This window comes from Gallinula chloropus, assembly GCF_964237585.1.
Source record: "Gallinula chloropus genome assembly, chromosome: 5".
NCBI lineage: Eukaryota > Metazoa > Chordata > Aves > Gruiformes > Rallidae > Gallinula > Gallinula chloropus.
Window position 1 is genome coordinate 63238340 of NC_140090.1, and position 72089 is coordinate 63310428.

A 72089-nucleotide genomic window follows, 5' to 3' on the forward strand; every position below is an offset into this window, starting at 1 on the left:
TCTCAAGTCTATGACTAACCGAAGCTGTAAATTTCAAACACTTATTATAGAGTCACAGCTTAGTAAAACAACACTGGATGTGTTACATATCAAAGGGTAACCTTTAAAGAAGGACTTAGGCTCTGGGGAAAATTCTTAAACAGAACAGAATGAAGTTTATGTGCCTTTTTTCATGTGGTTCTTATAATTAACCAAACTGTCACAGAAAATCATCCTAGAGGTTTGGATTCAATCCAGTCTTCTCTATCACATCCAATCATATTCTCCACTACTGAAGTATCCATACCCTGTTAGTTCAATAGTTAGAACAAGTGAACAATTTTTCAAGTTTTTTCCCCAGCACCTCTGTTTACAAATTTCTGCTAGGTACCTTTGGGGAGTTATCCCTCTTTTCATTTAGAGCCCAACAACCCATTTCCCAAGGGACCAGAGCACCAAGCGATTCCTAAACTACTCTTAACACTTGTCTATCCAGTGTAATTTACCACTTAGGTTTTATGCCTGGTCATTTGGGGCACATGGCATGATTTTTTTGATCACTGACTGCACGATCTCAACTTCAATACATTACCTTTGTCTCTAAATTAAATAGCAAACCAAAATTATTTCTCAGCTAAATGCATGTTGGCCACAGGCTCAAAAATCACGCTTCATCAAAAATTTAAATCTTCCCATGTGCAAGAACTTATAAAACAGCAAAAAGGGAAAGCTGCACAAAGGGACCAGATGGTAACTTAGCTTCTGATTCAACAGTTTGCAAACAGGTTTCAGCTTTGCAACTACTCCTCCATACAATCGTAAAGGGCAGTCACAAAGGCCCTGGAGTTGTATTTTTATCCAAGATAGTTGGGCCTTCAGACCTGGATCTTAGCTTGTTCCAATTTGAAAATACACATAAAGGGAACTTGCACAGTGGAGGAAGGCTGAGGACGATCCTTAGTCTGAGAAAGTTTAACTCTGCAAATTTGGCATTTGTTCACTGAAGGTTGCAGTTCATTGCATCCAAAATGCTCTCAAACATAATCTCTTTCATAAGAGCAGCTGCAATGAAAACATACATCAAGAGAAATATGTTGCACACATTTTCTTCCTATCTCTTCAATAGTCTTCTCAGATTGAATTGGTGAGAAAATCCGTAGACAAATATGTTTAGCCATACAAATATACAGAGAAGGTATTTTCCAGATCAGAAAAAAGAGTTAATGAAGCAAAGACAGACAGTGGTTGTATAATTTACAACAAGAGAACAAACCAAATTAACAATTCTTTGCCTTCCATATATATATCATCTTAAATTAAAAGAGATCTACTGGAGCAGCAAGATATTTATGAGCCAATGATGTACCTGAGTTGTATGAATAACAAATTAAAATAACAGACTGAGGTTGGGCTATAAAATAGTCCCTGCTCAGCACGTTCAGTTTGTTGCAAAAGGTAACTGTGTCTCCAGCTCTAGTTGTAGCAATAGTGGAACCACAAGAGTGCAAAGGTTCGCCTTGCTCATCAGAGAGATTGTTGCCTTTCTGTACACCAACAGAGCTATTTATTTTGATTATACAGAGCAGTTTACATCCATGCTCTCATTCTTAGTTTTGTTTTTGATTCACATGGGCAGTTATAGATGCACAGGCTGTTCTCCAGGTATTGACATGGAAGTGACCGAGACATGCCAGATTTACCAGCAGCTTCTCATTAGTGGCTCTTCCTTGATTATGACATCTGGTGAGCCTGATGACAATAACAGAAGAAAAATGTGAGGTTCAGTTATTTGGAAATTACTTAAGTGGAGACTGTTTTGCACAGTATGATGTTGAAATTTTAGGAATGATTGAGGCCATATTTATAACTTAAGCAGTCTTGCATCTGTATTTCATTTGGGAACAACAACTATAAAAACACCTTTAAAAAAACCCCTATAATTTCCCAACTAACCAAGAGCTCTGAATATTCTGTCAGTGATATATTCTAGACCACAAAATGCTGTTCTTGTTGAAAGGACTTCTCAGAGCATTGTAGTATGGCTAGCCCAGCAAACCTGTACTCGTCAAGGCTGTCAGTATCCCACTTATTGCTCTAGAAAATTGATCTTCAGCTGCTGGTCAGTAGGAGAGATTTTTGTAATGCTCATGGGGAAGGCAAGAACATTCACAAACTTTTAGCTGTGAAGAAAGGACACAGCACTTGGAATCAGTTCATCTCTACTCTTCTTCAATAACTAATGATCACTGCACAGACAGGCCTGCTGAAGTAGTTTCTCCCCCAGTGCAATCTACAGCTCAGCATGACAGAAGCGTGTAGAGATAGGGAAAAAACAGAGAATCTGGTGTCTAGGCTATTACCAAATTAACTGCCTTTCAGAGTTATGCAAAACTCCTTTCATTTTCAATGATGTTTTCTGAGTGTTGCATAATTGACAAACACATTTGATCAGTTTGTGGCATACAGTGAACATAAACTGAGATTAAATTGTACTTACTGCTAACCAAATGTTCTCTTTACATAGCACAGAGCAGAAAGCTCCATCAAACTAAATTCAAAACTTAATTATGTTCTATATAGCACACTTGATTAACGCTGCCAGCTACAAACACCAATGGTCAAAGGAGTCCAGGTTGATAAAATAAGCAAAGCCATCTTATCAACCCAGCCACTGTACAACACATACACATGCTGTTTTTCAGTGGAAGTTAAGCTCCTAATGAAGTGCTTAATCACTTAGGTGCTCAGCCACAAGACAGAAAGATGCACTTAATTTTTCCTCATGTCCTTAGAAGGACAAGAATACTAGTTCTTTCCTGAGGATTCAGCTCTTCTGCTTGCACACCATGTAAGGAAAGGTGATAAGACAAAAGTCTTATCCAAGATACAGTAGATAAGTATGCTGAATGGAGACATTTCTAAAGCAGTTGAGGAATTACTGCCAGCAAAGGGAGGTTTTTATGATTTTTACATGCATTTAAAGTCATAGTTGGGTCATAAATCAAGATGCTCTGATTAGCTTCAAAATTCCTATTTGCCTGTATTACACCCTGTGCACTAGTAACCGTCTTTGTTACCTGTCTGCCAGACCCTCCTACAGGCTGGCAGGGAAACTTGATGAATTTTGGTGGAAAACTTCTGACAGGATTTTCTAATGGGTTGCTGTACTCCCAGAACTATTCTCCCCCCACCGACAAGATCAAGATCCAACACCATATCTGCAAGAAGCAGTCAGAGAAGAGTAATTCCATCAATCTCCCCTTCTCACTGTCTTTTTCCTCTCCTATAGGCAGGAAGGTGGAGTGCATTGTCTGCAGTGATGGAAATTCAACAGACAGGGAAAGGGGAGGTCTTTGAACAGATGCCTATTGTTTTTAAAGTAAATGGTTTGCACTCTGGCAAAGAATGAAGTGCATACAGTAATGCTCTATAGCAGCATTGTATCTGCATGCAATGCATTGCATGCACTATTGCATGCATGCAGTTACAATACATGCATTATTATATGCATTTGTAGGCTCTAGAGAAAAAGCCCTGCCTGGGAACAACCTTATTTGCTCTGGAGAGTGCCTGAGAACAAGGAAGCCTGTACTAGCTTACCAGCTACCTTTTCCAGCATACACAACACGAGCCCTGAAGCTCTTTTCTTGATGTTGCTTGAGAACATCATGGCTTGCCTGCACCTTCCTTTGCTGTGGTTATCTCTATATGCCAGGCAACTGTGGACACCAGAAGGGAGAACGAGCACTACACAGCACTCCCAAAACAAGATATAAAGATGTAACATCCTAAACTTGGACGTGAAAAGGGATATTACCTCACACAATATGAGTGATGTTGAATTCATCTCTTAAGATGCACTTAATGTGGACGCATTACTTAGCAGAGATGTGATCTCTGAATTTTTCACATTGTCTAGGTAAGTTTTAGTCAAATAAAAAACCAAAACAATAATCATTCATTGCCAATAGGCTGTTCTGTTCTGAAGCATGCAGAGAGGAACAAGTCTGCGAAAACAAGCTCCCTATACCTTAAATATCTTGTGAGCTAGTAATGTTTGTAAGGCATTTTGAAAGGCATTTTGAGGGTAGGTGGCACTTCTATAACAAACATGCCTGTTTGAATCACATGTTGTGATGGCACATGTTGAACACTGTTGAGCTGAACAGCAAACAGAATAGCTACTGGGTTTTACCAGACTGACTGTTCACTACAATTAATGCCTCCCTGTTCACCTCATTAACCTTTCTGGAACAGGCTCCAAGTCTAAAGAGAAGTTCTCACATCTATACCTGCAACAGACTGCCCGACCAGTGAACACTTGTACACAGAGCTGACCCTGCAGTGAGCTGAACAGCTATGGGCACCAGTATTACTGAGCTGCAGCCCCAGAGATCTAACTGGGATGATTCATGCTTCTTTTTTGATCTCCAAATAACGTATTTACTCAGGACTGCTTGTATTGGTGATCACTTTATGATCAGGCCATGAACCAGTAAACCACACTGACCTTCTCAAAGTTAATGTCTAAGGCTGGACCCTGGATGCAACAGCTGGTTTTATATGCTCAAAGTTAGAATATAAGTACTTTGCTGAACCAGTGGTGTTTACAGAGAAAGAAACCCCCTGTTTGGCAACTGCCAAGGTAAAAGCTCCAGAAAGACACTAATTGTTAGTAAACAACTAACAAAGGCAACTATTAGCAAACATGAGAAACAATAACGTCAAGAAACATAAAGTAATTATCTGTACACAAAACTGCAATATGATCCCTGTCTAGCTATGAATAAAAGGCTTTGTTTGTGAAGCTGGCCATTTCTCAATGCTTAGATGCATGTGAACAAGTTGAAACGTAAGTCAAAGATATAAGCCAGGAGTCCTCAACCGTGGTGCTAATAGTCTTTGAGAGTCTGGACTGGACAACACCTTTCAAATAAAAGATATTTCCATTACAGATGCTGTTTATTTTCTTTTACTTCCCTGTTGGCAAAGACACTGACTGACCAATTTATTTTTCACTGGTTTCAAATTTTCTGGCTGCCCCTTCTGATTGTAAACATTGGTGGAAAAACATTTATTTGTTTAGAAATACTCTCTTGGGAAGACTGATAAAAGTTATTCCTCAAAAACCCAAAGCATAAGCCAAATTTGAGAAGAAATTACCTTGGCGTTGCCAAGTCTTGTGATTTTCATCCTACCTCTTGAACATGCAGGAGTTTTCATCCAGAGCAAGTGCTAAAAAAAAAGGAAATGGGAACCTTTGATTTTGTTTTTAGCCTTTCTTCCTTATTGAAAGAAAACATGAGAGCACTTGAGCAGCTCCTATTCCACCTCCTCGTTTGCTGCCTCCCCCTAGGCATCAGCAGCACTGGGGCACCCAACCAGCAAGGACACATCAGTGGGGAAAGATGACATGGGTTTGCATCAGTGCCGACAGGAACCATGGTGCTGCTGTGGACATGGTTGCAGCACAAACACCAGCCTGGGCAATAGCTGCATTAGAGAACCAAGTTTTGTTCCATGTTTCCAGCTGTTTTGGTGAATAAAAAAAGCCAGAAAACTTGTTCCAAACAAATTTGCTCAAAATTCCTAAGGGCAATAAAGAGAAGGTACCTGTGGCATTTTTCAGTTTTTGAAAATAAAAATCTACATAACTTACACATTAGCAAAGGTGCATTTATTCCTTATCTTCCAAATAAATTTATAGTCTAGAATAGAAACTATCTTTGCAACTAAGTAAGTTTCTTTTCATGGAACAGGAGCTGAATTGAGCCAATCTGTCAGTGACTCACTCGCAATGTTTCCAACAAAGGAAAAGTTGCCTGGGTGCATACCCAAACAAGTGATAAAGATTTTTTAATATGTGATGCTTTCCTGCTCCTATGGTCTTCAACATCACCTGAGTGTCCTGGAAAGACAGCAGTCTGAGTGGTGTCAGACACCCTAAACGTTGCCCTAAACATTGGTCAGACTTTGCTGCCTCTGCCCAATGCAGTGAACAAGGCAGAGGGGATTATTCCTTCCTGTCAGTAATGTCATGGAGTGGTTGCACTGGAAGAGCAGTTGCTATCCTGTTACAATTTTAACTCTGTTTCCCATCAGAAATCCTGTTTTGAGACCTCTTCCTCCAAGTGGATCAATTCTGCCTGAAGTTTGTCCTGTGTGGTCTCCTGCCAAATTCTTCTATAGTGGAAGTTTGTGGCTACTCAGACAAGGCATTGAAAACCACTCACATTTGGAAAAGCCATCCTGGCTTTTCTTGGGAAATCACAGCTTACAAATATCTTGTCTTAGAAAGTTCATGGGTTTTTTATTCACTTGGCCTCACAGGGAACTCCTGGGCAAAGTGGTGTGTAAGTTTGAGTGATTCTGCAGTTCTTTGCTACAGGCTTTTCTTTCCTGAGAACTCTGAATTACCTTTTCTTCTCTGTAGAGACAGAGAAGTTAATCCTCTAGATGGAAAAGCTTTACCTGGACCTTTCAAACTACATGCAAGAATTCAGTACCAGCCTGGTATGGGAGCAGAGTGCTGCATTCCCCAAGCTCCTTGACAATCCCAAATATAAATGGTCCCCAGCTGGGAACTGGGGAGAAACCAACCCCTACTTGTTTCACGTGGTGGGTGTACACAGACTGCTCTTCATAGACAAGGGGGTGGACACAATACTGCTGAAATCTCAAGTGCCCCACACAGTAATGTTGTCCATGCTGTATTTCACACTGCAAGCCCAGACAGCAGCAGCAGCTGCCTTAATTCTCTGATTAGCAAATCAGGAGCCCACAGTCTTCCTGCTGAGCTGAGAAACCAGTTGTTAATGGTCAGGCTTTGGCTGTTTCCAGATGGCATGACATGAGCTGAGGGAAGCTGATTACCAAGTAAATGCAAATAGTTTATCAAAGAAGCTGTTTCCATCAACAGACAAAAGAGCAGTTTGCCACCAGACTCCACAAGTTCACTGGAGAGAGATAACATCCATCATCCTGGGCTTGCCATTTCTTGGGAAGTGATTTGTCCCTACATTCACCTAGTTAGCTTGACCAGCACAGGGAAGATGTCTGAAGAGGGAAGATGCCTGGAGCAGTCAGTATGCAGAGCATCAGCTGTGTCTCACATCACCCAGCATCCTCCTCATACACTCCATCACACCGAATTTATACACTCAGCCCTGCTTGAGCTATGATGAACAAAAAAACCCAAAACAACCATTATAACAGCAGAGAAAAACTTCCAGTGTAGCCAGTGTTAAAATAAGGGTCATGGACTATTGCTCCACAGACATAAGCACACAGGAAGGACAAGACTCATTTAACAGCTTCTTCCTATTTTCTTCTACCTCCATTGCTCAGCATGGGCTGCTAAACCTCACTGTCTGCATGCTATTACTTTCACCTCCCTTAACTGATCCTTCTGACTATCCCACAAACACTAAATTTAACAAACTCCTGTGAATGTAGGGCAGCATTACCAGCATTTACAGATAAAACAGCTAAAGGCCAAAAGTAGTCATGCTGAGAAATCAAGGCCCTGGTTCTTCTACATGGTTTTAGACACCCACTTGAAGTGGAATCATAATAGCTCCCTCACATTCCCCCCAGATGAATACCAATGACAGGTATCTACTTATGCCTGTCAGTCCTATGCCATCTTGAATGCATGCACAAGTTTTAGGACATGATTTTCACAAAGTCTTTACACTGTGTTCCTAGGATTAGCCATTTCGTTATGCTGATCTTGTAACAGCATCTTCCCAACTGCTCTGCAACACTGGACATCCCCAAGCTACCACACAACCCTCCTTTTGTACACTCACACAAGTTGATGACAGTGATTAAGCAGCCTCATATGCAACCAATTACCCAACTTTTCAGGCAAGTCCCCAAGACTCCACACTTCACTTTGTCTCCATAAGGCATCTTTATCATGATGGATAACCCATCTTCAGCCCTGGAAAATTCCTCCTGGGACAGGTAACTTTCCTAGACGTACAGACTGTGCGGCTCCCATAGACATATATAAAGCAAAGAGGAGGAATATATTGGAGAAAGAAGAGCCAGAACAGGTACAACTGTATGAATCTGATCAAAAGAAAGTGAACAGACACTGATAGGAAGAAATGGCTTGTAGACCAAGAAAGTGACAGATTTCTCATTACTTAAAATTGTTAAAGGTAGTTTGGAAAGAGTTCAAGAAGGAATAATTGCCCTTAGTTTTCACATGCATCATGTGCCAAATACCTGTTATTTCAGCACTGTACTGCAGACCTGGCTTGTTTCTGTAACATTTGTTTTCTGTTTCAGTGGTTTGCAGATATCATTTCAGTTGCACAGAGAAGGTATTTTTATACTCATCTTAGTGTTGTTAGGTGGTGGAAAGCAGTTTCTACTCACACCTGATCTTCAAAATCAGCCAAGCCTCTTCCCCTCCTCACTAACAGGGTCTGCAGCCAGTGTTACAAAACCCTTCTGCACCCCTCATCCTAGGCAGAACATTAAGGTATGAGTGAAAATGCAAGCAAGCCTCTGTATAAATATTACTATATTCCTTGGCACAAAGTTCACGTGGCCTTTTGGTCTAAGCTGTATTTTCTTTCAATCAGCAAACCATCAGAACTACAGGAAACAAAAGTAAACATGTTAAACCAAGCAGCACATTTATGTCCTCATTTTCCTGGTATTATAATTTCCCAGACCAGGAACTTAGCCAAACATATAACAGTCTTCTGTCCTTCAGGATGATTTTGCAGGAGAGAGGGCAGTGGAGCTGATGCAGTCCAGTGTTTTTCCTGTTATGGGGCTAAAACACAGAGATGCCAGTTCTGAAGCCAGCACCAGCGTGCCCCAGCACAACCCATCCACACTACTCTACAGACCTGTGCTAATGCAACAGCAGACTTGGAATCCATGATTTCCACAGACACTGTGAGAGAGAGGATTTTTTTTTTTTAAGTTGACCTTGGGGTTTTGCTTCTGCTTCCCAGGAATGTGTTGGATGGTCAGCTAAAGGGAGGCACCAACTCCCAGGGCCACAACCTCAGTGACCTCTTTAAACCCCAGGTGTACACCTCCCTCCATAGCAGCTCTAGCCATACTGTCCTGGAGGAGCCACCACCACCACCAGAGATAAGAGGCAGTTGTTCCTCAAAGTCTGCTCTGTATCACTTGAGAACAGATTGTTCCAATATGTTGTGCTGGTTTTATGAGACAGACAAGTGTCCACTGGGACATAAGGTGTAATTACAGTGCAATTTCAATTAAGAGTCAAACTGTGGTCCAATGAGGTAAAAAGGTCAGTGCTATATCTAGCAATGCAGCTGGACGGTGGTTTTACACTTGGCTACAAAACGAAGGGAAATCCTAACTGGGGCCAAAAAATATTCCTGTCTTCATCCATGATTTCCTGCCAAGCATCAATCCCAGAGCAAATTCTGAAAGGATATTTGCCTGGATTTACAGTTTAAACAATGGATTATATACTCCTTTGTTTTAGTAGGTTCAGGCTGCAACTTCCACTCTGTCCAGAAAGCTTTTTTTTTTTTACCTTCTTCCCATGCTTTGATTAAAAGAATAACTAGCTAGAGGGAGTCTCCTTCCTAGTGAGAGTTTCTCAGCTGTCAAGTTTTAGATTATAGCAAAAACGAAAACTAGCACACCACTCTGATGTAGTTTAAACAAGCACTGAAGGAGCAAATGCAGAATTTGCCAGTCTATTAACAGTGGGAAATTATCTCAGAGCACCTCCTAGGGGACAAAGGCTGAGTAAACGTCTGGAAAGGAATTTGATAAAACACTAACTAGAACAAATAGTTAGCTTAACATTCAAAAGGGAATGTCAAGGCAGCATAACTTGTTTGAGCTCTAAAATTCCCTAGAAAATTAGTATGCTTAAAGGTGCTGGACAGTGCTTAGCATCCAAAGTCAAAAGCTTTGCTAAAGTGACATGGAAGAGTATACAAAGCCAGAGACTGGATACAAGACCAGCTGCAAAACCAGAAGGAAAGCAAAATTCAGGTAAATTCAGATGGTGGCTAGCACTGAGACCGTAGGTGAGTCAACTCCAGCACTTCAATTGTTCATTAGGGTTTGTACAAATGGGTTTAGGTCATTTATAAAGCAGACTACCTTTACCAGAATTCAAGGAAATATTAGACAACAGGAAAATTCTTTTTTTTCAAATACATCTCATCCTGTAAGAAATCTCTTCCAAGAATTTGGAATAACTGAAAGTCCCATGTGGCTGGTTTTGCCTAGTCATAGATATGTGGGCAAATGACAATGGATTACAGATTTAATGAAATCCTCGGTCTGGCATTTCACTTGGGGTCTGCAGAGGTCCATGCCTGCCCATGAATGCTGCAGATCACAAAGACTGGAGACAGCAACAAGCTCTTCATCCCAGCCCCCATTTGAAAATGACTCTGCCATCAGCTGGAATGCTATCTATCCTATTAAGTTTTTGGCAGCTACAAATGGGAATCTGGTTTTAAAACTGTGCCAACTACAAGGTCAAACACATGCTCATGTCAGCCAACTGTGAATATGTCACCCAATTTGAAGTGCAAATACCCTTTCAGCTTTATAGCCATATAAGAGGGCATCTAGGGGAGCAGCATCTGTGTAGTTTACTCCAGAAATAGAGGATGCAGTTTGTGGAAGGAAAGGCTGAGTCAGTTATGAGAGCAATGGACTAGAATACATTGGACTAGAATATCACTGCCTTCCCAAATAAGGCAGATTTCACAGAAATAAATGCTGTTCATTTGATGGCCAGTAATAAAAAAAAAAAAAAAAAGATTGGCTTGGGCCAGGTGAAAACCAAAAGTGGGCACAGAGAACTATGCCAAGGAGATCTGGGCAGGGATTAGGTCGATCTGGAAGGTAACAACACCAAAAGCAGAATGCAAGGGTCTGAACTCTCTGCCCCTAAATATTATGGCAAAGGAATGAACCCTGAAAAATGAAACAGGTAATAAAACACCAGTTTTCTTAAGTGACAGTATCTGTGAAATTGCAATGGGCATAGGGTCACACTAACTATCCACATCCCCAGTGGACCTGAGAGCAAGTTATGAGTAGAATTGAATTGATCTATTCCTCCTGGTACAGGAAACATTTTCATCCTGTTCAACAATGACAATCAAAATTTGAACAGCTCAGAGTTTTGCCTTGTCCAGAGGTAACATGCTTCCAAGAAACCGTTGGCAAAGTAGGCCTCCACAGCAGATTTTAGATTTCTTATTTATCCAGGCTTCCCAAGAAGTTGCCAAAGATTTAATCTCTGAGCAGAAATTATTTTATTTGATCTTGCTCACACCTGTTGTCTGAATTGCCATCTACTTCATAAAGACAGATTTGTACCATGGAAAAAGGAAATCACAGGGAGAACTGCCTGATGGTTTTGAACACACTAACAATCTATTTCCCGAATATACTTGTGCAATTGGTAAGGCAAATGCAGCAGTCAATCCATCATTTTGTGGATAATGGTTTTAAGAGACATTAAATCCATGTCTGATCCCATCATAGCAGTGAAAGGCATCTTAAAACTGCTCATGAGTTCAGTTTTGTGGGAAACACCTTTTATTAGCATGGGAAATACAGTATATTTTTCGAGGCAAAGGCAAGTGCTGATCTCTGGAGTCTCAGGCCAACATGGAACCTTAACTTTACTACAGTGTCAGCACCAAGACAGAAATCTCTAGCAGCAACACAGGAACAAATTTCTGTCCAGCTCTCAGTTATGATGCATGAGCCAGAAATATGGGACAAATAAAGAATGAAAAAACTGGGGAGTGTGCATGGCTGCCCATAGCTGCACAAATCGTGGAGGAGACAGGCACCTTGTTTCAAAGCTACTGTACAAAAATGCTCATCACTTGAGCTCTGCTCCAGTGCTTCCCAAGCCAAAAGGAGGAGAAGTTGATCCTTACAGGCGGCCCAGAGCAAAAATGGAGACTGCAGCTTTACACACCAACTTCTTGAAATCCAAGGAACAGCCCAGGAAAGTATTAGCTGGCGATTCTCAGCCTACTGCACCTGACAGTGCGAGAAGCCAATTGGTTACGATGGATATTGCCATTCCCAGTTTCATGGGACATGGGAAACAAAACTTTTTCTTGTCCTGACTGCTATTTGAACCCAGTATTTATATCCCAAAGGAAGAGGCTTCATTAAAGATGCTGGTTTCCTGACACTACTAGACATACCAAACAATACCTAGAGCTTTAGTTAATTAACCTTTTTTCTCTTAAGCTCTCTGCCCTCCTTCTGGAATTGCACCATGAAAACACTACTCTTGCTCCAGCACCTGGTTTTCCATCATTCCCTGTGATCCCAGTACCTTTGGCTGAGAGTCTGAATTCCCATCTTCTCCAGGTCAGCCCCTTGCATCCTTGCATTCATCTTTGCTGCATCCTGACAGCCAGATGTGGAGCTCAGGGCCACTTTGCTTTCCTTTTCACTCAGACTGAAGAGCTGCATCAGCAACTGACAGCTATTTGGTTATATCTTCTTTTATCATTTGACTTGCATACTTGTGATCAATTGAAAAATGCTCACAGCTGCTGGAAAAAGCAGACAACAAAGTCTCCAGCATGTCCCATGAATGCAACAGAGCCAGGACTCAATTTCTCAATAGGAATGCCTCCAGATGACACTGGACACAAGAATCAGTCCAGGAAGCCAAGCTGCTATACACAAACCATAAACTATCTGTCAACACTCAGAACTGATCCTGCCCAACTTTCTAAATAACCCAGACCCACAATGTTGTTCTGCTGAATCTCTAGAGCTCTGCCAACATTTCTTGGACTGCTCATCTCCAGCTGTCAATGCATTGAGACCCATATCACTCCATACGTTCCCATTTTGAAAGCAGAAGTTGGGAATGAAAGTGTCACCCACTTCTAAAGCCTTCCCTACACAGAGGTACCCACAACGTGTCAGAACAAGCCAAAACTCACCATCATTCATTCCCATCACACAGGTAAACTGCTTGAACAGATAGAGAGTTTGCTGCTTTCAGCAACTTCCTAAAGAGCTTGGTGCAGCCTTGGTGCACACATCAGGTAGGCTGGTACCTCGCAGGACACCAGCAGCCTGAGAATACAATGTAGGAAATACTCTAATACTCACAGCAAGGAATACAAGGAGATGAATACATTTTATGTGATGTAAATCAAAGGGTCCCTATAACTCCTGTCTGAAACAGTTCAGAAAACTATAAAGAAATGGAGCAACCATGGGAATCTATTTCTGCTTCCGGGCAGAGAGAGGTTGGTTAAGTACCACCCTGGGCACAGTTACATGCAGTTACACAGGCTCGGCTCAGAATCTGTTTACACAGAAATAAGAGTGTATGCCATGGATTTGGGTTGTAGCTTTTATTTGTACAGACCTCATCTGGGCTTCAGAACTCTTCAATATTACTCATAACAAAAACAAATTAGATGAAAGATAGCAGAGCAGAAGCCCCAAGAGCAGGAAAAAGACAGCAATAATACCCAGTGCTTCCAGTCTGCTTACAAACTGTGGTGGATAGCAAAGTTCCCAAACTTTTGAAATATTGGAGTGCTGCAGGGATAACATGATGGATTTAGACTCAAGACACTGAAGAACTATCCAAGAAAACAAAACCTTTGATTTACACTCAAGTAAATCTTCCCCTGGATTAATCTGCCCAGCTCGAGATAACATGTAGATTTTTTTACACAGCCTAATGTAAACAAATCCTCCAAGTGCAGTGAACGGTGGGGGAGCGCAGAGGAAAGCAGTTTGGGAGCATGTACTTTCTGAGGAGCGGAAAAACACTTTGTCATTCACTCCAGGCTTGGCTTTCAGAAGTGCTGCCAGGGCACCGAGCATTTGATATAATCGGTCTGCTACCAAGAGCTTAATTTAAGCACAGAGAGCTGCTTGTATCCCTGGGTGATTCCCAGAACAACAGAGGTCTGGGTTACATCACCTCACCTTCTGCTCTCCCTCAGTTAAATGTACCAGAGCCATTGTGCTAAGGGCTTGAGCGTGAAGCAGCTAGTTGGGACTCCATGGACTGCATAAACTGGCTTTACTGGTCCCCTGGGGATACAAGGCTATGAAGGCAGCCTGGCAACTCTTCAGCCTTAAGTGAAATGAGACTTCACAACCAGACATCACGTACTTTCCATCTTCTGCCATTCAGTAGCATCAGTCTGATATTTCACTTCCAGCTACAGGAACACTGCAAGATGGACCAAGGTGGGATGGGTTCTTCTGTAACAGAGACATCTTGATTTCTGTTCTCTAATTTTATGAAATGTAAGCCTAACCCCAGCAGTAATGCATTCCCTGCCAGTACCAGCTGGACTCAGTTCTTCTCTGCCCCCACACTCTAGTCTCTCTGCAGGCAGATTCTTAGGGGGATTCTTAGGGGCTGACTCCCCGGCCAGCCCCTCTCTCCCCCAGCAGGCTTTCTCCAAGGAAGGAGGCAGGTCCCCGGGGCAGGTTTGGAGCACAGCCTCTGCAGCAGAGTCCATTGCTGACAGGCTGTGAGCACACAGGTGCTGAGCTCTGCTGAGGGAAAAGATCGCAGCTCTACAACTGTCTGCTTCAAAATCCCTGCTGTGTCTGTTTGGTTTTTTAACCAGCAATGTTTAGGAACAGCTGAGCACTCTATTCCCCTTTCCCTGGAACTGAAAACCAAGCAAACCCAGCTAGCACACACAGCTGCTCCCCCATCCAGAGAGAATAGCATTTTGCATCTGGCTAGGTCCCTCCTCAAAAGCATGGTGAGAAAACACACTTGGATAACAGACAATTAACACAACAAAAGACACTTGGAATTAGAACCAGCACACTCTGCATGCATGCTAAATGCTGTCCCTGCAACCAGGGTCTTCTGAATTGCTGCTCCACATTTTCTGCGCTCCACACATTTTCTGCATGCAAGGAAAATCTACTTTCTCATAGATCTTCTTGGCACATCACAGGCAACATACCACTTTCTAAAGGCACATACCACTTTTGGGGATAGCCAAATAAAGCCTGAATTAGCAGTAGGGGTTCTTCAAGCAGTTTCTGTTCAGTGGTGTGTCCAGCAGGTTCATAACATCAGCAAGCCCTTGCCAAGTGACTGCAGGTGTATTGCAGTGTACAACAGCTAATGGAGATCACAGCTGATGAATGACAACGTAACAGTTCTTATCCCTTAGCCTGACGCACTCCATCTTTTCTCATGTGCCTGCACTGAATCACCTCACAGCAGTTTCATGGGGTCACAGTCTGGATCGAGTTGGAAGGGACCTTAAATATTTACCTAGTTCCACCCCCTGTGCCATAGCAGGGACACCCTTCACTAGCCCAGGTTGCCCATCCAACCTGGCCTTGAACCCTGCCAGGGAGAGGGCAGACAACTTCTCTGGGAGATCTGTTCCAGTCTCTTATCACCTTCATTGTAGAAAATGTCTTCCTCACATCTAATCTAAATCTATTCTCTTCTAATTTGGAGAAATAGCTCTTATACTCCTGTGTGGAAACTGAGGCGGAGATCTATACCTGCTTAAGGGCAGAATTAGAAAGCAAACCTAGATCTGCCAGCTCTCAAGATACTGGCTTCACCAACAAGCCACCTAATCACAAGCAAAAACACTAGGATAGGAAGAGGCCCAGGTCCTGTAGCTCTCTGGTCCATTCAAGCTGAGATAGACCTCATCTGAAGATGAGATGCAGCACTGCTAAAGAAGCAGAGACACAGACTGTTGTTCAGTGCCTGAAAGGCTCCGTTTTACACCCCTGTCCAACAACAGCAGAAGAAACAGCCAGGAGGTTACAGGCATCAGCACCTTACATGGAAAACTAAAGGAATCAAGTGAAGTTACACATGCCAGTGATTTCACAGTGCCACTGCCCTCACCTGCCACACCAGGAACAGACTGGTGCAGAGGGACTGCAGGAAGCAGACACCATCTCCAACTCAGCAGCTCTGCTTACAACCAGCTGACTGACTCCTTAATAGGGAGATCCTGGATTTGAGGAGCTCTCAGTCAAGTACAGCATTAGGTTAACATGCCTAAATTTACAGCTGTCCCAGAGGGCCACGTTTCCTGTACTACAGGCCCCACAAGAAGGGGAAATTAGGTTTTTTCCTTCATCAATGTCTGGCACTCTTCCAGAGTCTTTGGCTTTTTGTCCCTGTGGGAGCTTCCCTAGAGAAGCAGTTTCCTCAAGGTCTACTTTTTCCTCATGCTCAGCCTTTGCCTGAGCAAGGGTTACAGGGGGGCCCTCTTCCAGAATGTCTCCATGCCTGAAGCTGGCCAGGATGCTCACAGAGACCAGCCTCACTTTGCATCAGACAAACATGCTCAAAGAAAAGGTAGTTGCACAGCAGCTGATCTGCAGCTGCCCACTCTGCTCCCTCCAGAGAAGGACACCAGGACAGGAGCTGGCCCAAACACATCTTCATGATGCAGTGAGCACAAATACCCCAGAACCCAGAGTCCCCATGATGCTGAGACTCCTTATTTACATACCACATTCCAAAGCTACAGCACAGGCTCCCCACGAGCTTGCAGCTGAAGGAAGTTGATGTCCTTCTCTCCCAGATACCGTGGCTGACACCCCCCCCCCCCATGCCAAAATATTAAATTTAGCCAACAGGCTCATGGGGGAAGAGCTGGAGTCATCTCTCACTCTACCCTCCTTCATATACATCGTTTCAGGCTGAAAACTGTTGTGAGCAGCAAAACAAGCTCTTGAGAAAAATCTCATGACTCTGTGTGAGCCTACCCCTGCAGCACATTGTCAACACATGAATTCACTTCAAGATAAAGTTTTAATATGTTTTGACCTTCATCATCAGAAATACGTGCCTCATGGCCTGGTACTGTGCTCCTTTGTTCACATAACACTTGTGTGAACTTCACAACAGAACCAATGGCAATAGTACACATCCGTTTAAAACCATTAATTCTTTCTGTAGACACTTCTGTTGCCCTTAACCTTCCATCTATTTGCCATCTATAGACAAATCATTTGGGAATACATCCATGACCAGCCTTTATTGAGAAAAATATACTTAAACCTATGCAGATCAACCTTCAGCTTGAAAGCTAGTATAATTGCAAGCATCAGTCAAGACTACTTGGCTACTGGCTGATCTTCTCTGACCAATAGCTAGACAAAGTTTGTTTTGTTGCCTACTTAAGCATACAGTCCAGCATACACATTCAACAGCAAGGAAATGACAGGAGCATAGTTGTGCAAAGGTTCAGACTGGTGAAGTTCAGGCTGCAGAATAGCCACAGCTATTTATCCCTGTGTGATCTTGGGAAACTCAACTTTTACATATACTTTAACTGGACTCAAAAATAAAATGTATATGCAACACAAAAATTTTACATAGAACAGGAGTAAAGTCCTTCCTCATACACAGGCTTTAAAACTATTTTGTACTCTTCAATACCAATGTAGCAATATTTTCCATTGATTTCAACATAATCAGGTTCATTTAAGCTGTACTGAAGCTTTGTGGAAGTCAGCACAACGATTCTGGAATGACACCATGGACAACTGCAAAAGCAAAATGATCTGCAAGGCCTGGGGGAGTGGGAAACTCCCTCAGTCACATGGTAGCAGCGTCCTTACTTTCATGGTTCACATGACATTTTTAATAAGTGTAATACAATTCATATATAAAAGTTTTGCTAAAGTTAAGTTTGAGGTATGACACGCAGGACTTGGCTGGGCTGTGGAAGCAATACTTGGTGGAGATCCAACTCACTACACAGAACAGCTGGGGCAGCAGCAGAGTCCTTTGTGAAAGGCACATATAGTGTCTGTACATGCCAAGAGGAGGCACAAGAGAACCACGAGGTTCCAGAAGACTTTAGGGAAGAGAAAATACTGCACATGCAAGTCAGACAAGTCTTTTCCCCAGCAACACCAAATGGCATGAAAGCTTTGTGACTCTGTGCTGGCCTAAAAAGCAGCAACCAATATCATCCCATTGCACAGGGCACAAGTCTCAGTCCAAGTAGCCCAGTCTGTAGATATAAGCAGGCAGTGGCTCGACCCAGGGCAGATCAGATAGCAAATGTTTCAGAAGCGCTGCACCTTACACAGCCGTTTAGGAAAGCGTAAGAGATGAGCCAAGTAGACAAGCTTGGGCAGCACAGGGAGAAGACATACCCTGTAACCCTGGCTGCTTGCTGGGCTGGCGATGCCAAGTAAGGACTCAGTCATCAGTTGCAAGCAGAGCCTGAGACAGAGCAGGCACAGGAAGGACGCAGGGGGCTGGAGATGTGCAGAAGAACAGCCTGTAGGAGACGTTGCAGTTCCTCTGTACAGAAAGGCTGGGTTACATACTGCTCCTGGGATCCAAGCAACAAAGTTAAAAGCTGCTGGTCTGGCAGCAGTGAGGCTTCTGGCACAGGGCTTTCGGAGAGAGACATTGCTATGAGATGGCTCACATACACAATAAACTTAACTGCTGCAACCACTATTGAGAAAGCAACTGAGCAGAACAGCATTTCTGCAGATCTAATTAACTTCACTCAATTTAGAGGATCACTACACAATACAGCTGATGAATAAACTGCAAACAACGTATTTCAGAAAGACAGTCTCAAACTACAGGTTTGCTTCCAAGCACTAACAGAAAAAGGACCCTCTTTCCTGAGCCACCCATCTGTACTCACCCTCTACCCCAACAGCTGTAGTGCTTCAGTTTTGCCTAATACCTCTCCAGATTTATTGAATGCCCAGCTAAAAGGCTCTGATTGCTCCCTGTTGCAGTTCTTTACCATGGGTGAGGAACGTGGGAGGGATCCATAATATTTTTATGACTGTTATATAACCTTCTGTTAACTTGATGGGATGACTCAGAGGGCGCTCCCTGAGAACAGGGCACACATCCCTTGAAATGGATGCTCATGGAGAAACACAGAGGTCAGACCAACAGTGGAGTCTGAACACGGGTAGGAGTTTTAATTATGAATTATGAATCTAGCTACTTTAGGTTGCTATTTTGGGAGCTGTTAAATTAACAGGCAAGAAACAGGAGGATCATCTCAAAAGATAGGGCACATCCGCCTCCTGCCCATTAAGGGATGCGAAATTTTTAAGTTCTGGATCTGAAACAGCAGTGATTTGTGGTGCCTGACTTATCAAGGTCACAGAGCACCAAAGCAAATTTTTGCCTCCTCATGCCTCCTCATGCCTCTCTCTCCTCATGCCAAGAGGAAAGCTAATCTCCCAGAATCCCTCTCACCAGCACAGGTTACACTGCTTAAAAAGTGGTATCATCTTTCCTCAATTCACTTTATATGGTCTGGAGAGTAAAATTAAGTAAATTCTGAATAGAGCAGGATAATGTGACCTTCTCTCATAAGAAAACGTTGCCTTGTTAAAGCCAAAAGTTCTGCAAGCAGACATGAATCTAAAACAATAATAACTTTAATTAAAAGTAGAAATATAAAATTAAGAGAATTTGGATTCAATTAAGAGAATTTTACCTTTTCTAAGACCACCCTTTCCACCCAACTTTCTGAAAAGGTTAAAATTTCCTTTTAACTTTATGCCAGACTTGAAATAAGTTTTACCACATGTTACAAGAGATTCACAACCCTACAGTTTCCACCATAGGAAATATCATCCCTGTTAACTGAAAATGCTGGCATGGCTACCCCCTCAATGTGTCAAGCCACTGAACTCACAGTGAGTGAAACTTGTACCTGCTGACACTCCTGAGGCAGAACTAGCATCAAACAGGCAAGCTAAACCCCAACTCCTTTTAGAGCAAGGAGCTCCCAGGAGAACAGCGTGACTGTGAGGTACTGGGGGTCACAGCAGGAACACTTGCAGAGAGGGAGGGTTTTGATGCCTTTTCTCATCTGGGAGCATTAAGAGCCTGGACACATCAACAAGTAGCTCCCTGGAAGCACTGCTGTTTGCAGAGACTGCAGGAGAGCTGGCAGTAGGATGCATGGGCTGTTTGAATCTCAAACCCCCTCTCATTCCACTGCTTCTCATGGAATCACAGAATGTTAGGGGTTGGAAGGGACTATGAAAAATCATTTAGTCCAACCCCCCTGCCAGAGCAAAAGCACAAACCAGGCCAGGGAGTCTTGCACTGTCAACAAGTTTTCAGGGGGTGAAAAAGCACTTTTGCGTTCTCTTCAAAACTAAAGCTCTTCTCAGAGGGCATCACAGCAATTTACCTCCTCAAGGGGAGGGGGTTGCTGGCATTCAGCTAATGGAAACAGGCTGCTGGCTAACGGGTGGTCTGCAAGCCCCATTTGTTTGTGCAGGGAGCAGTCCCAGCCATGGCAGGTAAGCAGCACGCTGCCCTTGCTGCTCTGAGTAACTGCTCTCTCAAACTGCCTCAGTCAGCAGCCGCACAAAGCTTACTGAGGACAAGACTGCTGAGCAGGAATTCAGCACTGTTCACTCCACCAGCTTGGGTGAGCAGCACCATCTCCCCTCAAGAACCCCAGCAGCAGCTGCAGGGAACAGCCTGGGACTTAAAGGAGGGTTATGTACTTCAGACTCGTAGAAGTTTCATTTACTCTGCTTTAGCTACTGAAGAAAAGAATGAGCTACACTAAATGCATTTCTACCAAATATGTTTATGATTGGGGAAAAAAGTTTTTCAGCTGGGGCCAAAGCTATTTGAGGACACCAACCAGCTCCAGCAGGCCTTTCATGAGAAATGTCACTAGAGTCACAGCAGGTTGCATGCCAGATGAGGGCATCATCTCACTGCAGACCCTGCCAGTATCACTTGCTCATTGCAGCCTGCCCAGCTACCAAGCCCCCCAGTTTCCAGCAGTGCACTTCTCCGGATGAGACAGTCATCTTCAGAGCTGGCCTTTCACCCACGTGTCTCCAACTCCTACAGCCAGGCAGGTCCTACTTGCAAGGTCCTATTTTTGGAATTAAAAAAAACCAAACCAAAAACCCCACAAGATAGTTAGTTTGGTTGGACTATTCAAGAGAGAAAGAGACACACCAGAGCAAGCATAGCTGCTCTGAACACACACACATTCCTGCAAAACCAGACATCAAGCAACAGAGTGGCAGGGCTCACCCCCAAAACCTCAGAGCCCACTTTTCAAACAATAGTGGCTAGGCCCAACTTAGAGTCACTTTCTTTACAGGAATAAACATCTCCCAACAAGCCCTACTGAGCTACCTTTGATATTTAAGTATCCTGCTGTGCTCCCATAGGCCACCACAATCAGCTGAGCCCACCCTTCACCTGAGCAGTGACCTCCTCCTAGGCTCTCCCTGGTAAAACCAATCTTGGGTCCTAAAACCTTAACCACAGTTCCCCCAGGTGCAGCCTCCAAAGCAGGAAAAAGGCTGGGGAAGAAGCAGAGACATGGGTCCCAGCCAGTAGATGAGTGACAATATCTGTTTGTAGCCCCAGATCACAGCTTTTAAGTGTTGAGATAATCCTGTAACAACAAGCTGAGAACGTTTCTGGAGGGCGTGATGGCAAGCTGTGCTTGGGAAGCTGTGGCAGTGCACAATATAAAGTGAAGTTCACAACCAGGTACAAACATGTTGTGCTCTGGCACATGGTTTGTTTGCATAACAGTGTGCCTGAAACATTACTTTTGTGTTAATAGGAACAATTTGTCAAAGGGTTTGTACTTCAAAGCCAATTATAACTTTGTGCTTTAAATTAATAAGAATACTTCTTCTTACACAGTTGTCCTCCAGAAACAAGGCAACACAAGTTGGTGGAGTCAGCAGCAGAGAGGCAGCAATCCAAGCAAAGAGCTTGTGAATGATCTGTGGGCTGAAAGTCATTTATCTGATTTTTTTTGAAAAAGCTGTATATAATTAGAAAATCATGGGATAGAAAGGGAGAAAGAGGGAAGAAAAAATTGTGCAACTTGGATATTTTATTCTATTTTTTTGCTGTAATTTTGACTTGAAAATATACCATGAACTGTAGCACAAGCTCAGCGGGACCAGATTCACAGATCCTTTGCTGAAGTCTGTCCACCTACCCCCTGGCTGTAACTGACAGTTTCTGAATGATACATACTATTTTTGATTTGTCCAACATTACACACACATTGCCTGTGAAGAAGGCAGAGGCAAATCTGAGAGAAGCTACTGCCTGTTTGGCACCGAAACCTGGTCTGAAGCTGTTTCTCAAACTGAACTCTGTTGTCAGTGAGCACAGCAGATCTTTGCCCAGCCAACCCTCCACAGTCATCTTGGTGCTGGCAAGGGGGAGAGGGTAACCCAGCAGCTGCACGGTGCCCACGATAATGGAGCAACAGTCCCGTCCAAAGTTTCCTTTTTAATAAGTATTCCTAACTGGAAAGGAAATGCTGCCCCACAGTGCATTTCTGGTAAACAAAAGACAAATGCATACCAGAGACCAAGGGTGTGGGAGAAAGAGGAATGCACAATCAGCTCCCAACTGTCATGGCATGGTTTCTCTTTCTAGGGGGGGTTGCACTGAGGGAACGGCAGCAAATCTCAGGGGGCTCCCATGTGGGAGGCCTGACATAAAGCACTGTGTCCAGAAACCTCAGGCTTGACTCCAGTTGGACTTGCATGGTAATGAAAAATTACAAAATCGGTGTAAGACTGTTGCTGTCCTACAGATATATCAAGAGAGACATCTAAAGATATACAGAGAGAGATGTCATAAGACTGGGTGGATGTGTCAGGTTTTTTTTGAATTTCTGGTCAGGGCAAAGCCAAATCATATTCAAGTGCAGCTTCCCCTGAGAGAATGTTTAGAGAAGGACCTGAATCTGAGTTTATGTCCAAAAATGACCTCAACTTCTGATGCTTTTTCTACAGCAGGAGACACCAGCATTCATGTCCACCAGCCTCCTCAGTTTTCTCTCATACTCCCCCTCCCTAACCATCATGTATCCTCTTCCAGCCTTTTTTTTTTAGCTTATTAAGCCTGTGGTGGCCTCTCAGACTTACTAAATATAAATGTGTGGCCCCAGCTATGTAAATAAAACGGCCCATGTGGTGAACATTCGAGGGCAGGGGGGCTTTCCCATGTGTGGGAAGGCTGATTGCCAAGCAAGTCCCAAGTCCCACACTTCTTCACAGAGAAAGGGAGCCTAAGATGTAGGAGCAGCCACAACTTTGCTTAAAACACCTGATCATTTTCTCTGCCAAGGGGTGGGAAATGCCAGTTACTGTCGGTTCTGAGGCCTGTGTCTTGGGGACCTGGAATAAAGAGGGCCAGGGGACAGGAGGCTGTGTAGAGAGGAATTTGTATGAACAAGTGGTGTGTAACTAGACAGGGAAGGATTTTTCTAGTCTTACTGTCACTGGTATATGTATACATCAGTGTTGACCAGGGTGCATGCCATATGATGGCAGCTCTGAGCATGTTGGGAATAATGTGTGTGAGTTACTCCCTTGTTGTTCCTTTTGGAAAAAGGAACAGCTCAGACTGGAAAAATAGGTCAGGGGGGCAGTTCAGGAGAAGACTGCCAGACAGCTACCCCTCCATCTCCTGTGGAATGTCCCGTGGCAGTGGGGGATCTGACCCTCTGTCAGGCAAGCCAGAGGTGCTGGGGGGGCTGCATGTACTCTGGTGGGATTGCGTGTGTGAACTGAGAGCTCTCACTGGTCCACACACCCTCTCTGCTAGGTTAGAGGGTGACTCCTGTATCCACCCACCCCACCATCTTGTCTGACTGAAAAGGTCCTCATCAAGCTGCTGGCTCTGATACAGTCCCCTGTGCCTCTGCATGGGTGCAAAGGGGCAGGAGGAAAGTGGTCCAGGATATGTGACCACCTAAGAAGGTGAGCTTGCAGGGTGGGATGGCAGTGAGAGCACATCCAAGCTCTGGCCCACTGTCACACTAACACAGCACTAAGCCTGCTCCTACCAGTCAGCAGGCACAGAAGAGCCCATGACAGGTTCAGGAACTGGACCTCAATGCAAAATGACATACAACACAGCCAGTGGTACCCAGAATTGCAGGGATGCCCAAGAGAAAAATATAATAAATGGCCAGAAACTTCTGCCCAGACCCACAGACTCAACACCTAGATATCTGGTGTGATGGACAAATCCAAGTTTATACTCCAGTTTTCCAGCTGAGGGCAGGACAGCTTAGTCCTTCCAAATCACACTAGCCAAGGCAGGATCACAGGGTTTGCAGAGGAAGCCTCCTCTTTTCTGATCCACTGCCCGGAGCTTAGGCTGGGAGACAGAGTTGGCATTTGGGGTCTCTCCAGGAACTCCTTTAACCTCATCCAAACCCTATTTCCAGGAGGTCTGTCTCTTGCTGCTACCTCTCCTTACTCTCAGCCTCTTTCCATTCCCAGCCCCAGATAGGGGTGATGTGACAAACTTCCTGGTTTTAAACCTATACACTCGAAACCCTTCTAGACAAAATAGTAAAGGAGGTGATGGATCCTGCTGAGCATGTTTGCTTTGAGGCCTTTTGCAGGCAACGCCAAGTAAAATGAAGCCCCAGAATAAATCCTACTGAACAAGAACATTTTCATAAATAACCACTGCTACACAGCTTGCAAGTACTTGAGCATTCCTACATCTCTGCAGCCAAAAACATGTGTTTTGTGTCGCCTCACATAAATCTCTCTGGTTATTTATCTGCATAAACCCTTCCATAAATTGCTCACTGGGCCTTGAAATGCAGCAAGCAGGCTCTTTGATGTATGTCTCAATTGCCAGGTGAATCAATCACTGCTCTGAACACCTTGTTTGCTCCTACACAGGGAGAAGTTACTAGTCCCCTTTGCCAGAAAAGAGGGCAAAAAGTCAAATTGTTTTGATGGATGGATAACTGTCTGTGGGCTGAACCTCAGGCACAGAGCTTGTTTACACTGTGAGTTACTAGCACTCCCTCCTCCCCCTGGCTGATAAAATACTCCTCCTCCATCCATCCATCCTTATGAAATATACTCCAGACCCAGATCCTGCACAGGAATATTTGATCCCTTTGTGAGCTCCTTTTACACTACTGCATTTCCTCTTGTGGCAGCAATCCCTCTCTATATAGGAATAAGTAAAACATCAACTTTTTTCTATGGTTTTAAGGTGGTATCTCAGTCTTGTTACAGACCCACTCTGCAAAGAGGTGGGTCTTACTCTTCATCATCACAGAACAACTTTTAGCAGTTTCTCTGAGTCCTGTGAATGAACTGTGTTATACTTCAGCTGAAGTAGCTTTTTTGATTGAGAGCTACTACTGGATTTCACAGGGGATGTGCAGACTCATTGATGGGCGAGATTCATCATTCTTGACTGTGCTGCTGACATGCTGTGTGATACTGTCTGGATCAAGGCATCACCCTGCCTTAGTTTCCCCATTCCAAATGAAAAGGAGTTAGTGCAATAGAAAAAAACTAAGAGCATTTACTTTATGTTGACATAGCCCTCCTGCTGGCCATGTTGTCGAGTCTCTATGATGAGAGTCAGCCTGTACATACTGTACACTATAACATCATACTTCCCCATGGAAAGAAAGCCCTTGTGAATGCCCTCTCACCCCTGCACATGGCTCCTGCACTGCTGCTACTAGTTGCTGTCTCGGGGTGACAGCTCATATTAGGAATGTTTTCACAGGCAGGGGCTGAAGGGGTAGAGAGGAAAAGGGGAGATGAGGCCTTACACAGTTTGGCCAGCAGTTCAAACACCTCATACTGTCACAGCCCAGAGCTCGTATCCACTAGCAGCTACTGAGGAAGGAATTGGCTGGCCTTGGGAACAGGCTACAATCTTTATTCAGGCGTCCCAACAGCAGCTGACCTGCTGATTCAGAGAGAATATGTATGATTGATTTTATCCCCTCTTCAGCTGCATACAAATAGGCTGAGACTGCTCTGGAGTATCTCATGGGTAGTTTTTCTACCTCTGTACTGCTCCTGTGTAGTTGCATTTGGTGCTCCCTTGGCTCTGTGCTTTCGTTTGACCTGTGGTGTGGGGATGGACTTCTTTTACTACAGACCACTGTTAGAAACAAAACGTTATTGTTACAGGCAGAGATGGGTTTTTTGATCCCCTTATTCACCTCCCTGTTTGATCACTCCAGTCTCATGGGACTTCTTGTGGACTGAGGAATTTTTCAGTGCCAGTGGGAAAAGTGGTTGTGTGCCCATGGGGCTGAAATCCAAGGCCTTCACATTCAGATCACAAACTACGTCTATATTGCAGTAAGTGATCCTGAGCATCAACTTCTCCATCTGCTGTGCCTGCCTGTGTCTGCCTTGCCTATCACTTCTTTCTGCCTCTTAGAGTACCCACCAGCCTGGATGGCTTTGTCACATCAAACTCAATGTACTCTGAGAGTGTTTTAGACTTCAGCCTAGACATGCAGACTGCAGAAAAAGGAACTGGATCTATTTTTAATGTGGCAGTCCATCCAGAGTCCCTGAAGCTGACCTTCAGCATGGTGATTCTCTTCAAGTCATGCAGCAGGCTGACTGCTTCATGGTGGGGGGTTCCTGCATGTGTGGGCAGCGTGATGTATAGGACATGTCAGCTCATTTTTGAAAGTCTGGAGTCCCTGCAGCCATCATGGGAGCAGCTCACAGCAGGGCAGTCTGAGCAAGCCCACACTCCTGCAAGAAAGGACAGAAACTGGTGGGCAGCAGGCCTATAAAGCACATGCAGAGACTTGTGCAGGGCGTATCCATGCCTCAAGATCACACATGCAGCTCCTTTTGTGTCTCCCATCTTTACATGCCAAGTCAAGATCTCCTGTCATCCACCTGAAGGCCAACATCAGGTTCATGAAGACCAGAGATTCTCAAAAAAGAGAGACAAGGGCCCTGAGACCCCACAACCAAGCCCAGCACTGAGCTCTGCTCCCTGTACTCCAGCATGCCACAGAAACCCCATCACATTACAACCCCATCACGCTGAGGCTTCCCCTTCACCTCACTCCCTATCAACACAGGCAAGGACTGAGCAGACCTGGGAAACCGGCTCCTTTGCTGTGTTGCCCCTCAGCGTAGCAGAGACAGTCCCACTGGAGAGGGCTCATGCCTGCAACATGGTGCAGCCCCCTGCTTGGTGCAGCCAGCTCCCTGGCAGCTTCCTGGGCAAAAAGATCTTGCATCCTGCTGACTGGCACCCCCCCACACACCTCATTAATGTGAGGGAGCACCTCTGTCCCTGTCAGGGCTTTGTCACCTCCACAAGCGCTTTGCAGCTCCCATCCACACTCCTTCCTCAGCTCTCCTAACCACTCACACTCCTGTCAGCAAAGATACTTCACAGGCAGCTGAGAAGAGGCGAGATAGGAGGCGTTCATTTCCTTGGGGCTTAGCCTTGAACTTACTCTCAGCTCTCTTGATGTCTCCTCTCCCTCATTCCACTGTGGCATTCCTGATTTAGATTTAATGTCATTCCCCCAAACATCATGAGTTTAAATCACACACTTAGAAGCAATACTACTAATAATAGTGAATGAAGATTTTTGCACTTGGGAATTTTCTTTTCTTTGGGTTTTGAGTCTCTTTTTGCAGCTTTTCTCTGCGAGTTTGTGAAATAGAAATGTGTTTTCATGAAGAGCCTTGCATGATCACATGGTTCCAGGAGCTAGGCACCAACTTCTGGGAGCCCTGCTATTAAACTGGAGATCATATGAATAGTAAATAAATCTGCTTTTGATAGTTTTTGTTACTTCAGCTTGGTTTGACACACACATGGGATTTCATGCATACACACACACGTGTACATGAACATCCTGATCACACACCTCTCTGGCGAGCACTATGCAAAATGCTTGGAAGCTCAGTGCCCAGTGCCCAGCAGGCTGGGTGAGCAGCCCAGTTTGAGCAGGGTGAGGGAGACTGATCCCAGCATCCTGACCAAGAGCAGACCTCTGGGGGATGGACAGCCAGGACCCATACAACCCCCTTCCCCATGCTGCTGCAGGGGGTCTAGTGTTATTCCACGTCTTGGAAAGCCTCTAAGGTTGGTGTCAAACAGGTAACCAACTAGAAGGGATGCTTTTGCTGACAGTGCTTGGAGGTCCCACTCCAAGCAAGGGGAATTAGCCTGGGGTCAGGAGGAGGCTTGTGGGTTTCACAGGGAAAGCCAACAGCAAGCCAGAGACACAGTCTGTTTGGACCCTGGCCCTAATCCACCACACATCAGGTGCCACAGAGGTCTGTGTGAACCCCATAAGTACACCAAATGTCTTCTTATGTCCACTTTCCATCTATGTTTACCTTTGCCACAGAGGCACCAGCGTCTGTCCCCTTCCCCTGGCAGCACACCCATGCCATCCTGCACCACACCACAGCACGATAAGCTTATGAATGCCAGACACCTGGATGAGAGCTCACCCCCATACATTTCTAAGCATAAGCAGTGCCTCTTCCTCCATGCCAGCAGTGAGAAGGTCCTCTGGAGAGGAAGTGAGCACAAAGGCTCTTCACCAGCCCCTCCAGCTCACAGTCTCTGCTGGCTCAGCCTCTGGGACTGGCTGTCCCATGGGGGGACAATCTGGGCAGTATACTGCTAAACCTTGACCCCTTCCCTAGTAGGGTGGGAGATCCCCAGAGGAGCAGGCAAATGTTCAGCAGCATGTCAGACACTCTTTGATCACAGAGCATAACGCAAAACAGGCCAGTTACTGATTTGCGTTCACTGTGGCCCTGGGCTCTCCCCAGCACCCTCCAGATCCAAGTGGTGTCTATCATCTTGTTCTTGTTCAGACACTAAAACTTTATGGTCCCCTTTCATCACTGCCTTGCAGAGGGCTGGTTACAGCCTGCCTTTTGCAGGGAGCAGCTGGGCTGGTGGTGCAGCCGTGGGATCCTGCTGTCCCCTGCCGAGCATCCCCAGCACAGTTTGCAGTGATGCACAGATTTGAAGACTGCAGGCATGTGATTTAGAGGTTGCAGCAAAGGAAGAAGGGGCACATTTAAGAATTTCTCTCCCTCTCTGCAATTTATGTGGCTTCAGACTCCCTAATCCCATGTTTTGTCTCTGCCCCAGAAGGGGAGGGAGGTCTGCCAAGCAAACCTCAGGATGGTCTCAGTTCCTTCAGACTGGTTTGGAAAGCTGTGGAGCACTGGTGATAAAAGGCAGGGCAAAACTTCTGTTCACAGTAAGGAGATGTTCTTACTCAGTGAACCCACAGCTGCAATTCACTGGTGCTTCCAACCAATTGGGTCCATCATCCATCAGCCAACTGTTGTAAAAATCCATTTCTTTTCCATAACAGGTGGCCCAGTGGAAAGAGGCCACAGGGAGGCAGCACATGGCACCACTGCAAAGGCTCTGGGAAGCTGGCTGCTGGCTGCCTGTCTTTTGGCAGCCAAGGGAGAGCATTAGTGTCTGTCTCAGATGGACAAGTTGGTGGAAGGAGAACCCACCTCTGCTGCTACCGTTCAGAGAGGGGACCAAGGCTGCCAAGCAAATTGGCTTGACATGGTGGTTATAGATGAGGGCTTAGAGAAAGGATGGGGGTAAACAGCAAAAAAAATGTTTAGAATATTGTGTAAGGCAGTTTTGGAACTGTTTTTACATGATGGGCAGGGAGTGAGAATAGCTGAGTAAGTCAAGCATGTTCCCATAGGTTTCTGCCAGAGCATGGCTTGTGGTGCCCTACGCCCCATGACGGGAATCTCCACTCACCGCAGTGCTCTTGCAGCATCACATTTTGCAGAGGCAAGGCACGAGGTGCATGCTGCTCCCCCGCCACCTTCCACGGGTGGCCACTCAGTACAGGCGCTGCTCTGTGGCCTGGATGACAACAGAGTGGCCACGGTTGCTGTAAAGACTCAGTAAAGACTGAGGAGAGAAATGAAGATGAGTACTAACATCACCATGAAACTCCTAACATCAAAATAAAATCCACTCAAGCCAACTCATATATTACTGGAAGCTGCTTGTAAATGTGAATCCTGGCTGACAGCCAAAGTGCGAATGGCAAGCCTCTGTGGCATACGAAGTGGCTTAATGTGCAATGGGGACCACTGCTATTAGGCTGTGCTGGTGCATAGTTTCTGCAGTGTTGGTTACAGGCTATTAAACCCTCGAAGGTCTTAAGTTCTCAGTCCTCTTCCAACTGCATTAACTCATTCCTAAAACCTCACCAAAACACATTCACAGTTTCATTGAGGGTGTCATCTCCCCCCTTGAACAAAGAAGGAATGAGAAAGGACCCCTCTACCAGAAAAATCAGGTTTGTGTGAGGTTAATTCATAGGAACACTAGACAAAACATTCCTAAATGGAAAGAAGGAGCTGCTAAAGGAGTGTTGGTACAAAGCAAGTCTGAGGATATCTGTCCTACTCACTCCATGTTCCCCTCCTGGGAACTGGAGTGAGAGGAGAACTGGTGCACCAATGAGAAGTGAGGGGGAAAGACCCTAAGTTACCCCAGACTAAGGGTCTCCCCACATGGGGGACAGGGACCCTCAGAAAGGCTGATGTAAGCCCGCCCAGAGGATGGAGGCTGGACATTAGCTAAGGGAACATAGGAAGGAGACAGGAGGGTTAAATTGTTAACATATTAATCTGCCTTTCCCAAATGGATCCTGTTCCTCCATCACCGCCACCATCCATAAATTTACATTTATTTTAAACCCTGGGGCTTGTTGCTCTCCAGAAAGGAAACACTGCTGTCAAGGGCACTTAGACAAAGTCATTTAGTTTCTGAGTGAGAGCTCAGTGCAGTTTGAGCTCGAGAGTAACAGCTGGCGCACCTCACTGCCCATGTCGACAGCAGTGACACCCACCATGGAAGCAGGCAGCAGTCTGCTGCACTGGGAGGTGCTGAGTGCTGCCGAGGGGTGGGTGCTGGCAGTGCTTGGGATTGCGCTGTGGCTGCTTTTCCTCAAGCCTAAGCTCATGGCTCTAAGTGATTCTGAAAGACTCTTAATGTCTTCCTTTTGTCTATTTGCTTTTTAAGTAGTTTTCTAGCTTTCGTGTTTGTAAAGAAACACCTGAAATTCAATACACTGATATTAAAAAACCCAAGAGAATGAGGAAAACAGGCACCCAGACTGTTTGCGTGACCCCAGGGCTCTTAAGCCACTTCTGTGATTTTTGGAAGCAGAAGGTGCTCCTGGAGCCTGCAGCAATGTGCTGCGAGAGGGCACGGGGTTGGGGGGGGAGGGGGGCAGGGGCGGAGATCACCTCGGTAGTGGCCAGCTGCAATGGGCAGGGTGGTGAGGTGCCTTGACTGGACTATTCCCCGGCCTTCATGTGACCTTCCCTGCTGGTGTGCCTCTGTTTCCCTCTTTGTGCCTTGCTTGATAAGGGAGTTTTGATGCACTGCTGAGTCATCAGCTGTGGAATACCCGTAGTTGCTTCAAACACCCGTGGTGCTGTGAGAGAAGAAGAGGAAAGGGGAACACCCAGATGAAATGCCAGTGCTGAAAGAGAGAGACACATGTTGGGTCTGCACCATTCAGCACTGCCCCCCAGGATGCTCTGAAAGCCCTGTCTGGTGGAAAGTGTTCACATGAAAAACGTGCTTTGTCCTCAGACCTTGTCAGCATTTCCTGCTTCAAAATCCCTGACACACACCACCTAGTAAGTGTTCAGAAAAAAATGCTCTCTGAAGTTACTTTGGGAATTAGGGACTTATTTCATCAGCTCAGGCGTTTGACTGTCCTGGGAAAATTCCAGCCTGAAATACAGGCCAAAATCCTGTGGCAGGAAAGCTGTCACTGTGCCCTTGGACCAAGTTAGTTCTACCCCTAGGACACATCAGTACAACACAAAACTAGTCAGGTTCATCTTTGTGTTCTCAGGTAGGTGAGAAGAGATCACAGGAGATGGGCTCAGCCAGTTGACACCTCCCTGCAGGGCTGCGTGTGGGTGAGCTGAGCCTGATCCACTCACCCCTTGCCCACCCTGCTGCTGGGTTCACAGCAAGCACGGCAGGGGCAGGGGCTGCAGGGACTCGCCTGACACCTGCCACAGCAGAAGTTGACCTGTGCACCCGCAGCCCTGCAGCACCAGACCTCCATGCTACCTGCCGGGACTGCACTGCTCACACACCCCTCCCACTGGGGCTGCAATGACCAGGCACTGCTGCCGACACTGCCTCTTCCCTGGGCAGCAGCAGGTGGGGACCCCTAGTGAGATGCGCCATGTTCAAGCATAGAGGCATGTGGGGACAGGGTTCAGGGCAGTGCTGTCCCACCTTGACCTTCAGACATGCCTAGGGCTGCCCCTTTCCAGAGGTGTTGTGTCCTGCAGAGACAAGCCAAGGACCCCCAAGCTGTCTACCGAAGAGGTCAGAGTACATACTCACCCTGTCCCCCATGTCAGAACACTCGTATGACTCCAGTACCATTCAAACAGCTCTGGTGACACAGAAATACATTTCACTAACGTACCCAAGAAAAGAAGTACACATCTCCCCTGCTATGGTTGGCCTGGGTCTGTAGGACCTTTGGGAATAGATCTGATGTCCTGTGGTTGCACATCAGCCCAGATGCTGCCCAAGCCCTACTAGTCAGAGCCTGGAAAAACCTGCATAGTGAGGAGCAGACATGGTGGGGAACTCAGCTGCCATCAGGGGTGGGGTGCCCTGGGAGCCCCTCGACCTGCCAGAAACATGCCCCTGTCTTGCCAAGAGCAAACATCGCATCCTCACAAATGGTTAACCTGCCGGGAGCCGCACAGCACTAATGACTTCACATGCATTTAATCAGCTTGGGCTTCTAGAGCCTCCTCCTCCAGAGCAGGAAAAGCCGTGCACCCGGGTGCAAATGCTCCCAAAGCTGCAACCCCACACACCAGTCATTAATCACCACTGGGCCAGCAACACAAGGAACCGGCAAGCAAGCAGGAAAAGGCCAGGTCTCCCACGGGAGCAGCGGGAAGCGGTCCTGACTGGTTCTCTGTAGTGGCAACTCACTCTCCGACCACCGTCCCCCAGGAGGCCCGGCAGAGGTGGCTGGTCCTGCACACATTGCTCTTTCCTTCAGGAAGGGCATTTGGTCCTGGGCACAGGAGGCTCATTCTGCATCTGGGAGCTGCTGGGCTACGCTTGAGGCGAGAGTTCTGAAAAGGAGTTTGTGCCTGGTTGGTCTTCATCTCTTCGCCATGCAGTACAAGGCGTTTTGGAGTGCCCTGGAGTACACTTGCCGATTGCTGGGCATCTCCACCGCAGCAGGTAAGAGTGATCTCTCTTTTTATTTGGCACTAAAAGGCACTGAGTGGGTGCTGGGACCCCTGAGCTGTCTCCCTGCCTTTGGTCTGGTGCAGCCACTGCCCCATCCTATGAGGAAGGAAACTGGCTCACTTTTGCTCTGGGACCCAGGGAGGGAGAGTGCTGGGTGCCTGGCCTTGCTCTTTCCAAAGTCGGTGGGAGGCACAATGAGACATGAGAAAGGAAGGGCCAGCACTAAGTATGGCAGAGAACAAGCTAAAGCACAAATGGAAAAGAAAACTAAATTATCTTCTTGTAAAACAGACGTGGGCAGAGGCAGGATGTGAATGAGGCTGAAAAGCAAAATACTCATGGCTGTGCAAAACTGCCAGGCTGCTCTGTGGGATGTAAAAGTGAAGAAGGAGCAACTTGAGCTGTGTGCAGCAAGTTGTCCTGTGCCAGGTATGGATAGTTCCCAGCCATGGTGGCACAGCTCCTGACACAGTGCTGCTCTGCCTCTAGCTTCCCATCAGGGCAGGGTCAGGAAGCCATTCAGGTTAGAGGTGCAGTACAAACATCATGAATCACCCACCTGGTTAGCTGCATCCTCTCACCTGCTGTCAGAAGCTGTATGGGACTGGTGTCCTTTGGGTTTGGGAAACACACGAGCATTTGGTTTCTTATGAAATGCAGGTGTTTTGAGCCAGCTGTCTCAGGCACAGCATCTCACTCAGAAGGCCTGAGCTGTGATGAATAACACTCTGACAGGGGAAATCTCTTGGTGAGATATAGGAAACAGCTGACACAGAGGGCTCGTGGGTTCATTCTGGCACTCCCGCTGACTTGCTGGTACAGGACAGGCATTGCTCCCTGCCTCAGTTTCCCTATTAGGAAAGCAGATATCAAAGCACTTCATTTGGCTAAAGGCTGGAGGTGTGAACCAGAGGTTTCCGGTGAGAGGTGACTTGAGGTGGTGCCTGTGGTTCTTGTGTCCAATCCCAGGGAATTTTGGATTTCAGACACAGCAGAGTAGGTCGCAGCAGGCCCTCCTACCTCTTTATTTCCTTTATCAGCTGCAGACAAACATGATAGACACTTCGTTCAAGTCAGGGGCAAAGTAGAAAGCACACAGGTCAGTTGAAGAGACCACAGGGCCCCAAGGACACCTGAAGCCCAGCTGGGATGCTGGAGGCTGTCCTCTGGAATGTGCTTTAAAGGTCTGATAACAGGCAGAGATTTGAGTCTCTGAGTTCATACAAACTCCCAGTAGATAAGTGCACAGCATGATGAGACTGCAACAGATAGGAGCTGGGACATAGCTTTAACCAGTAAATGCAAATCTCTTCCTTTCTCCATCCCCATCCCCCTTGGGCCCATGTGACCCCATGCTGGTCATATTCTCTCTTAAAGTTCCAGGGAGAGATCTTCCTGGGAGAAAATATGAGCTTGTTGCCATGGGGAAACTAAAGCTAGAACAGCTAAATTGAAAGTATCTTATAATTTGGGAGTGTCTTAGTAGAATGTAGTCTCTCTCTCCTGCTTGCTTTTTTTTTTCATCGTTTTGCATAGTCTGTACCTCTTTCTGTAGCCTTCTTGAAATGATCAGTGCTGTCATCTCTCTGCTAAGCATCACAGAGCTTAGACAGCTGCACTGCTGATCTCTGTGCTTTTCCATAGCTCTGATGCATCCCCAGTATCACCTGACTTTCCCAAAAGGCCAGTGAAGGGTGGGAGGTGCCTGCGTTTTATTCCTCTGTGTGTCTCAGAGGAGTAAGAAAACAGCTTGATGCAGTGTTTAGTGCCTGATGAGGTGTATGAGGTTTTTGCATGAAATGGAAACCATGCAGAAGAGATTCCCATGGGTTTTGTTTAAAAAAACCAAAACATATGAAAGGGAGAGAAGAGTGCATCAGCTTCACTAATTGATTCCGAGAAGGCCTGGCCAGCTCCATAAGCTGCATGCAAATGTAAAAGGTTGCCCATCTAATATAAACCTCCCCTTCCCCCAGGCTCTTGGGAGTGGGTCTGTAATGGTGGGGTACAGGGTTTCTGTGTGTAGGAAATCAGACAGCTCTCCTGTTGGCAGAGCCTCATGGCGAGTTAACGGAGTTATCAAACAGCCCCATAATTTGCTGCAGTGTTCGGGACATCTCTGTAGTTGAGAGATTTTAGGCCTTGTGATTTCTGCATCTAGGGAGAGAGTCCTTCTTATTTCTTAATTCTCATGCTTTCAACCATTTAATTCCTAATCATGTGCCTTTAGCCACATGGTCTGGATAAGATCCAAATCAAGGCAGCAACTAATCCAAACAAACACCTTAGAAACAGTGCTTTTCTTCTCCCAGATTCTTCATCCAAACAGCTTTGTGTATAAACCAGAAGCTGTGCAAAATCAGGGAACCTTCCCATCCAGTGCAGAGACTCGTGCGTAACAGCCGAGCTGTTCAATTCATTATTCATCCGCAGGAAATGAGTGAATGAATTCCACATTTATAGGGAAGATTGTCAAGAAGGCTTCTTTGTCACAAGATAGCAAAGGAAGAACAATACTGTGCATGTAGGATTATACAGCTCACACAGTTTCACAGCCCTCTGATGAGAGTGGTTTCCCTGTGCCTCTGCTTGGGGCTGGAGAGGCAGCCTCCATGGAGGAGGGTGGTGCGTGGCCCCCTCTGTTCCCCCAGCTGACAGGGGCCAGCAGCTGCCAGTGACACAAGGAGACCCGAGAGGGGCTTTGTTCAGCCTGGATGGGAGTGCTATGCTCAGGCACAGACTCTCAGCATTGACCAGCCTCATGGGCTTGATAGACACTGATCTGCATCCTTGTTTGGGAGCCTGGTACTCTTCTCCAGCTGCAGCAAACCACAGCTCAGATAAATGAAGTCAACCTCTTCTCAAGCCTTGGAAAGCATGCATTGGGCATGAACCAGCAATGAACCCCCTGAGCACCAGTGAATGGGCAGGGACTGCTCCTTGAGATGTGGAGACATCAAGCAGGGACAGGAGTGCGGTGGCTGCCTGGAGCAATGCCTTGGCCATGAGACCTAGGCTCCGCTCAGCTCCATGCCACAGGCACTTGCACAGCATGACCAACTGCTCACAGACCAGCCAACTTGCCACAGCTGGTGTGAGGCACTTCATTTTTGCACCATTTTGGAAATAGTCTTGCTGAGAAATGAAGGTTGTTGAAGGAAATTTTCCATACCCTGAAGCTATTTGCCCCCAGTGGTTAGTCCGGGGAAGTTTTCAACCTTGCTAATACTTTTAATCCCCTTTAAACTGACTCCCCAGTGTGCTGTGCTGGCCAGGGCACTGAGTGGATGTTTATTCCTTGTTTTTAATCTGCTTCTATTATATGTTTTTCTGTTTGGCTAGCAAAGGACGTTGATGCCATGGCTACAGCCCTTTGGGAAGGCAGCTGGCACAGTTCCTCTGTCCTGCTGCTGCCCTGCAGCCACATGTTTGGTGCAGCAGGTCTGGGCAAGCAGGGAAGGCAGGGAAGTCAGTCTGGCAGGTGCTGGAAGGACCTGGGCAGAAAGATCCCCAGGCCAGGAGGGGCCAGAGGTGGATGGGGCAGTGGGAGGGAAGTTCCGGTGGCTGCTGGTATGGAGCAGTGTGGCAGGGGCTGGAAAGGGCACAGGACAAGCTGCTCACCTCCCCTGTCTGTCCAAGGCCAGCTGGTATCCCCAGAGCGTTTCTCCCCAGCCCATGCAGTGACAAGGCTTCTGTGCCAGGGATGGGTTTCTGGGCTGTATGTCAAAGCCAGCGTTCAGCTCTGACCCACCCTGGGTTGGTGCGTCAGCGTGAGTCACTAGTGCTGCAGTCCTAGCCTGCTGCACATCATGGGAGGAGCAGCCTTGCCAGCCCCTGCAGAAACCAGGGCACGGATCCTGGGAGCTGGTGTGGCACTGGAGAGTCAGGAACAAACCCTGCAGTCATCATCTTTCCTGCCTTCTTTTTCTAGTGCTGATCGGTGTGGGCGTAGAAACTCTACAGCGAGGACAGTTCAAAAGCCTGGCTTTCTATCTGCTGTGAGTATTTTTCCCCTTGAAATCAGAGCAGGTGGAGGTGACATGACCCCTCCACCCTATGTAGCACCAGATTAGACCCCAACAGCAGCAGGGAGTGGCGCCCAAGGATTTCGGGAATTCAGATCTCCATCTCTAGGTTTCAGATAAGTAAACTGTTAGAGAAAGTGATGCTACAGCATCACCCATGCTCCTGCAGACTCAGGCAGGACAGAGGTGACACTAGCTGCAAGTTCACCCCCCTGGGGGCAGAATGGCTTTGAGCTCTCCTGCACAATCAACTGAGCAGCGGATGTTCAGACTCCAGCACACAGACTGCTGTGGTCTAGATAGTAAATCCTAGTGCTCCATGCCCCTTCTGCCCCCAGAGAGCATACTCAAGCACAGCCCTGTCCTTCTGACAGCTCCACCTTTCAGTTTTTCAGGGGTTGCGGTTACTATCTGTGAAGGCTTCTTCTTTATCAGTTTGCTCCTGGAGATGTGCTTCACGTGAGTAGATACTGTTCAGTCTTCTCCAGCCTTGATGGGACTTCCCTAAGGCAATTTGCCCCTGACAGGCAACATCAGACCTAAGCTACAAATGTCAAACCAAAGGTCCTGCCCTTCCTACCACGGCAAGTGCACTCAGGCAGCAGGGAGGTAAGTGTGACCATGTCCACAGCTAGCTAAACCTATCTTTTAACCCAAGCTTGTGCAATAATTTGCTGAGCATCATCATGGCAAATCCTGGTCTGCCTGCAGCATCTGCTTAACACACAGTATGAAGCCCTACAGCAGACCGGGGTTGATGGAAGGAACAGATCCCCAGGGTGAGCTGTATCTCCTTTCCAGAGACAGCACAGAAGCTTAAGTTAGAATGTAGAAAATCCTTATGTCCTTCTCAGAGGCTGAGCATTTCTGCTGTCTTTTAGCATAAATTCAAAAGCCCTGATAGCTTGGAGGCAATGCCTCACTACAGCTAACAAGCGCTCAGCTAGTTGCCAGGTGGGCAAACACACCAAGGAGAGATGGTGTCAGATGCTGACTTCTGGCACATGTAGCCCCTGGCCTCTTGCCCCCATGGGGTGGCTCAGGCTTTGCTTACCTTCCCTGAACAACACAGTAGTTTCCTGTCAAGCCAGAGTGAGGATCTAAACCTTTAAATGGGTCATTGTTAAGTCCAAATCTTTTTGCCATGATTTTGGTGCCACATCCCACAAGGACCTCTGTTTCTCTGCCCAGATATGAGCCTGACTCCCTGGCACAGACCTGCTGGAAGCGAGCCAGACGCCCAGGGAGCTTCCAGAAATTCCTGGGGTACACATTGCTGTCGGTGGCTTGTTTCCTGCATCCTGTCCTCGTCTGGCATGTCACCATCCCTGGTGAGGAGCCCATGCAGGGGTGGGGAGCAGTGCAGATAGAAGAGGAGCATGATCTGTCAGGGGCCAGAGAGGGTGGGAATGTGCGGGGTATAGATGTGTGGGGACCAGTAATCTAGCAGGACCAAGCACTGTTCAGCAAGCTCTTTACTTTGCCACTATCCTCAGACAGCATGGCCTTCTCCCCAGGGTCCATGCTGGTGCTCACTGCTCTGGCCTACTTCTTACTGAGCAAGAGGAGGAAGAGCCCAGGGCACAAAGAGACACATCTCCAGGCGGGCCAGTACGTGGACCCTTCAGCCACTGTGGCAGCCCCGACCATCGCTGGTGACACTGAGCAGACCTACACCTTCCACGGGGCCCAGAGGGAGCAGCACCGCTCACTGCTGGGCCACATGAAGAGCATCTTAAAGGGCAGCAAGGACAGAAGCCCGGCCCCTGCAGCTCTGGCCCAACCAGAGGCCCCACCAGCCCCACGCAAGCAAGTGCACTTCCAGGAGAAGGTGGTGCAGATCATCCCTTCTGTCAGTGAGAGCTTGGAGGACATGGAGAGTGAGGCTGAAGAGACCACGTCGGACACTACACCCATCCTCACCTCACCTGATGCCCCTGTCATCCTTGCTCCCCTCAGCTCCACGGGCCTCTTTTAAGCCCTCAGCAGAACAAGGACAGGGCGGATGGGCTATCCCTGCTGCTGGCATCTCTCCCTGCCACTCAAGCAGACAGGGAGCCCTGAAGGGTGGCCCTTCTTGCCCTCCCTGCCTCCAGGGTGACAACTATGCTACCCCCTTTTCAAAGGGCTGTCTGCACTACACGGTCCCAGATGCCAGGCCCAGTAGTGGTCCCCAGCCCCTGCAGTGCTGTGCCCCGGGGACGGGTGGTGGTTCAGCCAGGGTAGTGCCAGGACAGTAAGGTTTCTGCTCCCATAGCCTCACTTGTGGGTCACCCCTCTGTTATGGCAATGCAAATCACAGTGGCTGCTCCTGCCTAACATCACAGCCATAGCGTGTGCCCAACATGAGGTGGCTGCAGATAGGAGGAGGGCAGACTGCCATCCTCCCAGAGCAGCCTCTGCTGCAGGCAGTTGTCTCCCTCCTGCCCTTGCTGTGTATGGAATTGCTCACGCCTGGGACACATCCAGCACAGGGCACCACAGCCTGTAGGTTCCCTCACAGCACCTGCACTGACTGCAGCAGATCCAGGGCATCTGAAACATCATTTCAGAGGTGGGTTGAGACCAAACACACCCCTGGGGCTAGCACCTGCTATGTGCCCTCCCTCTCCTAAGACGTGTGCTGAGCCTAGCAGAGAAATCACCTCTGGCCTTGGGGACACCTACACAGGAGCAAGGAGGACCACTGGGATCACTTGTGTCCCCTGCCTAGGCAGACCTCTTGAGTCAGAAGAGCTTTGGGATGATGTAGCAGCTCAGGTCACAAGGTTCAGCACCACACACCACGTGTAACTCCCTGTGCGTGTTATTTGGGCTCCACAGGGCAACGGCAATAATAAAGTTACAACAGTCTCTCACCAGTCCCCTCCATGTCAGCTCTTCCCTCAACCTTTCACCTCTGGCTTAATCCTACCACACTTTCTGCCCTTTGAAGACTGTTCACTTACAATCAGACATTTCTTTCCTGTTCAACTCATTCCCCTGTCTCTCTCCCACTTGAGGACTAAGACTTTCTGCTTCCAGGTGGAAATGCCATCTGTGCCTGCAGATACCATCGCCAAGACCCTCTCGTCAGTGTCAGGCAACAATTCTGGCCAAACATGGGAAAGAGCTCAGGTGACTGGGTTTTCTCAGACATGGGACATGAGTCACACTGTCACTACTGCTGAGATGAAGAGGTGTAACTGCTCTAAGCCCAGACACGCAGCACTGGGGTGAGGTGGTGGTAAGGAGAGAAGATCCCTGAGATCTGCTAGACTATTTATAAAGTAGAAGCCAGTGGGGCTAACATTTTTTCTTGGAAATACATTATTTCTTCTTTTTAAAGGCTCAGCTCTCTGAGTTACAAACACCAGTGTAGTTTGAAGTGTGAAAATGTGAAGTGTAAGCATTCAAAAATCAGAAGGTAATTTAGATAAGAACTCAGTGCTACTTTTTAATAAATTATTTTTAAGTGACTCCTAATTTGAGAGATGGATGGGGAAGAAGGGAGAAAATATCAACTCAGAATATTTGACTGCTTCTGTTTGATAGTGAAAACTCTGTCCATAAGAGCAGCTTATGAACAGCTGCAAACACTTGTCATTCCTACAACCAGACACGAACAAAAAGTTTTTTGTTGCATCACCAACATTTTAAGTGATAGCTGGCATCAATCTGTTGTAAACACGATACACGGATTAGAGACCTTTTCCTTCTTGCTGCACAAATTAACCCTCCATCCCATAATTGCAAGTGTCACGTACACATCTGCCTTTAGGGAGGTTTTGTACCTGCAAAAATGTCTTCAGAAAATTGTACCCATTTACAGCCTAAGGCTGCATATCTAATAGCAGCAAGCCCAGGATCCAGCTCAGTTCCACCCTCATGTATTCATTACATTAAAAAATAAAGTTATTTTCCTATAAAGTTGGTGACCAAACAGCATACCTGCACCAACAAAGGTCCTGACCCAGCAATGCTAGCAGGGTACCCACCTATGCCAATTCTGCCCCAAAAAGCTGTGCTCAGAGCTGGCACCCTGACTTGAACTCTGTAATTAAACCTGCTCTTATTAGCAAGCTCAGCTTTCTGCTTCATCCAGGGCTCTTTGAACATTGCATAACTAATCACACACGGAGATAAGGTTTGTGTAAAGGTGCAGGGCAGCCTGTGTGGCAACAGCTGCTCTGCAACACCTCACCCTTCAGCCCTTACTCTAACAGCACCATGCTTCCCACCTGTGGTGTGGCAGGGCCAAGTGACAAGGGGAGAAGCAATGCCATGAGAGCACCTGAGGTACCTTGAAGTGTGTGCAGGGGACAAATTTCATTGCACTGTGAAATGCATAAGATGAGTTTGGAATCATTAGAATCTACAGAATTAGGTATTTCAGGGTTTAGGCTCATCTTTGGAAAACCTGTTGTAGGTTTCCCTTAGGAAGCAAGACTGTGGCTAGCTACAGGTGAGGTGGTTGCTCAGCCTTCCTGGAGACAGCATTGAACAGGTTACTGGTTCCCTTGTGTTGGCCTGGCTCTTCTCCAACCCTATAGTTAGCTGGCTCAGGAGATGAAGGCTGGAAAGAAGCTGCTCGTCTTTTTTGTGGTATTAAATTGCCTGTTCAGTTAAGGCCCATGGCTGACTCACCCTGGAGTCTGCCAAGAGCCTGCAGCAGTGCCAGGGAAGTGTTGGGACCACAGAGCTGAGGGCAAGATGCTCCAGAGGCAGCTGAGCTGTGGCCCAAACAGCAGCAAGGAGTCTGTTTGTACATCCCCTGCTCTGCTCCTCACCACTCATCCCACTCCTAGTGCTGTCTGCCAGCTCCACCAGCTGACAAAACTCATTAGACCAGAGGAAAAATAATTAGGAAAAAGAAAGAGGGTGTCTGTCTTCTGGGATAATGAACCAAATAAATTAATGAAGGAAGGGCCAGCCACAAAATGAAGGGAATGGGCGATAAAAGCACCCCTTTCAGAGGCAGCAAGCTGTTAGAGCAGCTCACCTGCTTAACGAAATGCCGCCTCAGGCTTTCTTTAAAATCCCAGTGCAAAGGAAATGTTCAGCCTCAGGGGGTGTCAGATGACTTTGCAGAAGGCTCAGAGATTGTTTGCTCAAGTGTGCAATTCTGTGTTGGCCCCTCTCCCTATATCCAGCTGTGAGGGGCATCGCAGGGCCTACTGAAAGCACCAGACATGCTGAAGAGAAAAGATCCTTTCAGGAAAAGAAAAAGCATTATTAATTGTGCAATGCAGTGATATCTGAATTTGAGCTGCCTGAACTGTAAACCTACACAGCACCACATGAACACTGCTATATAATTTTTGTCTACATTACAGTTAATTCAGGATACAGCTAAACCAGTGAGATTAAATCACTGAGCTAGAGCTGAGCATATACTGAAAGCAAACAAGATGAATCATTCCAAAGAAATACACGTGTAAGGTGAAACTCTGTGAGGTAATCCTGGCAGAAATTTCTTCAAAGTTTCCTCTAAAGATTTCCCTTTATCAGGAAAAACATTCCTACTTTGCATGTACATGTGCACTCTACAATGCCACTGGACAGCCACCATTACAACTTAGTGAACTAGTATGTTGCAAAGAACTACACTACTTTAAGTTGTATGTGAAGGTAAAAGTAGATTTCAGTTACAACTCCTCTCTGCCTCCAGTGCACACTAGTATGAGTAACTGTTGTACAGGCCTGACAGCAGGTACATTACCTGCCCATTCACATGCTTAGACATTCACCCTCCAAACTCCTTAACTCTTCCAGGGATCCTGGGCCCCCGTTTCTCTGAGCACTGCTCCCTGTTCAAGACATGGATATGGATGTTTTACCCATATGACAGCAGTGTTAGGAAAATAAGGTACATTTTTAAAGAAAAGTGTTCTCTTTCTGTGGTGTCACTATGTGAAATCAGAAATGCCCAGCTTGTACCTGCATGTGCAACACTTGCAGCAGTAGCAAACACTGGTACAGCCATGGGTGGCTCCTAACTGGATACTGAGTCATATTCACATGCAGGAGAGGACCTGTCTCTGCTTGATTATAAAAGCTGCATGCTCACGCACCTGCAGCCCTACCACGCCTAAGCCCTCCACCTTCTCCTGTCCCATTCAGGAGATTCTCTCCTGTGCTGGACCAGAAATGCAGGTTCTCTTTTGGCTGTATTCCTGAATTTTGTATTGTACAGGAGGTTGCAGGAACCAGAAACCAAGTACCAAGCCTTCCTGGGATTCCTCAGAGCTGCCAGCTCCCTTATGTGCTTGGCATGGTGTGGGCAAAAGCAGGAATCTGGCTTCCAGCTGTCATATGTCAGTATGTGTACAACTGGTACTTAGCTTATATCCTAGTGAATGATTAAGGTACCTTTAGGAAACTAATTCTAGGCAGCTATTCACTCAGTGTGTGACTTTATTGGATTGTGTTTTGAGGCTCTATACAAAACATCAGGAACCTCATTTTCCAATCCAAGGCTTTGGGAATAGACTAAGGAGGGAATCCATATTTCAAATAGGAGGAAAAAAAAAGAAAAAATAAAAAGGAAGAGTAATGTTTCCTGGCATCTCCTTCTCACCCCACCTGGTACCTACAGGGGACTTCATACAGCACAGGAGGAAGCTGTGAACAACATCTTAAACACTAATCCCCATCCCACTTTCATCTCTTCCTTCTGCCCAGCCTCTCCTTCATCCCAACCTTTTCCACCCTAGAGCTGGCCTTGTTCAGAAGAGCTATTTAAAAGGGAATATCCTGATAAATCCATGTTAAAACAAAATTATACATACTGTGACATGACTGCACAGTTCCTCCCTGTACTAACTCTTCTTCCACTGTCTCCCTGTCCAAAACTCCCTGTAAGAGGGGCTGGGTTCGGTACTTCAAAGAGCCCAACCTTTCTTATCAATGCCCAGCTCCCTGCTGGCACACTGCTCCCTGACTGGTGCACTGCCCACATAGCTATGCTTGCTCTCCTTGGAGCCATGCTTGCAGCTTCTGATTTGGGTGAAGCTTTCGACACTGCAGAGGGAGATAACACCTACCAAATAGTGCCTGGAAGGAAAGAAGGCAACAGCAACAGGCGACAAGCCTGGTTAAAAGAGATTATATGGCAGCCTGAACTAACATGTCAAGTAGTTCTGTTGCTTTTTGGGAACACCTTACCTTCCAACTTTTGATGCATGCTGGTATGTTAAAAATTTCACACCTTAAAAAAAGCAAGTTTGTTTTCTCAGTAATGATTTGTGCTAGACTGTATTACTTCCTTCAACAGCAAGAGAAAACAGAAGAGCTTTACTGTGCACAAAACTGAGCTGAAGAAGCTCTTCTATATTGGTTACTCTCTTGGCCGCATTCAAGTAGAATTCTCAGGGGTGATTTGGTATAGTGACATCACTTTTCGGTTTGATATAGTAGCACTACATTTCTCCATTTTAGTGTGGGAAAGCTTTGTCCAGGTTACTGGTTATCTTGTTCACTGTTGTGCCTACTGAGAAGACAGTCACCGGCATGGGAACAAGCATGCCTCCAAGTCTGATGAAGCAGTCACATCCCATCTGATCCTTTCCATGTTCCCAGATCAGATGGGAGAAGTCAGGTGGGCCAGGCAACCTGAGGCTCTTCTCTGGGCATACATTAGTGGCAAGGAAGCTTGACTGGGGAGGTTCTCAAGGGAAAGAGCTTGGGAAGGGAATTAGAACTTCCCCTCAAAAAACTCAGGCCCAGACATGCAAGTGAACTCCATCTTTTCCCTCTCAAACTAATTATTATTCCCTCTCAGCATGTAAGCATCTGCAAGCTCAGAAGACATCATCAGCTGTGTAAATGGAAATCAAAGTGTCTTCTCCAGCAGTAAACATGTTATGTGTTTCACATTGGGACTGCATGTGGTTGCAGTGTAAAAATATGACAATCTTACTGTCAACATCTCTCATGTGGAAGTGCTGTAGGAAGGAAATTACAGACAAATTGTTGCTGACTGATTTGGAAATGGTGAAGGCTCTGCTGTTGTCGTTATTTCTCCTGGCTCTTATCCAGTACTAGGCTCTCACATTTACGCTATAGTTATTTTATCAACCCCATGATAACTTGTTTTATGATTTCTTCACTTCCAACTACTAGTCACAGGCACAGACATTGCCACATTCAAGGTGATTCCTTCTGAATCAAAACTGCAAATAAAGCACAACATACTCCCTCTGATAATGTATTTATCAGATAGCTATAAATACAAATTATCTTATTCATAAGGTTGCTGGTACTGTATGTCTTTGTTTTCCACTTAGCACTTTCCATCATGGAAAAGCTGACACAAAATGGCAAAATATTTTTTGCTTTGTGTCCTGCAGCTACAATTAAGAATGCCCCAAACCCATTAATTACAGCGTTGCTCTTTCCTGAAACAGTACCACATGTTTGAGTTACTCCATTGATAGTGAACACTGTGTTTTCAGAAAAGGGCTGCATGGAGCTACCATGCTAAACCTGAGTTTTGTTACTCAGTGGTTTTACTGACAAAGTGAATAATTGGAGTTATTGCCCCACAAGCAGCTAAGTCAGTAAAAAATTACAAAAAAGTGTTAGAAAAATCAGCTTAGGAAATGCCTTAAACAATTTTTTTATAAGACCATACCTCCCATGCTACTGGCATTCAGATGATAATAAAACAATAATGTTACTAAGATGAAAGAAATCTTCATTAATAATATTTTTCCTTCTTCTATCCTTTTAGGAAAATGTCTGACGTCTTTGAAAATTTTCTTATGGAGCCAAGTAGGTGTGTATATGGCTCAATACCTGCACAGGAGAGTTGCTAAGAAGAAATTGCACTAAAGCCAAATAGATTTTCTGCTTTACTATGCTGTGGTTTATAGTTAATTTGATCTATCTAATCATGTTTAAAATCTGATTTATTCAAAATAGTCATGAGAAACTTTAACAGACCTCTCAGTTTACAAGCCTATAAATTTACTCTGCCACATCAGATGAATCTCTCTCCAATGGATGTGTATGAAAAACAGTCAGGAAGATTTTACGGGCAACTTCAGAACTCACATCTACTGTACATGCCTTATATTCAGAAAAAGACCTGAGACAACAGATTGCATTCTAGTCTCTTCTATAAGAGAAATGTATTGAGTTTCAGTATACATGGGTCACGGAATAGAGTAGATGGAATGGGCTAGATTAGAGTAGACTTGACTGGAATGGAAAGGAACGGCTTCAGCTAATATAATTCCGATGTAGGTGTAATTCAAACTGCCACTAACAGAGAAGTGGAATTGCTAAGGGCTGTTCATGAATGAACAGGGGCTGAAGTCTAAAGGTAAGTTAATGATTCTGTTTTAAAATGACCATGATTTCTCAAATGTACATTTGTCCTACGTTCCTTTGTGCCTGCTCTAAACTGAAAAAGGCCGTGCCAACTGCTGCATGGTCTGGAGAAAGATACCAATGGTATGACATTAAAATGTTACTTCTTCAGATCCAGTTTAGTAAAAGAAATTCCATGACTAGAAGCACTGAGATTTCAGCTAGGGTGATGATATACCTTAGCACTTGATGCTATGTATGGTGGACAGAAAAGAAACAGCAATAAGGCAAAAAAATGCATATGAGGACCATGAAGGCAGAATAGAAAATTGTGCATAGGAAAGCTGAGAAACAGGGGGAATTTATGAGAGGATGAACTGAAAAATGGCAGATAGGTAAGAAGACACAAGATACTAAAATGAAAAGCAACCACAAGGAACAGGAGGTGTTGAGGGACATGTAAGAAATCAGTGGAAGTAGAGGACTTTGACAGGACTGCAAAGAAGAATGCAGTTCAAAAGAGTTGACAAGGGACAGGAGACTGGCTAGGTTAGGAGCTGGCCTCACCTCCTGACAAGGAGAGGGTAAACGAAGATTTGTTTCATTCTTTCTGAGCAGAAGTATGGCAACATATAGCTGAGTTTAGAAATGGATTTGTCGCACATTAGGAGTAGTTCCAGAAGGCAGATGAGGGGTGGCCAGCAGGGACAGGGAGGGGATTGTCCCTCTCTACTCTGCACTCGTGAGGCCCCATCTGGAGTCCTATGTCCAGGTCTGGGGCCTGCAATACAAGAAAGATGTAGAACTGTTGGAGAGGGTTCAGAGGAGGGCCACAAAGATGATTAGAGGGCTGGACCAACTCCCCTATGAAGAGAGGCTGGGGGAGCTGGGTTTGTTCAGCCTGGAGAAGGCTGCGGGGGGAGCTCATTGCAGCCTTCCAGTACCTGAAGGGAACATACAGCAGGAGGGGAATCAACTTTTTAAAAGGGTAGACAATGGCAGGAAAAGGGGGAATGGATTAGAGCTAAAGGAAGGAAGGTTTAGATTAGATATTAGGGGGAAGTTTTTTACAGAGAGAATGGTGAGGTGCTGGAACAGGCTGCCCAGAGAGGTGGTGGATGCCGCGTCCCTGGAGGTGTTCAAGGCCAGGTTGGATGGGGCCCTGGGCAACCTTGTGTAGATCCAGGCTGGAGGTTGGTGTGCCTGCCTGTGGCAGAGGGGTTGGAGCTCTGTGATCCTTGGGGTCCCTTCCAACCCAGACCATTCTATGATTCTATGATTCTGTGAAGGCAGAATGAAAAAACGCCAGCATATAGCAAACATAAGCAAATGTGGATACACAGTAATTAATTGCCCTGTATAACTTTTCCACCAGCTTTTTCATTCTGAGGTGATTTGGAAACATTGTGCAATACACTGCTTCTAGCTGTGTGGTTTCATGGGAGGAACAGAAGGACAATGGGAACCACCTCAGTGCATATGGAGATCACTAAATGGGACTCAGAGACATGGTGCACAAGGGTGTGTATGGGACTGTCACATTCTTATAGCACCACAGTTGCAGCTAAACAGCTTTTCCTTAGCTCATATAGGAGATACCACACCTCTTCATGCTATTAGTGCATTTAGTAAACCAGGTTCATCCTAGATGACCTCCCCTATCTATTAGTAATAAACACAACAAATATGCATTGCACAATAAGAGCCTGCTATTTCTCTTTGTGTCACTCTGGTAAATCCACATTGTTTTGTGGGAAATATGAGGATAATTGTCTCCAATTAGGAGCAGTTACACTATTTCTGACTGTGATTTCCCAGACAAAAATGCATGTGTGCATGCTGGGTAGCTGATGCATTGTGCATTTCATGTTTCAAAGGCAGCCAGCCCTCTGGGATTAGCATTGCTAACAGAGCTAATTTCTGCAGCACGTGCTCTTCTGTTGCACACAGACACTCAGTTTGTGTTGTACAGATCTGTGCAAGTCAAGTGGCTTGTTATATGTAAGTCTGGGCATAAGGTAGCTTTACCACTAGAATTAATACTAAAAACAAATATATCAGTAATGGGGAAAAGAAAGAAACACCAGAATCTAATACACACAACTTCAAAGAACTAGATTAAAAAATTATGAAATTACCTGTCAATTATTCTGAAGTCCAAGAATAATATCAAACTATGTACTTGTACTCATACTTTCCATGCTTGTAGTACCTATGAAAAGCAATAATTTAAATTATAATGGTATTATAAATTAATAATTTTACTAAGGTTTTATTGAAAGGCATTTTATTGTTGTATTTTCATTTAAAATTCCTGCTTCTGTAGTTATGTGAGGATGTCAGACTCTCAGCTCCTGTTCAAAAAGATGTCTTAGTCATAGAGAAAAATCTTGAAAACCGGAAGCTCCTAGTGATGGTGGAGAGCTTGTGCATGGCTTTGAATGCAGAGAACTGGCAAGTCTGCATCACCTGCGGAAGGGAAAACTGTTCAGAATTCCTCTTGTAAACAACCTCCCACTTTTTTCCTTTTTTTTTCCCTATAATGTTCAGCTAATGTATGCAAAATTTTGCATACAACAGATCTTTACAAATTTTACCACTTGCATCCATCAGTCATAACAGAAGGAAGTTGTCTTCTACATCTGAAAATCTGGATCCTGTTTTGCATAAACCAAGAGAAGGATACCTGCAAATCTAGTCTTCATTATTTACTAATATTTTTATAAATACAGTGATCTTTAACAGATAATGATAAAACGCTTCCCACACTCCAGACATGATCCAGCAAGGAACAGGATCAGCAAAAAGAAATACACACAAAGCCTGGGGCAAATCCCAGAGGTAGGCAGGATGCCTAAAGTCATCTCAAAGAGCACTAAAAGCCATGTTTGGTAACATTCTGTTGATGGATCCATGGACTGATTACTGGCATCCCCCATACCTCCTTGTCTTGCTACACTCATCTTCTTTGTCCAGTGTCCCAGAGATAGCAGTGGCCAAAAATTAAAAATAATCAAACAACAACAACAGCAAAAACCCATCAGAGAGATTAGTGGCTGAAACTATGTGATTCTGAAAAGGAATCTTGCCCCAATTTCGCTCACAGGTGACTCGTTGTCTAAGTGAAAAAACAGCCATTGTGAGTTGAGGGTTGTGTGTGCACACCCTGTATGTAGAGACACCCAGTGTTTATAATTTCACCCACTTGTACTTGTCAACTGTTGTACCACATACAGAAGTCAGTTTGCTCAAAGCAATTATCTAGCTCTGGCTTTGATTTTAATTTCTAGTAAACAAACACCAAGGCTGTAATTCTCTGCAGCCCCAAATTAAAATTACAGACTAGTGATCAGAGAAGCTATGTCAAAGGCAACCTGCCCCTGATGCTGCTCCCCTTCTCTGGCGCCAGTACCAGTGAACAGCAAGGTATCACACATGGGAAAATCATCGTGCATGGGGAAGGCTTTATGTGAAAGATCTCTTACTGAGTTAGGCAGCCGTGCAGTGGGGAAGGGAAGCCTGGCTCCTTCCACTGATCATCCCAATGGCTCTCTCCAGTGTTGCTTGCTAGGACATAAGGTGTAACAGTGACATGACATGGTGATGTGGTTCACTTCTATACAATCTGGACCAACCTTCAAGTTCTTTAATGTGACAGATGAGAATTCACACTATGCAAAACGATGATATATCTTTCCGTGTCCGTGTCAAAACCCGTGGAGACTGGGACCATTTTCAGGTGAGTCTTATGAGATTTTCTCTGGACAGGTCTAATATCAGTTCCTCTCTTGTTGAAAAGGAATGGTGTAGAGCTGTGCAGAAAGCAATGGCACTGACTTCAGAGTGCTTCCTAAGTCGATGCCTTCTGTGGAAGACAAAATCTTTCTTATGAAATTAAAAAGACAGGTACCCAGTATATACACCACATACAAGTTTTACTTTACACATTGCCCGTAAGACTAAGGGTGACTCTGTAACATCAGAGGGTCTACAAGACCAGAATAACTCATTTATGCAAAATATTTGTACTTTTATTTGTGATGTGAAAGTTATACTTGTCTAAAAATCACCTTGTTTTGCACTTGCAGAATCCCTTTTTAAAACATGAAGTCAAGAGCAATCCAGCAACACTGTGGAACTATACAGTGATTTTACTCAAAAGCTTAAGGGAGGATGGTATAGCTGCCTTCCTTAAGAAACTCAGGAGATGATGATATCTATGTGTCTGTCTGTATGTTCCCTGATCAGATTTTAGCCCTGTAGCTAGCTTTTGCTGATAGCAGTGTAGTCCTCAACAAAATAGTTAAGACTTTGTGTGTCTCATGAAAAAAAGATGACCAATTAGAAGAGAAAGACTACAAGTGTCCTGACCAGTAAAGACTGCAGCAAGATTGGGAGATTGTAAGAGGAAGAAGAACAAGGGAGATACCCCAATCTCTGGCAGTATTTAACTGGAGCTTGCAATCAGCTATCTCAGTATAAACTGACAGGAAGCCAGTGTTGCTACTTCAAGTGCTCAGGGAATGATTTTTTAAACATGGAAGAATTCTGATAGGATTGAATTAAAACTTTGACAGCTGCTAGCTCCAAGAATGTACCTGCTTGTTAAAAATAGGGGAGGGTGGGGGGTTTGGGGGGTGGTTCAGAAATGTTTTCTTTTTTTTTCAACACAAAAACTCATCAATGACTTTTGTATCTCTAGGAGTCCATTCTCTTAAGTGTCTGTCAATATAACTTGTAATAAGGATGTGTTTGTCTTAATATCTTATACACATAAAATCTGACATCCCTTAGGGCAGAAAAGTAAGGACTTCAGCCATGATTTATTAATTCAGAGGGACAGAAATGCAGATTGAACTGGAGTATCCTTTGGACAGCGCTCAGACAACTATTAGGGACACTCCATGCACAAAATTCTCATAGCTGGAAGTGCCGGCTGGACAACAGGAACGAAGCAAAATTCCTGGAGGTGAAAATGACTTGAGTGCTTCAATAGCCTACTTGTTAGACCTGGACACCAGTTAGTTCAAGATGCTGGGGTGATCTGAGCGAGACTGTGAGTACAAAAAGTGCAGAGTGATTTGGCTGAGCAAGTGCCACAGTGGTGCTGGGGAATGCATCAGGGAGATAGATACCAGCTGAAGGGCAGGAAGCATTGCAAGGGATATGGTGCTGCCAGAGTCAGGTCTGAGCTGATACCTCTATACATCCTTCCTAAATCTAACCCTATGCCACCAGCTTAGCTCAACATCAGCCTGGGTATCACTGTGCCACAAATTGTTGGACAGTGAAGGCATGACCAGTTTTCCTGTTAGCTTTCAAAAGGAAAATATAAATTTCTGTTTTTTCAGACCTGTTTCTCCTCTGAACATTGGAGCTCTTCTGCTACAGATTGACAGCCCAATAACAGAGCATGGAGCCATGAGGCATCCCTTGGGAATTCACTACTTTTCAGATGGCCAATACTACTGCCTCCAAGGGAGCGAAATGTCAAGGAGACCACGCTGCAAAGGGATATTCCTGCCTCAAGGCACTTCATAAGATGCTTCCAAAGCAAAGAGATCACCCTGAACATGAAAAGTACAGGGATTTCTTTTGTGATGGTAAGAATTATGTCTGATATTACTTGGTTTAATAAAAGAATACTCCCTTGTTTCATGGACACTTTGAAGTCCAGTAAAACCATCAAATGGAGAAGAACTTGAAAGTGGACTAAAGTTTCATCTGTCCTACTTCTGCGAAGTGTTGTGAAACTACGTGTTGGCACTAACATTTTAGAAGTAAACGTCCTTCGCATAGCAAGAGGGTGAAATATTGTTGACATAAGTAAAATAGAATGTGTACTCTTCATGTCGTTTTGAAAAGCATCGTTTTGGAGTCAGCAGACTAATTTTGTCTTTATAAGGGAAAGTTTTTATTGAAAACACAGACTATATTTGACACACTGCTATTTAAAGTGCATTTCTATACTGAAGGTTAAAACATTTTTATCATGTTTTATTTTCCTTATAAATGATGAAAATTATATTCTAAGCTCTAAGTGCAAGGCAACAATCTTAAATTTGTAATTATTTAAATTTCATTTTTAATTATTTTATGGTGGACTATTTAATGTGGGAAAATCAAGATTGATGCTCCGAGCAGACCAGCAAATTGAATTGGAAACTGTATCTTCATTTTTTAAAGAAAAGGGACCGAATCTATGAGCTAGCTGTATCTCTGCTGTTTCAAAATAAATTCCTACTGTGCATAAAGGTAAAAGGGAAAAACAAATGCTTTACAATTCAGAAAGACAGAGCTATGATTATACAAGCTGTTGACCTAGCAAAAGTGCCCTTCCTCACAGGAAGTTCCCTTCCTAGCAAGAAGAAAGGTCTTCAGATGAAGAGAGCCAGCAGTCTCAGCTGCATCTGCCTCAGGACCTCAGCTCACTGCCCACTCCAGGCTGTAGCCAACTCAGCCCCAGGCCAAGCTAGTATGAAAAAAATCCCAGTTTAAACAGAGGATGGAGGTTTTGTGATGCCATCTCTAACCCCCCCAGCCCCCCAGCAGGGTCTTTCTGTCTCAGAGCAAACCCATTACCACAGTTCTTAGCTTTAAGAGCAACTCAAGCTGCTGCCCACAGACCCCGTGACCCATCCTTAAAAACAGCTGGGTAGCTCCTGCCGATGCTAACACAAAACTGATGAGAGAAAATTGCCTGACCCAACCTCAGCCTCATTCATTAGTCCATGCCCACCAGTGCTTAATGACACATGCTCACCAGGACTGACCAGGGCACTCTGGCTAGTGCTGAGTGTAACTCCTGCTTAGTGCTCATACTGGTTCCAGTTCTTCTGCCAGAGGGTTTGTGTACACACTCCTGTGACTTTTGTTTAGCAACAACTGCAAGAGAAATAAGCAATATTTCATTCAGCTTTCCAGCCATATGCATGAAGATATGCAAATTCATTTTTCTTTTTCTAAACAAAGTTGATGCATTTGGGGGTGAGGATATATTGCTATACAAATTACAACAAAACTAGCAGAGGGATAAAAAGAATTACTTGTGGATTGTGGGGTAAAATAATTTGAACAGTTATGCAAAGCTCATGAATTGCAACAGAGACTTCATCCACCCTCAGAGGTGAAGAAATTCTGGCTTGCATACGTTTCACAAACTTCAGCATCAACCAAAACCCACTGTGGAACTTATTTCTGTTTTCAGAAGTTGTATTTCCTTTGTGCTCTGTGTCAACAGAGACCTGGTGCTGAGGTTTTTGTTTGCAAGCTGCCCCTTCTACAGGCAACTGAGGCTTGGACAGGAGGGCAGCACTGCCTGGGACATTCCCAGACAGAGTGTCAGCAGTCTGAGCAGAAGAGTCAGGCATACAGCCCTCTCTGTCCCCTCATGAGCCTTTCCTTTTGACACTTCTTACTTTACCTGTGTCACATGGAAGATTCATAATTATATAAATGCCAACTCAGAGCTACCTCACTCATTGCTTAAGAATACTGTGCTGCTCAGCCTAGTTTCTGGAAATCCTCCAGGAAAGCCCATACCATTTACCAAGATGATGAGCACCAGGCATATTTATGCAGCCCTGACAGAGCTAAGGAGAATAATGGGCCCAAGCAGGACCTGTTCTCACTAGTGCTTTATGCTCTTGCACTCATGTCTTTTTGTGTGTGAACTCCATTGTTAGGACTCCCTTTGCTGTTTGGAGGTGTAGGGGCCATGGCTGGACTGGGGGAACTCTGCCTTCAATCCCCAGACATGCCTGTGCTGAGAGCCAGCAGTGCTCCAGCTCAGGCACCAATGCGGGGCTGGGTGGCTGAGGGCAGGTGTTACACCCACGTTGCCAGAAACCAGTTATTTTCCCAGGGAATCCATGGGGAAAGCACTCTGAGACCCTGTTCTTAATTCTCAGTGTTTTACTCGCTCTCAAGGAAGAACTGCTTACCACCAGTATGGCATGAAGTATTTTTAAAGCCATATGAGTACACGGAGGGGCTCCTTCTGCTTTTGCTGCTGCGTGTTCCCTTGGAGACTCCTGGCTGGCAACTTGCACAAAAACAAGTCCGGCTCTGAATAACACATACCTTCCTTTAAAGGCCCTCCTTAACATACTCAAAATAGCCAAATTTTTCTGATAACTACGTACACTAGCTGGATGAAGAAGCCAAAAGAATAAATTTTATCTGCGAAGAAGTGCTATATTCAGCTGCTTGCAAATATCTTCCATTCCTGAGTCACTTTCAGAGCCAGGTTTAATTCCTGAAGCAGGAGAGAAGGGGGAGAGCAGAGTTGGCGAAAACAACGAATGTTAGGGGCTATATCCTGTGCATTGCTTGGGTTTTTTCATTCAGAAAGAACACTGGAAGTAAGTGAGGTTTCATAAACTGAGCATGTAGCCAACATTTTATACACTTATTTATATAAGGGTGTCCAAACTGACCAGTTTGAAGTTCATTTGTATATGACTACCTGCAGCCACATCCCTCACAACAACCTTTCAACCTTTAAGCATTTCCACTGTTTTCTACACCTGTTTATAGTGTGAGTAATTTCCCCTGAAACCTATCAACTTACAATGGAGTGTGCGTGTCTGTGCTTAAAAAAATCAGCCTAAGACTCACCCTTCAACTTCTTTCCCCATCTCAAGCACTCACTTCAAACAGGTGCTGCCAATAACCTACCACAATGACTTTATCCACTAGTTTGCTATTTATGGTAGAATATCATCGATACATTCTCCTTTTTGCCAATGAAGTACTGCGTAACACTAAAGAATGAAGCTGCCTTTGTTCACACCAAGTAAATCCCACATCTTAATGAGTTAGAATAGTATGAGGTACAAAAAGGCAAATACATTTTAAGCAGTTCATACGTGGAATTCATGTTGAGCTTTGAAAGACACTCTTAAAAGGAGAAAATCACATTTTTCTTAGGGGGAACATGAAAGATGTTAAATTACATGAAAGGAAATAAAGAGAAGACTCAAAAAGAAACCCAGACAATATGTAGATCCAGTAATTGGAAATAGGTTCTAAACCAGCCCTTTGAAAATAATTTCCTCTCTTAATTCCCTGCTAGAACTCGAACTTGGACTTTTATATTTCTCTTTGAAGGCTTGCTAGCAAATCTTGGAGAAACAGATCTTCTCCTGAATTTTTCTTTCATATTTCTTTCTCGTCTGTAAATATCAGAAAAAAATACTCCACAAGAAGAAGATCCCCATAAAGGTCACTATCCTGAAGACCTAACTATCTACTCAGACCTAATTTCTACTGCTGAGCAATACTGGCCAGTTGCCAGTATGCCTGAGACCCCTGAGACAAATGGCCACTGTGATAATGTTTCCTGAGTGCATACAGATTATGGCAAAGCAGTCTAGCTTCATAGCTATGTATTTAGAAAATATGCATTTCATTATATAGCCATTTTAGAGGTGAAATATGACTGATGGAAAATCTTCACAAACCACTTCTGCAGCAATGTAGAATTACTGAACAACATGCACGTTAAAGGAATAAAGGAAAAATATGTGTAGTACCATCTGTAGAAGTATCAGACAGTTACATTTCCTTCCATCCATGTAAAATGGAATTGGTAGGTTAGTAAAAAAGAAAATGTTGCAGGTTTATTGGCAATTTAATCATGTATGATAAGGTAAATCTATGAACATGTTTGTTTTCAAAATTCTTGATCCTGCTTTGCTACTCCACAGAGGCTGGTATTCTCCTTAAAAATCCAGGAATCTGTGATAGTAAAAAGAGCTTTGTTATTAATCTGTGGTGGCTAAGGAGGTGAACAGCATGTAGTTTGAGAATAAAAGGAGTGACCTCTCTCTGGTACCACCCTAGGGAAAAGCTGAAGTGGTAATAGAAGGAATGAGGGGTGGAAAAGAACTAAATGCATATCATTAAGGTCTGATTGACCAAAAAAGAGTGTGTGGTCATCATTTTACTGTCATCTTTACCCAGCACGGCTTCCAAACACCCAGGAACTGAGTTTCCATTCTTCTGTCATCTCAGCTGAAGACATGATTTCTGGCACAAGGTCAGCAATATTTCAATTTATCCCTGACCCAAAACTGGTGAAGACTTTGTGGGAGCTGCAAAAAATTACGTCAAACCTGGGCTTGAGGTGTTGCTTTATTATTTGAGAATGAATGTATTTCCTGATCTTGTTTTGTTTTTAACTCACACAGGTAATGGGATGGCTATTACTTGAAAGATTCCTTTCAGCTCAAGAGGAGTACCTTAACTCACCTAGCCTGAATTTAAGTAAATCTGGGATAACTGGAGAGGCATGGAAAAATGGCAAGCATGGGAATAAGATTGCTGTGGCTTTCCACCAAAAAAAAAGGAGGCTAGCTCAGTAAAAAAAAAGTTTTTAACCTTTGTGTTCCTTTTTCTAGAAAAGGAGCAAAGGACTCTCAAAATACATTATATAAGAAAGTAGTACTAGGAAGTTAGAATATAAATTGCTCTGTGAGAAGAAAAAGTTAAGATTTTCATCTTATTTGGGAAAAAAGCTAGTGTCTTCTTTGTTAGGAAAACAATAAATGTAATGGACTTATTTGGCTGATTCAGTCTAGCTTAGAGATCTGTCACTGTGACAGCAGAGATTTAGACATGGCCCCTATGGGTTGTGTGGTGTAGAGAAAATGCTAATCCAAACACTCTGCATCTTCTCTGAGCTCAGAATATGTAGGTGCTCACAGGCTGTGGAGCTGTTATGTGTGCATCTAAGCAGACTGAATTTCCATTAGTCTGTGTCACATTGCAGGGAACAGCCCCCACTACTGGACGACAATATCTGCTGGTGACCCCATCACTGGCAGGGGACGACTGCCTCACTCCTCAGAAGGACTGTCACCACCATCCTTGCAATCAACAGCTGCTCAAAGCCCCCCAAAATTCTGCAGTCTGTCTTCTGCCAGATCTCTCCTAGGGCACTGTTGCCTGGTTCATACTGTAACTACTGGTCTTATTAGTATGCTACCAGACCACAGAATAAGAAAGAAAACTCTAGCCTGCTTCTTATTTTCAGGAGCTGTTTGCAATGGAGAAAGGAAAACATGTATTTCCCCGTGTCCTCCTCCTCCAGGCCTTGTACCATCAAGATGTGTTCAGAGGTGCAGAATACCTCAGGGTTACCCGAGAAAGAGTTGGCAGATACTGGAGGTTGAGACATACTTGGGGTTTTAATGCTATACTGGTCCAGCTGTAGACCAGACCACCTGGGGACCACCTGGGGACCACCGGGCATCATAGTTTTGCTTCAGTATTTTCTAGAAGTGTCTCAGAGCATGTTCTTTGAGGAAGGATCACACAGTAACTTGTTAAGAAAGTCTGCTGAGAGCATGGTTTGTTTCAAATAGCTGTACATTCCTCAGGCAGTTGCATTTATTTTTATTGTTCTGTCCAACAACCATCCTCTCTCACACAGGATCTTTTAGAAACTCCTGAAAAAAACACACAGCTTGGGAGCAGTTCCCATCTGCTAGATTCCTTTAGGTTCTCGATCATCATGGAAAATGATGTGGCTGGGAGCTGTTCTTCTGGTGCTACTCCAAACTTGACACATCATCACATGTGGAGCAACTCTGAGAGAGACTACAGTGATATCACTCCAATTTCTGTTGTTTTTATTGATACACAACACTGCTGTGACAGGTGTTTTGATGTACATCTGAATAGAAGGGAGGAAGAGAGTGCTCACTGAATATTTCCTTTCAGAACCGAATCAGTGTGTATATTGCACAAAACCCTGCTGGAACTTCTGTGCAGAACACAGTCCACTGGAGTCAGGTACTGGCAAAATCCTAGAACACAAAATACATTCTCACCGCAGGATGTAGGTATAGAGTGGGGTATGGTGGGTATCCTGCTGCAAAGCCATTGCTAACTTCTAGGACATGTGCAACCTCTGGCTTAAAATTGAAATCTCAATTCATAACACTATTTTTCATCGATCTTTCTTTTTTTTCAGCAGAATATAGATGCTTTATGAGGTACAGGTATATTTGTAGCCAACAATGAGCATTTGTCTAAAAATATGTCTGCTGGGAGCTGTTTGTGTAAATGTATATGTCACTATTGTGTATCCATTACCTTATTTAAATGATGTCTGCAGTTCTGTGCAGAGTTCACAGTAAGAAATTAGTTGTTTCCAATGTGGGGTCAAGAAATGAAAGAGACATAAACAACTTTGTGAAATATCCAAATTTTACTAACGAAAGCCCTTGTATTTTCATCTCTTGCTTTCAAAGTTCTCAGTGTCTGGACAGCAATAGAACTATAAATAATAAACCCTTTATTTAGTAAACTTTCCATATCACTTACAATGTAGTTACTTACAATGTACTGTCGCAGTACATCCTCAGCAGCAGTGCTGATGGAAGCTTCCTTTCTGTCTTTGGGCTCACACTTTCAGGATTGATAAAGTCACAAGGCTCAGTCACAGAACCTGCTGCATGCCAGACAGGTTTTCTGGCAACACTGCAGACTCTGGAACATAGCAGGAAGCAGGTGTAGACACAAGGATTTTCAAGAGTGTCAATGTACTTTTCAACACAGCAAACACAAAGATATTTTTGAGTGACATCTGCACAGGCATTTACCCAAAATCAAACAATACTTTTGGCTGCAAATTTACATAAAATATTATATTTAAGTTGCTTTGTAACCATGGCCTGGACCTGTAAAGAAAAAGGGTTACAAAAGCACATCTGCAAACTGGCTCGGCTTTAATTCAGCATCTAGCCACAGACTGGCAAGTGGAAACATGCAGGAGTAATACTGCTCAGTCTTCATTTTCATTGATGTGTACTGCCAGTAAAGGAGTTAGCAGACACCTTACCTTCTTTCTATATTAAGATCCCATTGACGGTGTCTCTCACAGTAGTAACAACCCATGCTATAGACAATGCCACAGAGCACAAGGAAAAAAACTAGAAATGGTAACTTCTCTGTTCAAACCAGAGAGAGGAGAAAAAATATAGAGAGACATACACAGAGCTGAAAGATGGCAACATGGCTGTCAGAAGAGGACACAGCAGCAGCAGTGAGGGCTGGAGGCAGTTGTTAACAGCAGATTTACAAAACAGAACAAATTATCCAGAAGAGCATCCCTGGGTCTTTCTGCAGAAGCAGTGGCTTTTTTGGTTGTGACAGAAATATTTTACTCCTTTTCACTGATTAAGACTTTTCATTATTTTGCTGTTAGCTCTTTCATAGCTCTGAGAACTTACATTGAAGCTTTAGATGGGAGTCAGAGACTCAGCTGGAAAAGAACACACAAACTTCCTGAATGATGGCTTTGTAACTATTCTTCTCTTGCTCATCCTCTTCAGAGACCTGTTCAGGGAAGTTCCAAGCTTATGACTGGGGCAGTTCAAACAAGAACATGGAGAAATACCAACAGGTATATTTTGGTGAAAAAATATTATCACCCTTGGACAACACACAGAAAAGAACAAAGATGTAGTAGGAGGAACATTTTGAGAATACAGTAGAATATAAATAGATGGATTTAGCCACTACTTTCTGTATCACTACTTTCCGGTTTGGAAGTCAGCAGAGAAAGCATGCAGGCACTAGGGGCATTAGTACACTGTAGAAAGAAAAGCCAGAGAGAGAGACCTAAAGTTTTCAATTAAATGATCAGTAGGAATTAGAGGAAGGTGTATAAGAGAGTACATCTGGTGGATAAGACCAAAGAGGCAGCGTGCCTACTAGCATGACTGAAGCAGTTGTAAATGTATGAGAGCTTGGGGAAACAAAATTAGGAATAGGACAACTGAAGAGCTAATAGCTACCATTAGATTCTGTCGGCCAGAGACCAAAGGACTTTGTCCTCAAGCAGTCCTCCATCCAAGACTCTAATTCCATCCCTGACCCTCCTACCCTTTAGGTCTGCACAACAGGCTATCATTACAACTTACAGGCTTTAACGATGACTTATGTGAAATGCAACTTCCTTTGGTTTGTCTTGAATTTTCTTACCCCTGAAAAGTCACTGGATGATTTCTAGGTTTTATGTTATTAGAAGTAATTGGATAATTACTTCCTGTGCTCTTTCTTTATACCATTTCTGGTTATATAAGCCTGTCTCCTGCCCCTGCTCTGACCTCTGTTTACCAAACTCAGGAGTCCATAGCTACTTCATCTCTCCTCTACAGAAGTTATTTCATGCTCCTTTTCACCCATGTCAGCTGTGTTTTCTTACTAGAAAACATGTCTGTCTTCTGGGGCTGACCAGTATTCCAAAATTCATAGTTCCGGGCTCCTACACTATGAATTCCTACCTGAGAGAGCAAACACCCAACAGTAACTCTGTCAACTCAAGGTGCATTTTTCCTTTGCTGTGCTATCAGTTGGGTCATCCCTGCAAACATGGACAGAGAAGTCAAGCAAGGGCACTTCCTTCCTTTTTGGCTTAGGAAGCTCTGCATTGAACATTGACAGAAGAAAACCCCAAAAGCACATTTAAAGTTTGTCTGCTATCTTGGACATTTATTCCTGTACTGCTTCATGTTTTCCAGCCTACTCCTCCTCTCTATAATGTAGAAGAGATGACTGTACCAACTGCAGTATGGACTGGGGGACAAGACTTGCTTGCAAGTCCCAAGGATGTGGCCTTTTTACTGTCTCAGAAAAAGAGGGTCATCTATCACAAGATGATTCCTGGATGGGCACACCTGGATTTCATCTGGGGACTGGAGGCACCTTTACACATATACTATGAAATTATTGATCTGATGCAGAAATATCCTTAACCAATAACCTGTAGCCATACCTAAGTCGTTCAACAATACTTGCTTTCACTATGTACAAAACCCCCTTTGTTTGCATCAGGTGGTTTATACTGGAGGAAGAGAAAGGGTACCATCTTATGCTATTTTCATACCACATGTCACTGTGATGCCTTTTGCATCCTGATGGTGCACTTCATACTTTCTGGAAACCTTATGGGTCAGTAATCACTTTTTAATTTGCTAACAGAAGACAGGGTTTTCTTGCAGCCTGTTCTCTCCATTAGACCCTAACAGTAATGAAAGCACTGACTTTCTCTGGATATGGGTGATGTCAGTAAGTTTTCCATTCTTCATATTATTTCTGCTTATTGGGCTGGCCATTCATGAAAGATGTAATGTAAGGCAAGACTAATTCTAGCAGTTATGGTATTGATTAATTTTATTATTAGCTGAGATGAAAAACAGAAAGTAAAAACAGAATTCACACCAAAAAACCCTCACTCGTGGGGAAAAAAAAAACCAAAAAGGATGGTTTGTCTTAATTTGAAACATTCTCCCTTTTTTCATGAGGAAGAGCAAGGAACACAGGGAGCATAGAAACAGCAATAAACAGTAGCCAGTCTCATGGCTCAAGCATTCACCTGGAAAATAGGAAATTTGAGTCCCCTAAGATAGATAAATCTTGGCATATTCAATCTCTACTGACAGCAGTGTACATGACACCTGTGTACATGAACGCTCCAGGATGGGAGAAAGGAGCTGATTTCATCTTGGCAATGGCAACAATTCAGTTGAACCCTTTGCTTCAAAGTTACATTCTGAACCCAGCGGGAACCTCAGTGCTGCTGATTCCCATGGAAACTGCTGGTTACCGCAGAGCTGAGCTGTTCTGACCTTTACCATGGTAAAGCTCTGAGAAGCTTCTTTGGGATTAAAACACTGAAATGAAAAGTACCCAAATATCTCTAGAAAGAACCCCTTATCTCCATGCCAATACCCATGGGTATTTTGGGCACATTGTCCATTAGTGGAAGGACTGCTTTGAAAACAATGCAGAAGACACTGTCACCCTATTTAATTTCCATGGGGAATCCTGTCTGTACCAATCTTCTTTCAAATAGGTAGTTATAGCACAATGACACTCACTTGAAGGGTAGCCTCTGTGGTTTTTAGGTTACAGCAGTATGGGTCACCATCCCTCCACAGTAAAGTGCCATTAGGTTCACTATGAAAAGAAACACAGTGCATTTAGGGGTTTCCTTTCAGTGTGTCATCCTCATTGTCCATTTGAATGTTAATGTGGTCCAAGGCTGTGATGCTAACCAGGCCAGATACAGCTGTTACACTAAGACAGTTTGCTGGTGACACTACTTGACCAAGGAGTCAGTGCTTCACTCTGAAAATGGTTTATTAGCCACACAAATTTACTGTGGCTGCTGTCCCTTTTGTCCCTTTGCCTTCTGACACAAACAGGCATGTTTCATCTCCTCAGCCCATTACTGAAGCCTATTCCCATTTTCTTGTGCTCCACAAATGTAAGTAGAGCTTGATTGAAACACAACAGCTCCCTTCCTGGCAAGGATATTCCTTATACCAAATATATCCTGGGGACAAATACCCTCCACAGAGTCAGCCCTTCAACTAGCTCACTGATTGTAAGTTAAACACATGAGGACTTGAGACCTACTTTATGAGTTTTCAATACTTACAATGGGAAATAGTATGGCAATATACCTGAAAGAAGCTGGAGCATCTCACAGATTCACCTAGGAAAAAGATTGCAGCTGAGCAGCTATCTCTATCTTGCAACCTGGGAGACTGTAAAGGAGAAAGGGTGTTGAATTTTCTGGAAAATCAGTAAAACAGGCTGGGCAAGAAGCATAGAAAGCATCATAGGGACTGTTGATCCTACCCCCTAGGACATGAGGAGGGGCTAGGCATCACGTTGCAGAAGCCCTTATGAGTGATTATTGTTTGATTAAAGTTACTGTCACTTAAAACATCGTAACATCCAAGTTATAATGCTTTTCACTGAGAAATTACCAAAATACCTCTTTCACCATCCCAAACAATGTTCTCTCCTTCGCATGTAAAGCAGGTCTGTTACTGTGGCTTCACTGGTATCCTGTTCTTACTTCACTCCTTCCCCCACCACTCAGAGGCATGGTATTATTTGCAACAATGTTCCCAAGAGCACATCCCTTCCATCCAACCATTCTTTTAAACACTCATCAGTGAATGATGAAACACAAGTTCTTCTGAAGACACTTACCAGTTAATTGGCTGACAGGGCTGATCCTCAGGTAGGATGATTCTACTTTGCTTGTAGCCCAGCTGCTTAAAGACACACGATGTGTCCTTCTGCCTGTGCTCATCCAGCCAACTTCTGTGAGGACTGAGCCCCCAGGCTGGCTACAACAGCAGTTAGGCAAGGATCTCCAAAGATACTATGTTTCAGAGTGGATGAAAAGTGTCTTGGGAGAAACAAGAACGCTTTCTTGTTCTCTCACTGGAAGAAAGATTGTACAGTATGTTCAAGCTTTCTTTGGCATCAGAGGATCCCTACAAAAGCCACATCAACTCTGCGTAACTAATGTAGAATAAGATGGGTTTATGAGTTGTACTTCTCGCTGAAAAAAAAGACTTAGGGGTCTGTGTACAGTGTTAAAGTTAGCATAAACCTAATGAAGAGCAACAGCAGAGACAGTGTTCTTGAAAGAATACATTGAGAGAAGGTGGATGCTGCCTCCTCTTCGTCTAAAAAGATTATACATGGAGCAGCCCCTCAGTTGGGCAACAGTACAGGCCACAGCCTTAGGGAACTGGAACACCCAGGTCCCAGCTAAACATACTAACCACTGATTTGTAGGTACTTCTTAAACTCTCCTGCTCCATGCTGCATTTTGGGTTTGTGAATTTAACCAGAAGATCTTTTTCGTCATAAAGATTTCCCCACTTCTGAAGCGCTGCCAAATCAGCACTCAAACATGCTCTACAATAAATGCTGCCAACTCATGACACTCACAGCTGCTACCCTGAAGTGCTCATAGTGTTTTGACTTCCTTTTATCAGCGCAGGTTTCTGCCAGTGAATCAGTCTGCTAGTGGAGACGGACTAGGAACTGCAGCAGAAGACACAAGCAAGTCGGTCAAAGCAGAGGTAAGTTGCTTGTACATGTGTTCATGGTCTCTCTTTCTGTTGCCTGTCTCCATAAAGGTGTACAGTCTTGCTTTTGTGCAGTTGCTTGTAAGAATAGAAAGCTTTTTTACTCTCTGATCTGCGTCTCTATTGTTATGCACAGAAGTGCATGTTTGCTCAACTTAGAAGACAAAGAAGCTTTACCTGAACAAAAGGAAGAAAAAGAACACTCCTTTAATTTTACTCTACATGTTATTTTCAGTCTAAGAGCAAGGGAATGAAACCCTTGGTATTGCAACAGTGTGTGTAAATTGGACCTCCTGCTCTTGCAATTTCATGCACAAGAATGTTTTGTTAGTAAGGCAGAAGATTCTCACATGCGTTGAGTCACAGTTGCTCCTCTGGTTGATGTGTCTATGCCTTACAGTTAATACGAAATAAATTCGAGACTGCTTAAAGCACAAGGATAGATGGATGAATACCTGAATGGCTTGTATCTCAGTATCACCAAATCTTAAAAGTGCCTAAAAAAAGCTTTAAAAGGCATTTCTCTCTCTGACCTTTTTTCTTTCTAAGTATGTTCTTTTGTAACAGTTTACTATGCTCAATATTTCCTTATGACTTTATCTCACTAGATAAGAACGACTGTTCACAGCTCCTAACTGTCAGTTGTTTATTTCTGAGGCTTAGGGGAGAAGTGACCTGACAGATTGATATTACTTAGACCGCTGCATCTGATTTGAAAGGCAAATACCTGGAAGTCTGTGAGCCGTGCCAGCTAAGCCAGGTGATCATAGGGCACATTGAGAAAATTTTGCCCTAACAAGAGGATTAATTTAGCCTCTGCATTGCCTCAACTAGTCTTGGTAGTGATTTGAAAACAAGCTGAGACATTAACAGGACTTTCTGTTCCCAAATAAGATTCCCCATGCAGGGACAGGGAGACATATTTTACTCCCACTAGAGCAGAGTAAAACAGCGGAAAGGAAAACAGAGCATTGCGATGCCTGAGCTTCCTGTTTTGACAACAAAAATTAGAAGTATTTGATATACAAAGGGAATTTAACAGAATGTGTTTTGATGCCAATTTTAAAGTTTTGGGTGTTTCCAAACTCTGCTTCGTTACAACTGTCTGATGACTCAGGAGGTTTTACTTCTTCAAATTTGTTCAGTCAAATTTATAGGTTAAATTGCAGATGAGAAAAAGTCAAAATTCCTTCTATAAGGAGATCTATAGAGTGCAAAAAAAAATCTCTTGGTTACCCCTCCCTCACTCCCACAAATCCTGCTCATCTTCCCCATCACTAGACAGGGAAAACTCTCTTAGCTTCTCTGGATCTGTAGTTCCAATTCCAAGTTCAAATAAACTTCAGAGAGCAACATGTCTTTTCATAGCAGATGTCTTATCCTAGAAGCAGACTCCAGAAACATGTGGATGCATGAGAACCTGTGTTTTTGATTAAAAATTGGATTATCTAGTGGCCCCAGAAATTACTGGTTTCAGGAAGATTTGTTTTCTGAGTTTGCTTAACTTCTTAATGCAAACCATAAATACAAGCAGGTCTCCTATGAAATTCTCTCACAAGCCCTGATGTTCAGCCATGCATACTGTGGCTCCTTTGAAGCCACATGGACACTGACTAGTTGGCTAGTTCACTCTTGCTGACTTCTCAGTTCATTGCAGAACATACAACAGCTGCTGTCAACCTGCCTTCCCCCCAGTGAGGCTCTAACCCCATTGACTAGTCCTCCCTCAGCAAACAATCATCCTCAGTAGCTCCTGTGAACCAGAGTTCCTTACAGGTTTGTACCTCAGTGCTGAAATTGGCAGATATTTACCAGTGACATCAAAAGTTAATTACAGGATGGATGGTAAGGTAAACTAACATAAACACACCATGGTCATAGAAACATGCCCTTTTCTTCTGAGGAAGCCAGACCTACAAGTGCAGTAATGTCCCCAGTCATTAATGGCGAGGCAGTCTTACAAGAAGCTGCTGATGAGATGAAACTTCACATTAAATTACGTGTCCCTTTGTCCCATGGATCCTGTTGTTGAACATTTAGGTAGCTTGCCTAATATTCAAGGTCTTTATTCATGTGAGGAATGGCAACTATTTTTTTCTTCACAGCCCTTCTTATCTCCTCACATATGCAGGCACAGCATACAACAAATAGATGTATGAGGGATTTCCAGAATGTGTAAGCACAGTCCTGAGCTTCATGGATGAATCTATTTTGAACAGTTCTTTACACTGGAAAGAAAAATCATACTACCCTCTTGCATCTCTCTTGTAGGCAAGGAGCACTGAATATCTCAGCACTTCTCTTGCTCTCTGAACAGTTAGTTCCCCACCCAAATTTTTGAGGGGACACAGAACCTGCTCTTTCCTTTCCTAGGAAGCCTTTGAGCCACAATTATCATGTTAGAAAAAAGGTCAAGAAAGCTCACAGAGAACAGTGTTCCTGCACTCATTGAATGGGTTCTGGAAAATAAAAGACTAAAACCTGAAAGCATATCTTCTGTATGTTGATATAAACATGTTCTAGGTAGACTGGGACCTAAGTCATGGGCATTCATGGTCACCTTGTCACTTCATATTCTCAGAGGAACAAATTGCAAACAACTTGAACTAGGTCTGGGTCACATGACCCCATGGTGAAAGCACAACTGAACTGGTGTAAGCATGTTCCCCCGAGCCTGTTACATCTCCTCCCAGAGTCCCTGAATCACTTCTTGCCCCTCCACAATCCTTTACCAGCCTCATGGACTGACCCCTCATCCCAGCACACCAGTGACGAGCACCAAGAACGGCATTTGATCCCAAAGGAGGAGGGGGGAAAGTCTGTCCCAAACTTTGCTCACCTTATTCCTGAGGAGACAGGATACAAACAGTGCTTTCTTCCCCTTCTCCTCCTGGCAGAGAAGTGGAGGAAGCTAAAGGCAGACAAGCTGTGTGACAAGTCACCTCAGGTACTCATGCTTCTTTGTCAAGCTTCCCTTGACTCATACCAACAGTTGGCCCTGCCTACCAAACACAGCTCACTCATCGTGTGCAAAGGGCTTAAGCATATGCTTGTATGGTTTTCCTCACCCATTCTACAAACCTCCCTGTTATACAGCGTATGTTGTGAACAGTCCCTCCTCAAACAGGTCCTTATTCTGGAAGTCTCTTGGGGAATAGACCTTGGGCAACCTTCAGGACACACCCCACTTGGGTCTTCCTGTGAAATTCCACTCTATTTTTCCTAACATGAACACCCCGATGTGCTTTTTCACACAGACCCAAGATGTGGTGTTTCTTCATGCTGCTCTGCTCCCAAGGAATTGCCTTTTCTGCAGGACTTGTAACACCCCCCACTCTGAGTTCAGACAAAAGCCAGTACAGGAAGACTCGCAACCCTGAATGCTTTATGAATGTTGTAAGTTGGCTCACTTTTTCTTCCTTTGTTTCTTAATTGTCTCTTGTGGTACCACTACCACTGCTCCATCACTAACAATCCTATCAGGAGGCCCTTTCCACATTTCCATTTTCCCAACCTGCCTTCCTCAAAACCACTGCTTTGGAGTCACTGCTGCAACAAGGGCCAGCTCTGAACGCGCAATGGACAGATGTGTCTCTTTCATATCACATGAGGACACACAAATAGCACTGCAATAGAGTGCTGGCTACTACTTTTGACTCCAAGGCCAGGCAACTCCATAACCTTCTGAGGGGCATAGGAGATCCAGGCTACTGAACACTGACTTCAGCAATTGGACTCAACCCTTGCCTGGGGCCAGAGCACAAAGTAGCTGCTCCAGTCCATATCAAACTGAGCAACAAACTTTCTCTGCCTGCATTTAGGGTGAATGCTATCAGATGTAGGATGAACATGAGGCTGGGCCATGTTGCATGACACTTGGTTACAGTTACCTTTCTCAAAACACATTGGTATTTCAGGCTACTACACATACGAGTGGAGAGCATGATCCTGGCAAGAGGACAAAGATCCCTCCAGCACTATGATAGGGAGCACTGGCCCAGAAGAAACCTTGACACTCCTATGCAAACAGTCCAACCTGACAGAGAGAAGAGCCCCTTTGCAGTGGAGGCAAAGGCTGGTTTCTAGTCCTAAGGGAAGCAAATCCTCTTCCTCTCTAACAGCCTGTTTGCTCAGTACAGTGGGAGGATGAATCCCTGTTTCAAACAGCAGGTCATCCAAGACCCCTTGCTCTGAATCACCAGAGATTTCCTCAGAGGACGTGCAAAATGAGGTGTAGGTGGTCTCATGAGTTCCTCTGTGACAAGAGTTCCACCCTTGTTTGCTTTGCCTGCATGGCTTGCCTAACCATACTTTGGCAAGAAAGGATTCATTATGGCACAAAACCCCTATCTTTTGGCACTGTCTTACACAGATACTGCTGCATGTTTACTCTCTAGAAAGGTATGATCTCTATCAGCCTTGCAAAACAGGACAGCCTCTCTCCCCAAAGGTTAGTCACTCACTACAGTTTTGCCTTGTCCCATGATAGGGGTCAAATACCAGACGACTACACCTAGATAGGTCTGAAGACTGTTGATACATCTTTTTGTAAGACCTGCAATATTTATTGTGAACCTTGCACTACCATCACAGAACAGCCCACAGTCACACTGCTTAGCTTGGTTACCCTCCAAAGCAGGAGAACTAGCCTGGTAACAAACTCTCCTTTGTCTTCTCACAGAGTGAAATGATCCGGTATTATGGATACCCCAGCGAGGAATATCAAGTTACCACAGAGGATGGATATATTCTGGGTGTTTTCAGAATTCCTGCTGGGAGAAACAGCCAAAGTGCAGGTGTGGCACAGTCATAGGATGTAAACTCTTGAGAATCAACTCTTACATAGGTGCCCCGTCTGTTACCTTTTGCACATTCAACAGCACATTCCATACCTTTTCTTCCTGGAAAGAAGTCAGAAATTTGGCCTGAATTCTGAATCCATCTCAAGTCCACACATTCATTGTCTCTGTCCATATTTCAGACATTTCTAGCAATTTTTTCATGTCCCAGGTTTTTTTTCTCTCATGTGGGCTGGGGTTGGGACTAGATTTGGGAAGATTTTGAATAAACACCCTAAGTAATATACATTTGAAGTAGAAGAGTGACCCTAAAGCCTGTCAGATTTGGCATATAAAATTTAATTCCCAGACTTCTAAAGTACAGAGATAATCTTGAGGAAGGTGATAAAATATCAGGTTATCAATGAAAAGCAAGTGCATTGCATCTGTTCCTTCAGATTTTCCAAACTGAATAAAAGTTTATACTTGGAATTTGAGGTACCCTGGATACCTCTATTTGGCTTATAACTCCTTGCTAGAATTACAGAATAATTTATTCTGGATGCCTCCTCCTATTTCGATCTCTTCCTTTGTAGATTATCTGGATCAGCCTTGATGTCAAAGTAAGGTTAACCAAATTTAGATCAGGGGCCTCTCAGCCCTCCTCAGTTTGTTACTGAATAGACATAAAGGCCTATATGCTGCTTTGGATTAATTAGTCTTTGTCCTTCATACACTGTTCTGCCTTCAGCAGTTTTCATATGTGGGTAGGCGGTTTCAACATAGGAACATGTAAGTTGGTTTTCTAGTGCAAGATGAGGTGGGGACAGGCCTACTCATTACATTCTTTATTTGCCAGTCCTGTCATGAAATGATTATGAAATGTCATGAAACAGTTCTTCGTTGCATGGAACAAATTCTTCAGGCTTCTCAGACCAATAGACATAGTTCTCCTGGGAGCTTCCTGAAGAAGGAAAGATTTAAAACTTCTCACTAACTAAACTCTGCACCCCAACTGTAAATACACATTAACTACTGCTTCAATATAAGAATGTTTTCATCTTTTCCAGGGCAAAAGCCTGCAGTCTTCCTACAGCATGCTTTTCTAGGAGATGCTACCCACTGGATTTCTAACCTGCCCAACAACAGCTTGGGCTTCCTCCTTGCAGATGCTGGCTATGATGTCTGGATGGGAAACAGCCGAGGGAACACTTGGTCTTTAAAACACAAGACCCTTAATCCCAGCCAGAAAGCATTCTGGCAGTTCAGGTACTCTGTAGAGGGAAAATTACACCAGACAGAAACTCCAAGGGGACTAGATAGCTTCAGCTTGATGATTTTTACCTAAAGCAGCATCAGAACAGGTTCTATGCCAACCAAGAAGAGAAAAGAACCACATAAAGAAGTATGCTCCCCACTACTCAGTTGGGAGTATTGTCTGGGGAAGATTTCAGCTACTAGGAAACCAAATGAAATGCTGAGGAAAAGGGAGAAAGTACTGTGAGAGGGAGAGCAAGAACCTCAGCTGGAGCAGAATCTCATCTGATCTCTCACAGCTGAATTCAACCAAGAGTGAAATGTGTTTTGTAACCTATTCTAATAAAAGAATTGGTTAAATTCAGTTCCCTAAGGGTTGCAGCTGACAGGTGAAACTGGCATCTCCTTCACAGAGAGCTCAAGGGATCGGGCAGCCTGAACAGTACAGAGGTGTCCCTCTACTCCCTTCCCCAACTCAAGGAAGAATGCAGACAAAGCGTGAAACCTCAACTTTCAATGGGTTCTGCTCGGTGCAATGAACAAAATTGGTAACTCATGTCATGATAGTCAAATTATCTGCTGGCTTTTTTGTTTCTTCCCTGTAGCTTTGATGAGATAGGTAAATACGATATTCCAGCAGAGCTGTACTTCATCATGAATAAAACTGGACACAAGGATATATATTACATTGGTCACTCTGAAGGGTCAACCACAGGTAATAACAGGACACTCACAGTTCACAGCCATTCATATTCCTATCTGGTCAGTAGGTGGATTTCCCCAATAATTCAGGGTTTTTTCTTGGTTTTGGAGAGCTAGCAAATGTGAAAGTGTCTTCTGAGTTGAGATTTGGAAAATAGGGAAAAGTCTTCTAAAACCAGCTTTGGTTATCCTTAATAAGCCAAGAAACTTAATGTCAAATCCAAATATAGTTCAAATTTTTAAGTAATTAGTGACATAAAAGTGGTTATTTACTAGGTACTTTAGGTACTGGCGCTGGTTATTTTTCTTAAATTCTTAGCAACTGGAATTAAGTTAATATTTTGAATTAAGGCATATGGGTTTTTTCCTTTTTAGTATAAACTAAAAAGTTAAAACAGCACAAAGAATGCATAATTTCAAGTAACAGAAGACAATGAAAAAGAACCTCAACGTTACTAAGTCATGTGACTTAATGGCAATCTTGTAGTTCAAAGCATAGCTCATGAATGGCTATAACTGGCCACATTGCTGTTTATAAACTTAGTGCTAAAGACTGAAAATAAGAAAAGAAAAAAACATTCATAACTTTGTTTCTTTCAGTGCCAGCCTTTAGCATTATCTCACTTCATGGTTCCTGAATTCAACTAACTTTTTTAGCATGAGATGAAAGCTCCTGATGTTTATAGGTTTTGTGTAAGATACATGAATGGACATTGCTTAGAAATGAGTAACTGCCAGTTCATTACTGTAAACAACCCAGAAAAGAAGAGAAGGAAACGTGGGAAAATCATAAATTGTCACAGCTCCAGATATTTTCTTTCTTTTCCTCTCATAAATGTATTTAAAGACCCTCATGGCAGAACAAAGTATCTAGGTTTTCTTTAGCTGCCTTTGGTGCAAACAATGAGTTGAAAACACTCAAAGCTCCCAGTATTTGGCTAATTATTCTGCAGCTTCATGGAAGCATAAACATATATAGATCTTTAGAGACTAGAATCAGAAAACCTCATTTTATGAGAGTTTTTTGAACTTAGAGGGAATTTATTTC

General features: G+C 44.4%; 2 protein-coding genes across 2 annotated transcripts in view; both read left to right on the plus strand.

The window, feature by feature from the left end:
• Window positions 1-32994: 32994 nt before the first annotated feature.
• On the plus strand, window positions 32995-39076 carry TMEM72 (transmembrane protein 72; the record flags this gene model as incomplete). Its single annotated transcript, XM_084265192.1, has 5 exons — window positions 32995-33064; window positions 37005-37071; window positions 37486-37557; window positions 38290-38429; window positions 38616-39076. The coding sequence occupies 5 exons, from the start codon at window positions 32995-32997 to the stop codon at window positions 39074-39076; spliced, it is 810 nt and encodes a 269-aa protein (XP_084121318.1).
• A 28492-nt stretch (window positions 39077-67568) lies between these two features.
• LOC311192636 (gastric triacylglycerol lipase-like) overlaps window positions 67569-72089 on the plus strand; it is a gene marked incomplete at both ends in the record, with an annotated part of 9915 nt that continues 5394 nt past the window's right edge. The window contains 4 exons of the mRNA XM_084265163.1: window positions 67569-67700; window positions 68986-69100; window positions 70153-70351; window positions 70945-71054. Coding sequence (XP_084121289.1) covers window positions 67569-67700; window positions 68986-69100; window positions 70153-70351; window positions 70945-71054 — 556 coding nt within the window. The remainder of the gene's footprint in view (window positions 67701-68985; window positions 69101-70152; window positions 70352-70944; window positions 71055-72089) is intronic.